The following is a 72,089-nucleotide window of genomic DNA, read 5'->3' as shown; positions in this document are numbered from 1 at the left end:
ATAAATGAATCAGATTACTAGACAAAGTATTAAATACATCAATTCTAGAATATTCATCTTTCTGTACCTCTGCAGCTCTTCTGTCCTCTATTTCTTGGTTCTGTCATTTTTGGTTATAAAAAAAGAAGGCATGGATGAGATCCTAAGTAGATGGGCTCTTCGCATCTTTGCTCCATTTGATATGTGTCTGTGACAATGAAACCCAATAATGCAGCAGAGGTGCTAACAGCCCGGAGCAATGAATGTGGGGTGAGGGGGTCAGAGGGCATTTCACAGGGCAGGCTGGATAAGTTTCCAGTCCTTACTGAAGATGGAAGCACTAGGGCAGAGGAGGCAAAAAGATTATTTGCATGAAAAATGTTTTGCCTACCGCTTGCTGTGATTCCCGTTTATCTGTAGTTAGGGTTTGAAAGCTGCTTTCTAAGGAAATTCTTCCAGCCATTTCTCAAAGTAGTTTTTTTGTTTGTTTGTTTGTTTTTGTTTTGTTTTGAAGGAGGGCAGCGATTGTCAAAAGATTTGAGTCATCTTAAAGGACAGAGGTTTAGAAGCATTTCGTTGTTGCAATGATCCAAACCCATGTATGTCATTTCTTCCTCAAAATCCCATTTAGTGCTCTTGCCTGGCAGTGAGCATTGCTGGTGAGGATGAGGGGTATAGGTGAACAGAAAGGGGTCTTCCTGTGGTGAATGGTAAGTGAGGGAAGGAACATAGCTGTTGAAATCCACAGGCACTTTCTCTTCATAAAGATCGCCCCCTGGGTTTGGCCATAATGGGTGGCAGCTAGTTTTGGCAGCAGGTGGTTCCAGTGGAATCTGCTGGGGAAAGTTTTCCAAAGAGTTCTGGGAAGGAAAGAAGTCACAAGGCCAGCTGGTCAGAGGAAAAGGATAATTGGGACAATAGTTGTCATTGAGAGGGTTTCTCCCCAAAGCAGCATTTTTATTCCATGTTTGCAAATTGTCATAATCTGAGTAGACTCCAGAGGTAGAAGGTTGAAACAGGTCTCCACTATTGTAGATCCTATTACTGGAAAATCTGCATTTTTCATACAGCTTAGTGGGGTCTAAGGTGGAAGTCGGGTCTGCCAAATCAGTGGTTCCCCCTGAACCATAACTCTTGGAGAAGGATAAGCAATCATTCAGTGAATTCTGCTGGGGAGTGTTAGCTATTAAATGTCCACTGTAACTGCCAGGCAACTGGACACTTTCCTGGAATGACCAAGTTAAAGGTAAACTTCCCTGACTTTGTGTTTCACCTGGAAGAGACTGGAAAGGAAAGTGAAATGCTCATGTTAATAAGTTAAGTAAAATCCACACAGCTACCACCAACACCCACAAGTTATTCTCCAAGCAAGGGCTTCAACAGATTCCCCTCGTTCCTGGCATATTTCAAGCAGGGACACACAGCAGATCCACGACAGCCACTGCAGACTGGGGAAGTAAAGGCTGCCCCCATTTCCATTTTAAAGCTTTCCAACCAGTAAAAGCTGGATTTCCTTTCTCTAGCTGGACATGCAGCCAGGCTTCAGATATTCACACTCAAACACAAATCTAAAATCCTGCCTTTTCAAGAAACTTTTAAGAACCTAGTTTTTAAAAAATTAAACTACTTAATCCCCTTCCTCTCTCTTTCCCTCCTGTCCTCAATTTTTCTTTCAGTGCTAGATAGTCAATTTATTTTTGTAAATGGAGGAATTATATTACTAGTCAATCATAGGAAAAGAATCTGGTTAAGAATTAAGTTATGCTCTTGTTTACATAAAAGTATCTGCTAATAAGAGGATAGTTTTAGGAGGAGGAAGAGAGACAGGGATATGACCAAATAGAGTGAATGGGGAGAAATGCCTCAATTTGTCCTGTGCTGGAACAAAGGAAGAAAGACCTGCCACTGGGTTTGGGAACTCACATTTCCTTACAACAGCTTCAAATCACAATTATTTCTATGTAAGCTACATTTAGAACCTCAGGGAATGGACCGGCTCCTTCTCTGTTCTCCTGAAAAGGATAACCCCAAATCCCCCCCAAAATATGGGACTTGGGCTGGGGATGATGCTCAGTGGTATAGCACTTGCCTAGCATGTGTGAGGCCCTGGATTCAATCCCCAGTACTGAAAAAAAAATGTATGCACTCACATACATATATACACATACATATATACACACAAATATATAAAATGTATAATGTACTAAAATATATATATATATATTATGTATATAAATTTAAAAAAAAATATATTTCAAATCACTATGAAGCAGACCTACAAATCTATGTTATGATACTATAAAGTGATGGACTTTATATCACAGTTTGTCCATACCTTTCCCACCATCCTGCAATTACCTTATCTTCAGAAACTTTATTTATGTTGGTAGATAAGCAAAGCAAACAATCTACTTCGGGGGCATATGGAAATTTTGAGGAGAAGAAAGCACGAGGCTATTTTATGGAGACGATTTGAATTATAATTTGATTCTATTAAAACAAAATATTATAGAGTGCCCCAGTACTCATTTTGGTTTTTCTTTTTTAAGTGTAGTAGGGAAGATGATTCTGCAGTTAATAGATTTTATGGTTGAGAGCGTGCTACAGAGATGGCAGAAATTAAGAGTAAAATCTCAGATTCAGAGGCAGGAGGATCCCAAGTTCAAGACTAGCCTGGGCAACTTAGGGAAACCTTGTCTCAGACAAAAAAACAAAATAAAACAAAACAAAACAAAACAAAAAACCCTCAATTTCTTTGGTGAATGCTTGTCTATAAATGAGCCTGATAATTTATATTCATGGGACTCTCTTTGTCAGTAAAGGACCAGACCATCCACACCAAAGGGGTGGCAAGTTGCTGTGTTTTAAGCACGCTTGATGACAGGTTACCTTTGATCCTGCATTCCCCTTCAGCTTTAGGGAGACAGAAGCAGGTGCCCCATGCACTTTCTTCATTGCTCTTCTTGCCTCAGCTTCTAACTTGGTTTCTGGCTTTGGATGATCATGCTCTCCCTTTGACTTAAAAGAGACATTGAAGTAAAAAAGAAAGAAAGAACTGGGTTGTACTTCATGGAGTGTGAGTTTTCACTGCTGCACAACAGTATGGTGGTGGTATTGCCTATTGCAACAAGATGAGAAAAACTTTTGAAGTACCTCCTAAGCCCACCATGCTCCTGTCTGTCTACCCTTGTTCATAAGGCTCCTTCTTCCTGTGGTTCCCTCACCCACAGGGCTTCCTATAGCATGTGCAGGACATTAGCAATCACTGCCTATCTCACTTAGCACAACCCTTAAGGTTCAGACCATTATTACCACCCCCAGTTACAGAATAGGAAACTGAGGCCTGGAGAGACTGAACCATCTGGGTGAACTCCCCTCATAGTGGTGGTGTGTGTGGGGAGGATTCCCCTAACTGGAACCAGCCAAACTGAGAGTCATTTGTGAAACATGTAGGAATTTTGTGAGCTGATTGTTAAAAATGGTTGGCAGCTTGACATCAGTCACAGAGGAATAGTTATATCACCGAAACTGGCAAATGTTTCAAATCAGAACTATTTGTGTGTGTGAGAGTATGTGTGTGTGTGTGTGTGTGTGTGTGAGAGAGAGAGAGAGAGAGAGAGAGAAAGAGAAAGAGAGAGAGAGAGGGAGAGAGAGCTGGTTGGGTAGTACTGCACTGATTCGAACCCAGGTAGTCTGACATCAGAATCCATTTGTCACCACTGTTTACACCATTGCCCCCATTCATATTTCATATATGTTTTAGCAAAAAATGGAGCTTTTGGGGGGAAAAGTAACTTGTTCAGGTTTCCAGAGATAAAAGTCGGAACCGGCTGTGAAGGCTGAGGGCTGTGGGGCAGAGCACTATGCTAGCCTGGGTGATCCGATTAGTTGTTACCTCTCCTGAGCCAGCTTCCTCCCCAGGGCTTCCCAGCACCTCCAACCTCTACTGAAGTGTGGGGTGCACATGTTTGCTCTCCCAGGGCAGGGGCTCCCAGCACTGGTGCAGGGTTGTCTTCACTTGAGTGTCTATAGACTCTGAAGAGCCTGCCCTACAATAAGCTCTGCAAACATTTGTCAAATGACAAAGAAACAGAATCACATAACTCAATTCCAACCTGGAAGAATATGAAGCGTCCATCGTGCCTCCAGAAGTTGGTGACAGGGAAGCCCCCATGGCCTCGGCAAGGAATCAGCTTCAAGGGCCCATTACAGTTGGGACAACTTTTCTCTACGAGAAGCAAAAGAAAGTAACTGTACCTGGCACACGTGGGTAATGTGTGCATGGCTGCACAGACTAGACTTCAGCATGGCAGTGAATATACCTGGGCAGTTTTATGGTCCTCTATCTACTGGATATTACCCTGGACCATTGGCGATCTGTCTGCCATAATGGCCTAGATTGGTCTCACATATGGATAGAGCAAAATGCTACCTTCCAAGGTGGGCATTTCACATGTCAACAAGGAGCTCTTCTGAGCAGAAAAGGTCTCCCTACTTATTTACTGATATTTAAAATTCTTTCTAGAGAAGAGGAAAGATTTTTCATTTTACAATTAGAACTAAAGATCTAGGGGCAAACACCCTGGGAGAGAGAACACAGCCACTAAATTTTCACTAAGGTGTAAATGACTGATAACAGGTTCTAACCAGAGAGCAAGTTTTGGAGACAAATTGCTAGGAAAGAATAAATTGGGGTCTGCAGGGGGCTTGGGAATAGGGAACACTAAGAAAGGGAACACTATTTCACAATTCAGTGAGTATGGAAAATAAAAAGAGTAAACATCGCAGCTGGTGATAATGATATGAACCCAAATGGTTAGATCTGAGTCTAACTTCAAATTAGTCCCACTGTTGCCGCTCCAGATGAATGCATTCAGTAAGAGCACAAAGGGGCTCATTTCCCAAGATGTTAGATGGCAAGCCTGAGAAACTACTTTCTACCAAACTTTACACGGGTCACTGATGAGCTCATGTTAGAAGATGTGACACATCTTCTTTTTAACAAGGGACTTGAGTCAGGTGCCTAACCCAAGGAAGCAGTTTCTTGATGGAAGCTCTGGATGGGTAGATCTGTGCAACATTAATTGGGGTACACGGGTGTGGGCTGGTTCCCCCTAATATGCTCAGCCTTGCTCCCCACTGCACTCTAGTGTGAAAGTTTATTGGGATTTGTTGGGAGATACTGGCCCATCTAGACAGGGGCATCTGGATGGATGTCAGTTTCCTTGCCGGTACTACCAAGCCTCACTCACTCTGCTGCTTCTGCCGGGCTTTGTCACAGATTGCAGGTCTCAGGTAGACCTTGCGCCCCTCCTTGGTAGAGCAGTTGTGGCCACACACCACCACGCCCAGGCAGGACTTCTTGAGGATTCGAGAGTTATGGTTGTTAGTGTTGCGCATAGCCCAGCTGCTCAGGTGCCTCTGTGCATTCCTGTCCTCTGAGCTGTAGATGTGCTTCACATAGGAATCTGGCCACTCCTGGAACCAGTCGGTCTTTTTCACATTCTGATAGAAACACAAAGGTCACTATTATAGTCCCAGTCATAAAACACAGCAGTCCATCACAGAAGAGTCAATAGACATGAAGGATGTTTTGGCCATCAAGAGCTCAACATGAGATCCTTGGCAAAGTTGGGTCTAGATTGAATCCTGTAGTTGAGATGTGCATAGCACAACAGCAGCAGAAAGACTGCTGTGTCCGTCCAGTCACTGGACCCAAATGAACTGGAATTTAACCCCTTTGAGTTCTATCTGATTGATGTTTCTTTAGTCCTTGGTGATAAAAGTAATGACCATTTCTAAGGAAGAATTTTTGAGGGTGAGGTAATCACTGTCCTCTTTCACAATAACTATGGAAAACTTTGTAGCTGGACAGTAAGATAATGTCTCATACCGCACTGCGGTTACCTTGTTGGGAATCCTACAGGCTTATACAAAGTCACCAAAGATAAGCAGCGGGGAGACTGCAGAGCCCTGATTCACAAAGTCCTGAGAGTCACTTTATTCCCCATGGAGATTCTTTCCCTTTTTCTCTATTACCATATACATGTACCTCAAATGACAGAGAACTCAGGAAGAGCTATATTTTGGCCCAGGACAGATGCTATTCCCTATGTGTGAACATCTGATTAAACTGTCCTGTGAAAGGTCAGAGATGAGGGAGCTGTTGTTCAATGGGTATAGAATTTTAGTTTTGAAAGATGAAAAATTTCTAGAGAGGGGTTACACAACAATGTGCATGAGGTGATCACTCTTATACATACACTTAATAATGGTTAAGATGGCCAGGGGTGGTGGCACATGCCTGTAATCTCAGTAACTCAGGCGGCTGAGGTAGGAGGAATCCCAGGTTTGAGGCCAGTCTCAGCAACTTAGTGAAACCCTGCCTCAAAATAAAAATAAAAAGGTCTGGGAATGTGGTTCAGTGATTAAGTGCCCCTGGGTTCAATCCCTGGTTCAAAAAAAAAAAAAAAAAAGAAAAGAAAAGAAAAGAAAAAAAAGTTAAGTTGGCAAATTTGCATCATAAAGTTATAAAAAGCCTGGCACAGTGGCACACACCTGTAATCCCAGCAACTCAGGAGGGCTGCAAGTTCAAGGCCAGCCTTGGCAATATATTAAGACTGTCTGGAAATTAAAAAGGGGTGGGGCTGTAGCTCAAAGGTAAATCATCCCTGGGTTCAAAACCCAGTTCTGCAAAATAACAACAACAAAAATTGTTCAGGAACATAGTCCTTAAAGTTATTTTGCTTTCTGTGCTTCTGTTTATTCATCTGTAAAATAGGGGTGATGAGACCTGCCAATCTCAAGGGTTGTTCTGAGGATTAAATATAAATATGTAAAACATTTATCATTACACCTGGCTTGCTGTGGGCTCTACACAGATGTTAGCCACTGTTGGTGTCATTCACATCCCCAGGTCCTACGTTGGTAACCTTGGTAACCGATGCTACATTTGACAGTTCCTACGTACTGCTTAGAATGAGGATCATCAAATGAAATGAGCAGTCAGACTTACACTGTGCCCCACAACTCTCAGAGATCTGGCAAGATATAAGAACACTTTTCATCTAGAAGATTCTAGAAGGTCAGAATAGACAATTCTGGAAGACTCAAAGGAAGAGATCAGGGTGCCTCTCCAACAGGAAAGCACTGTCTAGAATATGAGAAAATAAAGACAAAATATTTTTACAAAGAAAAACACAAACATCAACATCAGGATGAATGGACATTTACTGAGTTAGACTTCGAGTGTAGAACATGCCAAAGAACAGGAAGCAGTCCAAGAAGAGAAGGCAGGAAGGGTGTAAAGCACAGGAGAGTGGCGTCTGGAGAAGTCCCTCTGGTTCATCAGGCATCTGCAGTAGCTTCCCAGAGGAAGATGCATCCAGGTTGTGAAGTGAACTGATCTCTCTGCTCCTTCCAGGCCTTTCCCTCTCCTCCCCAATCCTCTAGCAATTCTGAGCTTCATAAAATTAAATGCCTGGGGTGAGAAGCTGCCCAGTCAGATTCTAACCTTTTGTTTTCTTCACCCACCTTCTCTTTGTTCTAACTAAAAGTCTAGATGATGCCCCTAGAAATGCCATAGAAAGCATAACAGAGTATTTTATCATTTGAAATGACAAAAAATGCAAGTCAAAACATTAAAATGTGTACTTATATTGTTAATCGTTTGAACTGTAAAAACCTGCTGGATTGGAATCATTTGGATTACTGCTATATTATACACAATTATCAGGGTAGTAGGGACAAGAATACTTAGAGAAAAGCTGAGATTTTTATGTTTTAATGGCAAGTGTCCTCTTCAGACAGGTCAGGGCCATAACTCCTATGAACCAGGATAAGAGGAATACATCTGTTAATGTCTTAGATGTTCTGACTAAAGCAAAGACACTTCCTGTGGAGGAAGAAGTGATCTCTGCTATCTTTTAAGCTATTTATTTCTGCAGGATTTCCATTGGCACCCTGGTTTTCTAGATTCATGAATAATGCAATAATAAACTTAACAGTATATGGATTGAAAAAATTACTAGGAGTCAATGTGATCACATCAAGCTATTCTCTTGGCTATTTATTTATGTCCAGTCTTACAGTACTGGGGTTGAACCCAGGTATGTTCTATCACTAAGCCACATCACTAGCCCTTCTTAATTTTATTTTGAAACAGGCTCTCACTAAATTGCCTAACCCTCAAATTTACAATCCTCCTACTTCGGCCTCCTGTGTAGCTGGGATTAGAAGCATGCACCACTGCACCCAGCTGTGCCCAGTCTTTTAATCTGACATTTAGTGGGATATTTGACATCTTTTACTTTGAAATTAAAACTCAGATTCCAAAAATGCAAAACAACCCAAGAGTTGAATGGATGATAGTGATTCCGCAGACTCCGATTTTCTCAGACTAAGACTTTCTTGCAGTGCTGGGGATTGAACCCAAGACCTCACATGTGTGAAGCCAGTGCCCTACCACTGAGTTACGTCTGCAGGCCTGGAAGTGTTTGAAAGTCTTTTAAATTTAAGGCATTGGAGAGAATGAAAGAAAAATCCTTTCTTACTCTTGTTTAGCAAATCCCTATAAAATATTTTCTTCTTTTTAAATCCTTTGTTTGTCTTAATTTCTAACTTTTCATGAGTAACTCTTTTGTTTTTCCTCTTGGTTAAGAAGTTTATAATTGAAAGGGAATATTCCTAAGGTTTCCATGTTGCAAATCTATCTAATTTATATTTTAGACTCTCATGGATAACATCATTGAAAATTTAACTGATATTTTTATGACTTCTTTGTATAATGTTTTATTAGGAGATTTAAACTTCTCACTCAAAACCTTCCAAGTGCTATGTAATCAGAGTACTGTTTATACTCCCTTTATTCTAATTTAACTTAACTACTTGAAGTTTTTGATAGGGTGTCATAGAATTAGAGATACATTTTTTTTTCTTTGTGGTAATGGGGATTTAACTCAGGGGCACGTTATACCTGAGCTACAAACCCAGCTCCCACCCCGCTTTTTCAGTTGTTGATGGACCTTTATTTTACTCATTTGTTTATATGTGGTGCTGAGAATCAAAGCCAGTGTCTCACACATGCTAGGCAAGCACTCTACCACTGAGCTACAACCCCAGCCCTGCCCTTTTTATTTTTATTTTGAGACAGGGTCTTGCTAAGTTGCCCAGGCTGGCTTCAAACTTGTGATCCTCCTGTCTCAGGCTTCCGAGTAGCTGGGATTAGAGGCAGATGTCACCACACCCAGCTAAGAATTAGATATTACTACGATGTAAAAGTAATGTTTAAATTCAAATTCTGAAATATCAAAAAACTTTACATTTTGTTATTTTATTAAAATTGAGATGGGTGTGGTAGTATCTGCCTATAACCCCAGCTATTCAGGAGGCTGAGGCAGGAAGATTGAGTTTGAGGCCAGCCTCAGCAACTTGGAGAGACCCTGTCTCAAAATAAAAAAATGAAAAGGGGACTGAGGATGGGGCTCAGAGGTAGAGCACTTGCCTAGCATGTGCAAAACCCTTGGTTCCATCCCCAGGACTGAAAAAAAAAAAAAAGGTATTTACAGAGCGCTCATATAAAGCAGTGATTTGCTGGGTTTTCTTTAATTATATGAATAGGTTATTAAATCCTTATAATAAATGTTTCCAGATAGAATAGGCACAGCAAACAGAAACACATTTAAGCAAATCAGATATAGGGGGAAAAAATGGATGTTACTCTTAAAAACAAAATTGAACCAGCATTTTGATTTACATACAACACTTTGGGAACTTCTTTCTTCTGGGTCAGCTGGAAATTGAATTCCAAGTGTCATCAAGGAGAGAAATTCACTTCAACAAAATGCTTTTGATCATCTTAGAATGATTCCTTAGACTAATCTTGCTATTTCTTACCTGAGTTCAGGAACCACCAATCCTTATATGCTCTGAAAAAACTAAGCAAGACCAAGTTACTCCAGCTTCCAAATTTTCTGTCGTCTACTTCTCTCTTCTGTCCTTCCTTTCCCACTTCACCTAAGTAAGGGACTTGCTGGAGGGCACCTGGAGGAGAGTCTGTATTGCCACAATGGCAAGAACATTCCCATACCCATCACACCAGCAGTCCAGAATGGCAGAAGAATTCTGGCCCCAGTGGTGGGAATCCAAATAATCATGGGAGTCCATATAGGTGAAGCTGTGCCAGGAATGTTCACATGACCTTGAGGTCCAGAAGAACACTGGGCAGAGGGTAAAGTCATGGGTGATGAACTGTCAGACGAACAATGTGACTTGATCATGTAGTCAAATAATAATTGACAAGAAATCCAGAATCTGGTTTATCTGTTAGCTCCTTAGCACCTAGACACATCTGATTCCTACAGTTGCTTCATTCTGATTGCATTCAGTCACATGAATAACAGAAAGAGTTTAGAAGTTGCCTTTGCTCACAATTTTGGGCTCATTCTCTGCAGAGTTAAAGGAAATTTTACTAGCTAAAATTGTAATCTCAGAACAAACTAATTGGAGCTGTAGTCCTTTTGTACCTGATTCTACCAGTCTATTCTAGGAAATGTTTTCTTTTTTTTTTTTTTGTACCAGAGATTGAACCTACAGGCATTTAACCACTGAGCCACATCGCCAGCCTTTTTCATTTTTTATTTGGAGACAGGGTATCACCAAGTTGCTTAGGGCCTTGTTAAATTGCTGGGATTACAGGCATGCATCACCATGCCCAGCTGGGAATTTTTTCTTTACCCAAAAAAGTACTTAAAGCTTGGAGTTGGGCTGGGGTTGTAGCTCTTTGGTAGAGTACTTAGAATACAATAGGCTGTGGTTTCAATCCCTAGTATTACAAAACAAAAGCAATCTAGAAACCCCTGGAAACATGTGAGTTAATGGCTTTGGCCATGGGTTTGATCTTAAACCTGGTCAGGACTTAGAAGCAAAATGATTCAGTGTGTTTTCTGCTGTGGTGTTATTGGAATGACCCATTTCTACTTAGAAGAACTAATGTTAGGAACAGAATGGATACTTACCTCCCTCTGTGAAATGGGTATTCTAAAAGAGAAAAATAAACTGAATTTCTTCCTAATAAATAAATTTCCTACAAGGCTCTCCCATAAATGTTACAATCAATTTTAATGAGAGCATGACACTCTCTGGGAGCATGTAATCCACATTTTTAATGAAGGTCAAAATAAACCAATGCCCAATATTTGCTGCATGAACTAAGCACTCGCTAAAGTAATTGGAATTGAACTTTCCAGTGCATGTAATTTAAGGGGAATGGAAGGGAAAGCACAATTGGTGTATTACATTGGCTCTAATAAAGGGACTTTTACTAGTAATGCTTATACAACAGGTACCTGTGCTTCTGGGCTGGCTTCCTAATGGTTGTATTAAGGAGAAATAAAATCCAAACACGAACAGTGACATGAAGATTAGTAAAGACATTATGCAGCTGAAAGGAGGAGGAAACATGCAGAAACAAATCCAGGTAGTTAGTGTGGTGGCACATCCTGGTGAGGTGCTGGGTTCAATGCCCAGATATCAAGAAGGAGTTACTGAGGGCAAATGGAGTTGGAGGGATGAGCCTTTCTATGCCCAGGATCTGATTTCGATAGTTTCCAGTCCAAAAACCTAATGATTTCTCACTACCTGTATACTAGCCAAGTCCTCTATGGATAGCCTGCTTCCAAGTCACCTGTCCAGCCAGTAGCACCCCAAATATTCTTGCTGAATTCCTCTTCATGACTCCCTCAGGTGGAGACATCTAAGAGCCTTCAGACTTTGGTGCCCTACTCTTTTCCTTGATGGTCAAAGTCATTGCTCCCCATGCCAGAGTCATGCTGAATGTGTATCCCTCTTTCAAGTTCCTCTAGCATTTTTCTACTTGGTGTTAATTCTGTATGTGGGCCCTGTATTTGTTCCCCTAGACTAGAACAACGTGAACCCTTCCATGGAAGTTAACACTACTGAATGGCCTCAGCATTCCTTGGCCTGCTACAGGGTCTAGTACATTCCAGCCACCCAAAAATTGTTTGATGTTCTCATGAGGACATCACTCCTGTCAAAAATTAATCCACAAATTTTAATATATCTGAGGGGTATAGAGGGATGCAGAGATTCTAGGACCAGAAGATTAGCAAATGGGTAACCAATTACCCAAAATAACCAAATTAGCATATACTGATTGAAACTTGAAGCACATGAAGAGCTGAGAACAGATAAGGAATGTGTACCATATGTTACAGAAATAAGTTATTCCAGCAAGAATATAGAATTATGAAAAATAAACTGAATTTTTTTTATAAGTGGGAGAGAGAACGTAATTGAGAAATTAGTAATAAGAAGACATTGCATTTGATGCTTTGAACCACAGCTTTTATGTGCAAGCTGGTGGCCTGAGGAACACTAATCACCTGCAGATCTCCGTGCAAAAGAGAGCCATGAGGAAAATATGTTCAGGCAATACCTCTTAAAGTAAACTCCTCCTAAACACAGGATGGAAAAAGAGAATAGAAGTCTACAGTAAAAAAAAAAGAAAATGTTTAGCTTTGTTGAACTTAGCATTGCCCTTTTACTTTCTTAACAAGACCTTTTAAAATTCTTTGTAATTTGTACTACAGAACACATGTTGAGAAACACTGCTCCAAATAACTTGGAGATTGAGGCAAGATATGTAAGGAGTTACCATTTTCATTTTACAGAGGAGGTATCAAAGACGCAAGAAAAAAATAAATTTGTTCAGAGTCACACAGACATTAAGCAATACAGCTATTCACCAACAAATTCTAGAATCATCAGCTGGAACTCAAGTCCAGGGCTGTCTCCAAGTCCTAAGTTTTCCATAACTCACTAGAGTGCTTCCAGATATGTTCTAGAAAATAAAATCTATTGTTTGGAAACCTTTCCCAGATCTTTTATTTTTTACCTCAACTGGTTCTTGATACAATTTCAGAGTTGGCTGAATGGTGTGATCTTTGCTCAGAAAATATTAAGAAATATTTGCACATTTTAAACATTTCTCTGGTATATTTAACAAATTAAAAGCACTTACTTATTTCCCTAAAAAATCTCATACCTTTTCTATAAACTTTAAATGATACTTTTACAAAACGGAATCTGCATTTTTGCACTAGATTTCTCAGTTTACTCTCTCAGGTAGCTAAGAATGCTTTGTTTTTGGAAATTCATGTTGGAACATGAGCTTCTATGAGCCCTGAGTTTCCCTTCAGGGAAGTAGTTCTTCCCTTTCTTTGTTTATGGATCTGATGAATGATATGGATCCTCTGTCTCAGGAAAAAAAAGAAAAGTACATGTCAATACACAGTATTGCCCACCACTTCAAGGAGTTCTGATTTCACTGAAACCCTGCTCTAGAATGTGACATTACAACATCTTCCACGTATCTGCTAGCTTCAGTTCTTGATGTTTGTGTATCTCCAGTTCCTATTTAAGGGTTGCAATCATGAAATTAGAAATAGGCAGAAATAAGGGTCCTTGAGCCAAGAGTAATTAAAATTTACCTTAGAGTTTCCCTAAAACAGCTACAAGAACTTTAATATAAATCAAAAGCAGTTATAATCACAAGTTTCTAAAAATGAATATGGGCATATTTTAGCTGTGATTCATTTAGCCATCCTCAAGTAAGTAGAAAATGGCACATTTTCTATTCTTCAGCTCTCCAAGACCTACCAAGGGAGAATATGAGAGGAATTTAAGGAAAGCAAGTCTTTATTAGAGTAAAAATACCAATTAATTATAAATCAAGACTCTGGAAGCTCTGTCTCCTCTCCTCTACTTGTACCCAGAATCAGGCAGACTAGATGGACCTTTTCATTTCTTGGTACTAGTGGTCTCCACTCCTGGTCTTCCTAATTACCTTTTCAAACAACCTCCAGTGAAAACATTCTAAAAATACCCAAAAGGGAAGTCAGGAAACAGTTTTAAACAACCAGTGCTTTCAATCAAATTAAAACTTAGATAGTCAATTGCCAAAGAGGAGGTCAAAGAAAACATAAAGCGAAAGGTACTCTGTACCTAAAAAGCAACCCAGTGTGGGTATGTGATGTTTACAAAAGTCATACAAGAGCATATCATATTCCACAAGAACACTATCAGTCAGACATTCCAGCTACAGGCCATTATCATGGTTAATAAGATGATATGGGACTTGTCTTCAATGAAGCACAATCCATGGACAAATAAATTGTCATGCATTTGATCACACCAACTGGTCAGCTGAAAAAGAGGAAGGAAATAGCACACTCTTTGTCTCAGTCTAGTACTGGGAGCATCTGATAGATGAAGAGCCACTCAAATCATATCTCCTCTTAAAATGCCTCAGTTGGGCTGGGGTATAGTGGAGCACATCTGAATACTGGTTACTCAGGAGACTGAGACAAGAGGATGCCAAGTTCACGGGTAGCCTGGGCAACTTAGCAAAACCCTGTCAAAGTAAAATGTAAAAAGGGTTGCTGTTAAGTGGCTCTACCTAGCATCATTATGTCCCTTGAGTACTTGCCTAGCAAGCATGAGGTCCTGGGTTCCATCCCCAATAATGAAAAAAAAAAAAATCCTCAGTCAGGTCAGATGTCCATCTGAAGCTCGGAGGAAATTTACCCAGCTGGGACCCTTACCAATTTCCTTTAGGTACTAGTCAAGGATTCATAGCCAAATGGCTGAAGATAATCCTAGGGCAAGTACATACCTGTGGCAGTTTCATGTCATTAATATCCCAGTTTAGTATCTCTTTGTCTTCAGAATCAAAGTCATCGGGTTCCATGATAAAGTCAGGTCACCCACACCTTTTTCTCCACTCAACTTCCTTCAGTTGCACTTGAGAATCTGTTCTTAAAGGTTCTTGATATAGTTGGATCAGTCTATTCAAGCAATGTAAACCAGAAGATTGTTTTCAGAGGCTAAGGAATAGATCATAGTAATACCAACCATTCAAGAGATAAAAAACAGTTTCATCTGCCAGAAATATCTGATTCACTAACATTTTTGCAAGTACCAACATATTAATTAAAAAAATTGAGAAGACACTAGTGAACTTGTTGAAATAAAGCTTGACCATTGGGAACTAGAAGCATGACAATCATGGCTTTGACTCCTGAGTTTGGGGTTCCCTTCTCATTGCTAGGTTATGGAGTCCTTACTAAGAACTACTATTGTGTGTAGCCAATGGTTAGGACCCTTTTCTTCATAAATGTTATGGGAAGGAAGGATAACGGCTTTGGACTTTTTTGCAAAGAAACAATTTCATAAATTAGCTACCATTGTTGAAGTTATAAGAGGGGAACATCACATTGGATTTATTTGGAAGTACTTTTGTTTTATTTATTTATTTATTTATTTTTTTGTGGTTCTGGGGATTGAACCTAGGGCCTTGTGCATGTGAGGCAAGCACTCTATCAACTGAGCTATTATATCCCCAACCCTGGAAGTATTTTTGTTAACTTAAATTGCCATAGGGATTAATTTTGGTCTCCTAAATATATACTGTGAATATTAAATATCATCAACAAATATTCTCTGAAACATGGTTTCATAACTTCAATACTATGAACATTTTGGACTTGGTAATTCTTTGTTGTGGTCTAACGCGTACACTGTAGAATGTTCAACAGTATTCCTAATCTCTACCCGTTAGGTACTAGTGGCACCTCCCTTTCCAGTTGTGATACCCCAAAATCTCTCCAAATATCCATGAGATGGGGGCTGAAGTTGCCTGTTTGAGAAGTACTATTTTAAAATAGTGTTTCTGGGAGTGCTGAGCTGCATACCTTTAATCCCAGTGGCCCAGGAGGCTGAGGCAGGAGGATTGCAAGTTCAAAACCAGCCTCAACAACTTAGGGAGGCCCTAAGCAACTTAGTGAGACCTGTCCCAAAATAAAATATAAAAAGGACTGGGGATGTGGCTCAGTGATTAAGTGCCCCCAGGTTCAATTCCTGGTACCAAACAAACAAACAAAAAATAAAATAAAATAGTGTTCCTCCTACCCAGGAGCTAGGCAGGAGGATTGCAAGTTCAAGGCAAGCCTCAGCAATTTAGTAAGACCTTATCTCAAAATGAGAAGGGTTGGGGATGTAGTTAGATGGTAAAGTACCCCTGGGCTCAATCTCCAGTATAGCAAAGTAAATAACAATTCGATTCTAAATTGAAAAGAATTCTGCATGGTACTGGGAATTGAATCAGGTGTGCTCTACCACTGATCTACACTGCTCCCAGTCCTTCTTATTGTTTTTATTTTGAGACAGGTCTTGTGAAGTTTTCCAGGCTGGACTCAAACTTGTCATCCTCCTGCATTAGCCTTCCTAGTTGCTGAGAGGATAGGCATAGGCAACCACACTGGGTCTAAATTAAATTTTTTTTTAAAAGGCTGAGATGTAGCTCAGTGGCAGAGTGCCCCTGGGTTCAATTCCCAGTACTGCAAAAACAAACAAAAAAAACAATAAAAAAGATTTTCTGACTATCTTCGGCAATAGCTCTCTCCCTACCCTCTCAAGAAGATGCTGTCTCGCTTCTTAAATTTTATTATGCAAATGATATTTTAAAATGTTTGTTTGAACTGCACTTCTTCCCTCAAAAGAAATACTGACCTTATTTCTAACTACAATTGGTTAAAAAGGATTTAGGAGGGAGGGTGGGAAGAAGGAGGGAAGGAAGGAAGGAAAGGATGAAGGAAGGAAAGAAATTTTGAAATGTTCTCTGCTGAGAAAAAAGAAGGGAATTATTTTTGCCCATAAAATGTTTTTGCTAGTAAGATACAAGATACAAAGTGAAACATGTTCACATATGAAACATTCTCATTTGTTGGTACTCTTATAAAATCAAGGGACATAATGATGCTATGTAGAGCCATTTAACAATAAAGTCAAAACACAAATTATAAATGTATACTGAAACTTAGAAGTCCTGCAAACTTCCTTCTTTAATTTATCTTTATTTATTCCTTATACATATCCATCACCAAACTCCACTGAGGGAAAGTGTGTTTATATAGTGTTAGAACCTGAACACATAAATGAAGTGTTAACCGTTAAATAACAAGCTAAACTGAGTTCTTCCCTCCATCCTTCTTCCCATACTCAGCTACTACCCAGTGGCCACAGACTCAAAGCACAGGAGGGCCCCACACCCTAGTTCAAACATTAACGTACAAGAATAAATGCTGATAATGGTTGTTGTTGTTGCTGTTGTTTTGTTGTTGTTGTTGTGATTTTTCTTTTTGCAGTGCTGGGGATGCAAACCCTCTACCACAGAGCTACACCCTAGACCAATGACCACGATTTTTAAGTAAAATTTTATGTTTGAGAAATAAACATTAAGTTGCCGCTGAAAAATGACTGATTTTAATTCTAAGGACTTAAATAACAAGTACAAAAGACACAAATATGAAGCATCAGTTTTATGTACTTACCTCTCTTGAGTAGTAGCAATAGTAACTTTAGTAGCAATAGTAACTTTTTTTTTTTTTTCCAGATATTGAATCCAGGGATAATTAACCACTGAGCCACATCCCCAGTTCTTTATATCTTCTATTTAGAGACAGGGTCTCCATAAGTTGCTTAGGGGCTTGGCAATAGTAACTTTGGTAGCCCAAGTTTTGTTACGAACAATTATAATGGAAGTAGGGATATAGCTCAGTGATAGAGTACATGCATGAGGCCTTGGGTTCATTTCCCAGCATGGAATAATAAAAATAAATGGATCTTTTTAAACTTTGGAAAACAAGATTTATATTTTCAAATATCAAAAACAGCTTGTGATGTAGCTCAGGGGTAACAAGCACAAGGACCTGGGTTCAATCTGTAACACCACGAACCAACCAACCAACCAACAACAACAAAAAATCCATGCTTCATTCTCTTTGAATGTGTTCATAATTTACTATCATAAATATATTCCCAATGTTCAGATATTCTAAAATATATATAATTGTTTGCTTTTAAATTAAGGGAAGGGAACTGGGTGTGGTAGCACACACCTGTAGTAGCAGCATGCAAGAGGATCCCTTTGAGTTTAGGATTTCAAGGTCAGACAGAGCAACACATTGAGACCCCCACCCCTGTCTCAAAAATAAATACTTGCGGGGAGAGAAATTTTTAAAAATCTTGTTTCAGGAAAAATTGTTACTTCTTAGATTTTTTTCTGATGTAAACTTTTGCCAAATGAATGAACATTAATATTTCCCTGAAAATTAAGAATAAAACACAGAAAAGAGGAAAAGACAGGTACACACCTGTAATCCAAACAGTTTGGGAGTCTGAGACAGGAGAATCACAAGTTCAAAGCCAGCCTCTGCAACTTAGTGAAACCCTAAGTAACTTAGCGAGACCCTGTCTCAAAATAGAGTATAAAAAGGGCTGGGGATGCCCGGTACCGAATTAAAAAAAAGAAGAAAAGACGGCTTTATAGCCCTTAAATAAGTAATGCAAATCTTCTTCCAGGTTAAAAAACTAAATCTGTTAAGACTTCATTTTTTTTAAAAGTACGTTGGCCAAAGTATATTAAATGTTCATCGTTTCTACAAAGAATGAACTAGAACAAATGAACCACATAAGAGTGGGTGGCCATTACCACAACCCTTACATTTAATTCTCCTCCCAATAGTTCTGGCTTCCTTACCTTCTGACTTCTTATCCAGATGTAGACAATACTGTCAAGATCTCATCTCCTGTTCAGGTCCCAGTAAGTTCTGGTCATTTTCTTGTTCCCTATTCCAGGTCAGGGTACACTATGCTAATGAGCTCTGGCAACAATCCAATCAAAATCTAGATGCTTGTGGCTCAGGACAGGTAAAAGCAGCCTGTTTCTTCTCAGCAGTCAACAATGTAATGAATATTCTATAGTGTGCCTCTGAACTTTCCCCTCCTTTCTGTTGAGGACCTTGTAACTGAAATGGACATTGAGAAGAACCTGGTGAAGAAGTACAGATGCCTTCCTTCCTGTAGTTTCATAGGTTGAGCCCAAGCAGATTCAAGCACTGTAGATCCTCATTCTCTGATCATTTATCCAGCCTGTGTACAAGACAGAAGGCAGACACATAGATACATAGAACACAGACAGACATGTAGAGAGATATTATGGTGATGGAAATTATTGGAATAGATTCCACATAGCCAACTCTTCTAAACCAGAAACCCCATAATGCAATACTACCCCTAACAATGATGACACTAATTCTGAGTGTTCAAATCCCCCCAAAATACAGATCTTCCTTCTCAAGATATCCTCAGTGCAGTTCTTCCTTGAGAGCTATCCTCAGTACCACCTGAGTCAGTTCAGCTTATCTGCTATGTTCCAGGTGCTCCACTAGGCTCTGGAGGTACAAGGGATATTTAGAGCCATTAAGAGTTGGGTGTGGCGGCACATGCCTGTAATCCCAGCAATTTGGGAGGCTGAGGCAGGAGGATTGCAAGTTCAAAGCCAACTCTCAGAAACTTTGCAAGACCCTGTCTTAAAATAAAAAAATAAAAAGAGCTAGGGATGTGGCTCAGTAGTAAAGTGCTCCTGGGTTCAATCCCCAGTACCAAAATAAAAGATAAAATAAAATAAAGCCATTAAGAAGTTCACTCTAGCTTCATGGGGTGGTGCACACTTGTAATTCCAGTGACTCAGGAGATTAAGGCAGGAGGATTGCAAGTTTGAGGCCAGCCTCAGCAATTTAGTGAAATGCTGTCTTAAAATTAAAAAAAAAAAAAAAAAAAAGGAGAGGGGGATGCTTGGAAATCCTCACAGTTGTACAGAGTAGCTACCAAGAGACCTCTAGCAATGCTGAGATTACTTACTAGTATTTCAGTTTATGAATGAAATCCTCTCCTGCCTTGTTTAAGACCCTGTATAATTTCTTGTGCTGTATCCCATCCTGGTTTCCTCTATGTAGTAAATGCCATCTCCTTATAGGACCTTCCAATACTATTCTAGAACACATGATTTCTCATTTCTGGGGTGTTTAGAACTCTTAACTCTGAATTATATTCTGTTTTACATTACTCAGGATTAAGTGTTTTTCTAATTACAAAATAAATATATGATTTTTTAATTTTTAGCCATACTCTCATCTAGAGATTCCCACTATCCACATTTTGATCATGCCCTTTCAGGCTTTTGGTTGTCCCTACACATAGAACCTAACATAGATATTGTATGTGTAGTAGCAATCCTCCTGTACATGTACTTTTAGTTGTGCTTTTAGTTGTTGGAGAGTGTTAGTCCTGGCTTCCCAACTAGAATATTGTCCCTTCATGGTGGAGTTGTCCTCTTCCATGTTCCTCCTTCTCCTCACAGGAAGACCTGCTGGATTCCAGCTGCAGCATGAGAGCCAGCCTTGTCCCAAGAACCAACCCTGCTCTGACAAAGGTGGGAATGAGAACTCTATCTCCACACTTTGATTAAGTGGTGACAGTGTCCCGGGCTGGTAATGGTACGTTTGCTTTTTAAGGTTGAGGTCCTGACTTATTAAATCCTGAGCTCTCCTCATTGGCTCTCTGTCAAGGTTACTGATAACAACAGTAGTCATAGCAGCTTTCCCGGATTGAACATTCACAGTGCATCAAGTGCTAAGCATCTCCCTTGTGTTATCTATCACACTTGATATTAAGGATCAGAGAAATATCATCACACAAGTGGTAGAACTGGGGTGGAACTCAGACATGTTTGCTAACTGGTTCTGCAGGGAGAGCCCTGAGCTGGTCATTGTCTGGAGTCTTGGTCTTAGTTTCAATACACTCATAGCTCCATGTGTCTCTTTCTAGTCTGCCCTCTGCCTGGAGATGGGAGTCCTGCCATAAGCCAGGGGGCTAGCTAGAGACCCTGTTGCTTGGTGACTGAGCTCAGTCGCTTACGCTGAAACTTCTCCTATCTGTGCTCTTGCATTCCCTGTCACTCTGCGGCCTGCCTACTCAGATCATTCCAGTGTCTTCCTTCTGCAGTGATGCTGCCGGCAGGAGAACTCTTCTTTGCGTAGAGCTATCCCGTGCACTGGATCCTCAGATACTACGCACCCCAACATCCCAGTCAGTGTCAACCATAATTCACTACCTCCAAATTCCAAATGTTCAGGGTAGGGTGGTGGGGTAGGGAGAGAGTGGCAGTATGCTGCCTCTGGTTCAGGATGACTACGCCAGATCCTCTAGGCTGAGGGGTTGGCCTCAACTACCACCTGTGGATTCCCATGCGTAGCTTCACAAGCCTTGTTTTACCTAATAGAAGAACTTCCACAGGTACAACCCATTCTATCCTCCCAGTGTCTTCTCTGTCTCAACAGATGTTCCAAGTCCTAGTTCATTTGCTTTGTCTCTCTGATGTGAACTTTTATTTAATACTTATCATGTATTAGGCATTTTTCCAAACATTTAACTCTTACAACCACCTTATGAAATACGATATTATTAAACTATATTCGTATAAAATTAGTAAGAGGAAACTGAGGCTCAGAAAAGTTAAATAACTTGATCTTTAAAAGATCATTGAGGAACCAATCTCTTTGCATCAGCAAACTGACATTGGTCAAAGGAGAAACATCAACTAAAGAATGATGTCAATGGTAGAGTGCTCGCCTAGCATGTGAAAAGCTCCGAGTTCAATTCCCAGCGTCACACTAATGATAATAATAATAATAATAATAGCAATAACAACAACAACAACAGTTTTCTTCATGGTAGAATAAACCTATCTACTTTGTGATCCCTTCTGGTTGACCGTGGTTCTCCTGCCTCCTTACCTTACCATTTTTTAGGAAGTTGTTTTACCCAGGGCTATCCATTGGAACTTTCTGTCCCTTCTGGCATAGGACTCAGCCTGCCTAGTTTTTCCCTGGAATTTTCCAAATTAGAGGTGGGGGGAATAGTGCTTTCATCTCAGATGTCAAATTGTAAGCCTGACCTCAGATTTGCTGATGGTCATCTCTCCTGCCACACGGCAGGATCTAAGGGAATGAAGACAGCAGGAGGAAAGGAATGGATAATGGGGGGGAAAGGAGAGAGGCCTGGACACAGGCCTGAGGCTAGCTCCAACATGCTCCTCTCCTATTAGGTGACCCAACAAATACCTTTTATATTTTTAATGCTTGGAACTGGGTGTCTTCAACTTACACCTGGCAGAGATCTGCTAGCACATTTCCCATCTCCCTAGTCTGGGAAAGCCTGAATCTAGCCCATATTCAAAGTAAACCTATTGTCCTTTTCATTTCTGCTTCCAAAAGTGAACATTCAAAGTGACATCCCTTAAAATCAGAAAATACTTTGTAAGTCTTATCTGAATTGGTGTGTAGGATACAGAGGTCAACGTCAGCCCCATTAGATGCTTACCTACCATGAGCTTACCACAGCAGGTGATCAAGGGACCCCTCAGAGACCACTTTTCCCACTGAACTTTGAGTTTTTCCCTCAGAATTTCTCAAATTCTAACCCAACTGTGGCTTATATGTGGAGTTTTTACAAATTTAATGTAATACACTTTTAGTCCTACAGACAAAACTATCATCTTAACTTGGATTCTGAGCGGCATCTGTCCTGAGAAAGAGGAGGCTTGCCTGTGTTCTCTTCTAAATCTCTAGGAGATGAGACCAACTAGGTTAACTGTTGAGGTTCCTAGTTGGTTGTTCATTGGGGAAGCCTCTGGAGGTCACTGTCCTCTTTGGAACGTTCTGTGCCATTTAAAAAATATTTACTTTAATTATAAGACTTGAAGAGTTGGGAGTGTAGCTCCATGGTAGAGTACTTGCCTACATATGTGTGAGGTTTCCAGCACCACACACACAAATATAAGATTTGACACCGTCTCACTAATGGAAATCATGAATAACATATGTAATATCAAAATCACAACCAGGGATTCCTACTATCAATTCCTAAAAGATGAAAAAATAAAAAACAAACTCTCAAGTTCATAGTGGTGGAGCTTTTCCAATTTCCTTAAATATCTTACTGTTCTCTTTTGTGCCAAAAGGCAAGCCATGGGATGTCCTATAGGTTAATAAAATGTGTGTCTAAAATCAGAATTGAGAAAACGGTTCTATTTTTCAAGTAATTTTGCAATTTGGGAAATCAACATTAACTTTTTAAAAATTTATTAGTCACAATCAAATAAATCAGGATTGTAAAGCCAGACACACTGGCTTATTTCACTTAGTGTGAAGCCCTCCAGTTTCATCCATGTTGTAGCATGTGCCAAAATCTCCCTCCTTTTTAAGGCTGAATAAAATATCCCATTGAAGCAGGTGGAGCACCCTGGTAATCCTAACAGCTCGGGAGGCTGAGGCAGAAGTATCACAAGTTCAAAGCCAGCCTCAGCAATTTAGAGAGGCCTGAAGCAACTTAGTAAGATCCTGTCTCAAAATAAAAAATAAAAAGGACTAGGGATGTGGTTCAGTGGTAAAACATCTCAGGGTTCAATCCTAGTACCAAAAAAAAAAAAAAGAAAGAAAGAAAGAAAGAGAAAGAGAGAAAGAAAGAAATCCCATTGAATGTATTTAACATATTTTCTTTATCTTCCATCTATCCATGGACATTGGAGTTGGTTCCACTGTATTAAGTACTAAGTCTAGGCCATCAGAGAGGAGGGCTGTTTCTGATAATATTCATTACTCTGAATATAAACTGTTTCATCTCTTTCCCTGCCTAGGCTTATATCTCAGGACTACATATCATATCTTAGGAGGCTGAGGCAGGAGGATAGCAAGTTTGAGGCCAGCCTAAAGCAACTTAGTGAGGTCCTAAGCAACTTAGTAAGACCCTGTTTCAAATTAAAAAATAAAAAGGACTGAGGAATGTGACTCAGTGGTGAAGCATCCTAGGTTCAATGCCCAGGACAAAAATAAAACCAAAAAAAAAAGGTCATGCTCCCACCACTTCCATAAGGGAGTGAGGTGCCCACCCATGGTTATTTTTCATACAAATGTGTAAAGGTAATGGGGTGTTCCTATTACTTTAGATTAATTCACACATATTCCTAAAAATGTTTTAGTTCTAAATTCTAATATGAAAAACAATAAATGCAGCCACATAAATAAAACCTCTTTGAAGTACTCATGAATTTTCAAGAGTGAAAACTGGTACTGAGACCAAAATATTTGAGCATTGCTGCTAGACTTTGTGCAGTTCAGTAATATTAACCACATTCACGTGTTGTGCAACCATCACTATCATCCATCTCCAGAGCTCTTTTCATCTTTCAAAACTAACAATACCGCCCCTTCTCTCCCTTCAACCCTGGCAGCCACTATTCCACTCTCTGTCTTTATGAATTTGACTGTTCCAGGTGTTTCAAGTAAGTGGCACCATACAATAAATGTGTATCTGTGGCCAGCTTATTTCACTTAGCATGATGTCCTCAAGGTTCATCCGTGCTGTAGTATGTACCAGAACATCCCTCCTTTTTGGCTAAATAAAATATCCCATTGAATGAATTTGACACATTTTCTTTTTACATTCATATATCCACAGACATTTGGGTTGGTTACACTGTATCAGGTACTAAGCCTTGGCCATCAGAGAGGCTGCTTCTGACGGTATTCAGCACTCTGAATGTAAAATATCCCATTTCCAAACCTGCCTAGGCTCATATCTCAGGTCTAGAAAGACGGCAGGAATCAAAGTGGGGCGGGGGGAGAAAAAATACTTTCTGTAAAACTATGTATCATCAATATTCAGAACAGCAAAACATGGCTCAAGGGGAGGGAGGTTCTGCCCACAGCAAGGCCTTGGGACCCCCAGGGCTGACTCTGGCACACGCAGCACCCACCCCTTCCATACCTCAAGAGCTCTCACTCATTGGCAGTGGAAGCACTCAGCAGAGTCAATAGGAGATGGCTTACCAGGGACAGCAGGCCATTGAGACCTTAGCAGTCAACATCACCAAGGAGGGCTAGAAGAGAAGAAAAGAGTGAAAGCTACAGGACAACAGAAGACCCATTGATGAGCACACGAGACAAAGTCTAAAGGCTGCACAAGAAGCTGGGCTTGGTGGTGCTCGGGAGGCTGAGGCAGGAGGATTGCGAGTTCAAAGCCAGTCTGAGCAATTTAGCAATGTCCTAAGCAACTCGGTGAGACCCTGTCTCTAAATAAAATATATTAAAAAAAAAAGGGCTGAGGAAGTGGTTCAGTAGTTGAGTGCCCCTGAGTTCTATCCTGGTTACCCCTCCCTGCCCCCCGCCTCAAAAAAAAAGACTATACAAACCAGAAATACCTGGAGCAGAGCTGAAGTCAGCATCTGGCTCAAAGGCCAGCAAAATACAGCTAAAAATCCTAATACTACCACCAGATAAATTCTGTAGACTGGAGAAGACACAGGGTCTATTTTTATAATAAATATCATTGAGAAAAATATATTTAAAAAAAATGGCAACAGTTGCTGGGTGTGGTGGTGTTTGCCTGTAATCCCAGTGGCCTAGGAGGCTGAGGTAGGAGGATCACAAGTTCAAAGTCAACCACAACAACTTAGTGAGACTCTGAGCAATTTACTGAGACCATGTCTCAAAATAAAAAATAAAAAGGGCTGGGGATGTGGCTCAGTGGTAAAGCACCCCTCAGTGTGATCCCCAGTACCAAAACAGGGTGGGGCAATGGTTGTTATTTGTGTTATATTTTTCTTCTTTTTTTTTTCCTTTTTGGTATGGGGATTGAAGCCAGGGGTGCTTTACCACTGAGTTACATCCTCAGCCCTTTTTATTTTTTATTTTGAGACAAAGTCTCACTAAGTAGTTGAGGGTCTCCCTAAGTTGCTGAGGTTGGCCTTGAACTTGCTGTCTTCCTACCTCAGCCTCCCAAGTCACTGGAACTATAGGTTCGCACCACCATGCCTGGCAATATCTATAATTTTCTAAGTGTTCTATAAGAGGCCTGCATCCCTTTTAATCATGTGATACATGGTACTTTCTTCTTTAAGTCAATGATGTAAAATAAAAATATCTACTATTTGTACAGTACTTTATATCAGCAATTTTCAAATTTTTTGACCTCAGATCACTTTATGCTCCTAAAATTTCATAAGAACCTCAAAGAACTTTTGGTTATGTAGTTATAACAAACAATATATACCACATGGGAAATTCAAACAGATTTTTTTTAAATGGAACTAGGAATTGAACCCAGGGGTGCTCTACCACTGAGCTACACCCCCAGGCTTTTTTTTTTTTTTTTTTTTTTTTTGGACAGGATCTTGCTAAGTTACTGAGGTTGACCTTGAACTTGAGATCCTCCTTTCTTAACCCCCAGAGTTGCTGGAATTACAGTTGTGTGCCACTATGCCCAGTAGAACTGAAAACATTATTTTAAATTGTATTAACTAAAAGAAGCATAACAACCCATTCCATTTAAACATAAATGACAGTTTATGAAAAGTAGTTATCTTCAGATCAAACAATAAATGAGAGAAGTAACACTTATTGAATATTTTTTGCAAACCTCGAATACCTGGCCCATCAAAAGTCAGTTGAATATCTCATATTTCCTGCACTCAATCTGTTACAAATATCCCATGTCTCACAGCCTCTAGACACGCCACCCATGAGAGACATATAGTCAAGAAGGTAAGTAACATCTTTGTATTAGCATGGAAATCATTTTGATATTTAAAATCTCCTCAAAGGACCTGGGGAACCCCAAGACACCCTGGGCCACAATGTTGCTTTATACCATACACGATGCATTCATAAACAATCTCACTGAACTCTCACAAAAACATTTTGAGTTGAGCATGTTTTTAAACAGATGAGGAACCTGAGATCCAGTGAGCTTCATCAGTTTGTCCTGATCACAGGCTCAGAGTCCTCTTGAGTCCAGGCCTTGATCTCAGATAAACAGCACATCTTCCCCTGAAAGGTTTTTGATCACACACCTTTATCCAGATAAGAAACTGTCTGGAACACTCAAAGAATGTTTGCACAATAATTAGGCCATCTAATTTTTAAGCCTATAATGTGGTAGAAAATGCCTACCCAGAAGTTCTATAAAGCACAGCAGGATACGAAGCGTAGGTGCTAGGAGACAGGCTGAGTGCTGGATACCATTCTGCCACTTGCTGTGGAATTGAGACAAACTTCTTTACCTCTTGGGGCACAAGGGTCACCTCATCTGCAACACGGGATGATATCATACATACCTGAAGGCACAAACTGACCCAGGAGATTGCCCAAGACCACTGCAGTCGAGGGCCTGTCATTTACCAAAAATCCCAGTCATTTAGAAGGCTAAGAATACAATGCAGCTGAAACAGACTCTTCTTTTGTTGTGTGTGTGTGTGTGTTACTGGGATTGAACCCAACAGGGCCTTATGCATGCGAGGCAAGTACTCTACCACTGGACTATACCCCCAGCTCTTCTTTTGTTTTGTTTTTTTTTTTTTTTTTTTTTTGCTGTTGTTTGTTTTTGTTTTTACAGTGCTGGGGATGGAACACAGGGCCTCATGCATGCTAGGCAAGTGCTATCACTGAGCTGCACCTCCAGTTCTGGACTATCCTTTTCAAAGTAAAATCCCTTCCAATTATTCTTTTTCTCTAATGGACCTTAGTTTTTATTGAAAGTTTTTTTAGTCACCTTTCCTTTAACTTCTTCAAATTTTGTCCAGAAAACTCAGCCTTAAGAACAATTTCAGAAAAATAAATAAATAAATAAATAAATAAATAAAAAGAAAGAACAATTTTGGGCTTGAAATCACTTGAAAAGTTGCCACATAGAAATTCAATGCAATCCAATGCACGGTTGTACCACAAGTATGTTGATCGCCTCCTGCTGTATGGTTCACATTGAAGACTCTGAGGCAGCCTGCACCCCTGATTTTATTTCTCAGGATGCTACTGAATTTAAACATGTCCAATGAATTAAAAAAAATTCTTTTGCACTTCTTTTTTTTTGCGGTGCTGGGGATCGAACTCAGGACCTTGTGCTTGAGAGGCAAGCACTCTACCGACTGAGCTATCTCCCCAGCCCTGCACTTCTTTTTTTGTAGTAAAATGTACATAATATACAATTTACCTTTTGAACCACTTTTAAGGGCATAATTCATAATATTAAGCACATTCACACAGCTATGCAGCGATCATCACTATCTTCCATCTCCAGAACTCTTTCTATATTATAAAACTAAACCACACCTATTAGACACTGAATCCCCTTCCCCTCAGTCTCTGGCAATCACCATTGTACTTTCTGTCTTTATGCATTGGATTACCCATGTGCTGCATATAAATAGAATCACCCAGGATTTGTTTTTGTGACTGGATGATTTCATTTGGTATAATGTCTTCAAGAATCATCCATTTTGCAGCATGGATCACAACTTCCTTCCTTTTGAAGGCTGAATAATATTCCATTGTGTACATATACCACATTTGGCTTATCATGCAACCACTGACAGACATTTAAGTTGCTTCCACTGTATTTAAGTTTTTGAACTTTCATATCCAAGTTTTTCTTTTTCTTTTTTTTTTTTTTTCAGGATAAGGGGGAGAGGTGAGGATTGAACCCAGGGCAGGGCTCATGCTCACTCTACCACTGAGCTATACCCCAGACCAAGAACAGCTCTTGAATGCTGATGGAAATACAATCTAGTATGATATGCTTCACAAAACAAGCAAAGAAAAAAGCAAACTAGAGCTAATGGAAATAGACAGGAATCAGAGAAAAATGCTCTGAAGTTATTTCAAGTTGGAAAACAAATTCCAGTGTTTAAAAAAAAAGCCAGATTTTTGTCTTTGTTGTTTTCACCTCTTCTCTACAGAGATATTACTAAATTCTAAGTTTCATAATGTCAGGAACTGTAATACTTTTAACTTCACATTACAAAATTACACCCTACGATGTTTCTGGCAAATTCCATTAACTTATCCATAAATACACCACCATAGTGTACAATTCAGAAACATTTTCATCTAACCTTACAATATGGGAAAGGTAAATATTTATATATTTTTATAGCCAAGCTGAGGATCTCAGTCATTAGCTCATCAGCAGGCAGTGTGGGATCAGGAACAGCAACAGGGGTCTTCTAGCACCATATCCAGCTCTGTCCCTCTGTCCCATCACAACATCTCTCATTAGTTGTGAATGAACATACAAAGTCTCTTCCCAACTATAATGACCCAGAAATATAAGCTAGATAGCAGCATCAGGTCCTTCTGATCATGTGATTTTTTTTGTTAAAGTATTTTGCCAGGGTGGCAAATATTTATTCGTGTATATATAAAGGTGTGTCTATCTGAGATCTGGTTTACTAACATAGATATTCAGAAAAAAATGAAGAGAACCCAGGTTCCATTTGAGGTTTCATAATCATGAGAGGAAATCAACAAAATGTGATGAGAGTGTTGAACAAGTTGGATAGAAAGAGCATTGAATGCTTTTTGATCCTTAAACTTAGTTTAGAAAAAGTGGGTATTTAATTGGTTTTATGGATGACGGCTGATCCAAGGAGGACTACCCAGAGCAAAGGCATGCCCATCCTGGTGGTGCCCCAGCCTTCCTGGTGCCTTCCTCAGACCTTAGGTCACACCATTCTGAGCTGTGCTCAGGGATTGCCTCAAAGCTGCCCGACATGCTCAGCCTTCTGTGTACTCGCTGACCTTCCTCCCAGGAGGAGCCCTATCCTCTGACTTTTTTCTGCATCACCCTGGGGTGTTTAACCACTGAGCTATATCCCTGGCCCTTCTTTTCTTTTCTTTTAAGACAGGGTTTCACTAAGTTGCTTGGGGCCTCACTAAGTTGTCAAGCTTGTCCTTGAACTTGTGATCCTCCTATCTCAGCCTCCCAAGCTGCTGGGATTACAGACCTGCTCCACTATGCCCAGTTCCTCCGATTCTTAATGAAAATTCGTCTATTTAAAACTTCCAGTTAAAAATGACCGACACACATTTTTCCCACACACATTTGTTTCCCTTCCTTCCTGAATCCCTGCTAGAATAACCAAAGGAATTTTAGATGATGGGGCAGGTGAGGAGGCCACAGCGGAAGAGAAAGATTTTAATGCATTTTGAGAAGACAAAGCAGACATCAAGGGATCAATTTAGCCAGAGAGAATGTTACAATCTAAGCTGAGAAGTATATGGAAGAAAAGAAAACCAACTGGCTTGCAGCTCAGTGTCTGGAGACCAGGAAGGCCAGACTTGAACAAAACAAAAAACATTGGTTGAATGTTGAAGAACCAGACAGCTGAGTATTTCTCCCACATCCAAGGCACTGTGGGGACCTCAGTCATTTTACTCATCCTGACCTCAGAAGACCGACAGTGATGCTTTCATTTCTACACCATTTGGCTGTAGGAATTGGATGATCCTTTTCTGCAGAAATTCAATGGTCACATAAAGAAAAAATGCCGATAGTATAGGACTCAATGAAAACGACAGCACACTGATCCTTGGAACCCACTAGCCTAGCACAGTGACACATGCTTGTAATCCCAGAGGCTTGGGAGGCTCAGACAGGAGGATCACGAGTTCAAAGCCAGCCTCAGCAGAAGTGAAGCACTAAGCAACTGTCTCTAAATAAAATACAAAATAGGACAGGGGATGTGCCTCAGTGGCTGAGTGGCCCTGAGTTCAATACCTGGTACCCACCCCCCCAAAAAAGAGAGCCCACTGGTAAGTTCAAAATAGAGCTTTAAATGACCTGACACTTAAGTATGAACAGATAGCCAACGGCGGCTAGACATTTGGGAAAATCCCCAACATAAAAGAGATTTAAAACTAACCAACTGCCTAAGACTTGGAGGAAAGAGAAACAGTGCATAGGACATGTTGCAACTATGACATTAAGGTCCTTGAAAATGCAGCAACTAAAATGAGACAGAAAAAAGAGTGCACACAGCCTTGTGTGATGGCGCACACCTGTAATCCCAGCACCCAGGAGGCGGAGGCAGGAGGATTGCAAGTTCAAGGCCATTCGAGTCAACTTAGGGAGCCCCTGTCTCAAAATAAAAAATAAAAAGGACTGAGGATGTAACTCAATGATAACTTGCCCCTGGGTTAAATACCCAGTATCCTCCCCACCCAAGAAAAAATCAGAGAAAAGAAAATTAACAAGGTGATACAAGAAATTTGCCCAAAATGGAAGGACATGAGATTCCAGATTGAAAATTCTACTAAGTGTTCAACATAGTAAATGCCCTGGACATAGCACTGTGAAAGTTCAGGACTCTAGAAATTGAGAGGAAAAAATTCTAAACATTCAGAGAGAAAAAACAGGTTACACACAAAAGATGGGAGAGAAGAATCTCTCCGGATTGTTCTCAAGTACCAGCTCTGGAAAACCACAGAAAATGGATTCATGACTACAAAATTCCAGGGGAAAAACATCTCCAGAGATGGTGAAGTGAACCTTGATTCTATGGTGACCCCTGTCAGTAGAGGGTAAAAACATTCTAAATGTACAGGGCTTTAAGGTTTATTTTCTATGCACTGGAAGCTACTAAAGAATACCTTCAACAAAAAGTAGGGGTAAGCAAATGAAGAGAAAGGATTCCAGAAAAGTCCAGAATGATAGTGCAGGAGGTTCCAGTAGGGCATGCATACAAAAGGCCATACTCACTAACAGAGGCACTAGGGCAGAGCTCATGATGGTTTGGGTTTTAATTGTGATGGTTAACCTTACGCGTCAACTTGGCTAGCCCATGCTGTCTAGATTTAGTCAAACACAGTCTAGATGTTGCTGTGAAATATATTTTAGACAAGATCAATATTTAAGTCAATAGACTTTGAGTAAAGCAAATTGCTTTCCATAATGTAGGTGGTTTCATTCAATCAATAGAAAGCCTTAAGAGACTTTGGAGACTGAATAGACTGATGTCTTCCAAGAAAGAGGGAAATCTGCCTCTAGATTACCTTTGGGCCTGAGCTACACCATCACCCCTTCCCTGTATCTCAACCTAATAAGTTACCCTACAGATTTTGGATTTTTCAACCTCCAAAACTTTGTGAACCAATTCCTTCAAATCAATTGATCAACTTCTCAATCTCTTCCACCCCTCTTTCTCCTTCTCTCTCCCCCCCCCCCCCCCACACACACATCTCCTACTAGTTGTTTCTCTGGAAAACCTCAACTAATACAAAGGTATTGTGCACAGAGGAAAAGTTGTGAATATGGAAAATATTACTGATCAGAGATTGTGACAGAGATTCAGGAAAACAGCCAGGTGTGGTGGTGCACACCTGTAACCCCAGCAACTCAGGAGGCTGAGGAAGGAGGATCACAAGTTCAAGGCCAGCCTCACAACTTAGGGAAACCCTAAGCAACTTAGTAAGATCCTGTCTCAAAAGAAAAAAAAAAAAAAAAAAAAAAAAAGTCTGTAGCACAGAGGTAAAGCACCCCTGGACTCAATCCCCAGTATCAAAAAGTAACTAAAAATAAAAATGGGAGAGAGGGAGAGATAGAGAGATATTCAGGAAAATAAGTTAATGATAGATACATTAAAAACTAGACAAATTAAAAATGAGACAATTTGCCAGGCATGCTGGTGCAAGCCTATAATCCCAGTGGCTTGGGAGGCTGAGGCAGGAGGATCACGAATTCAAAGCCAGCCTCAGCAAAAGTGAGGCACTAAGCAATTCAGTGATACCCTGTCTCTAAATAAAATACAAAACAGGTGGCTCAGTGGTCAAGTGCCCCTGAATTCAATCCCCAGTACCAAAAAAAAAATTAAAAAGACAATTTAAATTCTAGACAATGGATTATATCTCAGCAATGAAAAAGATTTGTTTGTCAAAGTAGTATAAATGCTAACCATTGAAAAAATATTTACATAATTATCTGGGAAAGGGAAAATAAATCAATGAAGTCTAAAACTGATAAATTATAAAACAATCAAATTATGCAAAAACAGGAAGATAAATGTTAAGAAAAATTGAAAAGAAAGCTAATTTCCCATGGGTATTGGGCTGGGGAATAAGAAAAGGCGGATCAGCTACGTGTTATAGTTTGCATCTGCAATTTCCCCAAAATACTCATGTATTGAAAGCTATGTTCCAAGCCCATGGTACTACTGAGGGAGTGTGGAATCTTTAAGAGTGGGGCCAAGTGGGAGGTTTTAGGTCATTGAAGGGGACCATGGAACCTTGGTCTCTTTTTTCTCCTTTTCACTTCATTACCATGAGGTAAATGGCTTTGTTCTACCACCCTCTCTCCACCATGGTATACTGTCTGGCCACAGGCCCAAAAGCAACAAGGTCAACTGATTCTAGATTGAAACCTCTGAACAGTGATCCAAAATAAACCTTTCTTCCTTTTAAGTTGATTATCTCAGATATTTGTTACAGTAATGGAAAGTCAACTAGTATACTATTTGAATTTTAATGTCGGTATTACTTTGATAAATTAACTGGTGGGTGCAGTGCAGAAGCCTGTTAATCCCAGCTACTCGAGAGGCTGAGGGAGCAGCATTGCAAATCGAGGCCAGCTTCAGCAACTTAGCGAGACCTTGTCTCAAAATTAAAAATTTAACCAGTTGCAGTGGCATGCACCTACAATCCCAGCAGCTCAGGAGGTTGAGGCAGGAGGATTTCAAGTTCAAAGTCAACCTCAGGATCTTAGGGAGGCCCTAAGCAATTTAGCAAGACCCTGCCTCCAAATAAAAAATAGAAAAGGGCCGGGGATGTGGCTCAATGGTGTTTAATCCTTGGTTCTAAATAAATAAGTAATATATTATTTTTAAGTTTGGGGGGCATAGCTCAGTGGTAAAGTGTCACTGGGAACAGTCCCCAATACTGAAAAAATATTTAATTGAAAAATATTTGCCCACTCCCAGTTTTAAAAATTTTGGGCCTTGTTGTCAGGTAGCTAATCTGTTATATATACATATATATTTTAATATTTTTATTAGTTGTTCATGAACCTTTATATAATTTATTTGTATGCAGTTCTGAGAATCGAACCCAGTGCCTTATGCATACTAGGCAAGTGCTATACCCCTGAGCCACAACCCCAGCCCCTATTCTGTTATACTAATAAAATAAAACCTGATATGTTATCTAAACCTATCAGATTATTTATTTTTTAAAGAACTCCAATACTAAAAGGACTGCCATAAATTTTCTCTTTCTGTGGTTTTGGGGATCAAGGCCAGAGACTGATGCTTGCTAGAACTGTGCTCACTGAGCTACATCTATAGTCCTTGTAAAAATTTTAATCAAACCCCAGTGTGATGGTGCACACCTGTAATCCCAGTGGCTCAGAAGGCTGAGGGCAGGAGGATTGCAAGTTCAAAGTCAGCCTCAGCATCTTAGGGAGGCCCTGAGCAACTTAGTGAGACCCTGTCTCTAAATAAATTACAAAAAGGACTGGCTCAGTGGTTAAGTGCCCTGGGTTCAACCCTGGTACAAAAAAAAAAAAAAAAAAAAAAATTATTTTTAGTCAACACAGGAAATAAAAGTGACCAGTGGGGTCACTCAAGATTTCAGAAACTAAAGCCCTGAGTAATGAGTGTAGTATGTGGGGCCTTGGGCATCATGGATTTTCAGTTAACTTCTGATGTGAATTGTGACAGAAAAAGACAAAATTCAGGCTCAGTCTTACTCTGAGGATGGTGCCCCGTCTTAGTGGGAAGATGTGGGGGCACAGTGCAGATCCTGGCATCGAAAATATTTTGGGTGCTTGTTTCCCACAAAACCTTGAAATTCAGTGACTTATTGATTTTCGGACTTGTCTGCTAAAATGGAGACTTCCCAAGAAAGGTTCACACCTTAGTAAGGAATAAGAGTGGAAAAGTGAACGTGGGGAAAGGCAGAGGTAATGGCCACAAAGAACTAGCCTTTGGCCAGGTCACAGCTTCTGTCAGGCCCTGGAAAAGTCCAGGCGTAGGTGTTAACCTGGCAGACTCGTAGTAGCAGCTACTGACCACGAGGTGACAGCCGCGTCTCATGTGTTGCCTGGACCACAGTTCCCATGAGGGCCATCAGGGGCCCTGCAAGAATAAGCAGGGCTTTATTAGCAGGTGCTTAGCAACTCTGAGCCTAAAAAGCAGTTTCATTGTATGCTGCTGGGATGAAAGTAAGCACTAAGCAAATATTTGAGTGAGTCAACTCTATGATAAATTGTTAAGATCACTCCCTTTGTGCATGCCCTGTAATCCCAATGACTGGAGGCTGAGGCAGGAGAATTTCAAGTTCAAAGCCAGCCTTAGCAACTTGGTGAGGCCTAACCAACTTAGTGAGACCCTGTCTCAAAAGATAAAAAGGGCTGGGGGTGTGGCTCAATGGCTAAGCACTCCGGGGTCCAGTCCCTGGTTATATATATATTCACTCCTTGAATATACCTTCAGTGTCCCTGCAGGTGCCACAACTTGGGTTATCATTTTAAAACCATGTCCAGGGGGCTGGGGAGATAGCTTAGCCTCAGCCGGTAGAGTGCTTGCCTTGCAAGCACAAGGCCCTGGGTTCAATCCCTAGCACCACAAAAAAAAAAAAAAAAAAAAAACAAGTCCATAAAACCAGCCTCATTTTGCTCTTTCCAGCCATTCTCACACTCTCCTAGATAATTATTTTGCACATTCAGTTGTCTCTACAGAGCTCCAATACCTCGCCCTACTGATGGCCTTGCTTACCATTTCATTGAGAAAATGAAGTCATAGGACAGAACTTCCACAATGGCCCCACCATGACACACCCTCCAGGTCAGTCCTCCTGCTGGTTATGGTAAGTGAACTGCCCTGGCCCCTCAGGGCAACCCTTCCCACAATCTGGATGAAACACTCTTTCCTCCAAGGGAACATGACTCCACCTTTCCCCCTCATCGTCAATTATCTCCTATCTACTGGGTACTGGGTTGTTTCTATTAGAACACAAATTTTCTGTATCGATCACATCATTGTTTTTAGTCCTTTAGCCTCGATTTTCTATCAGTCATGGCCCCATTTCTCTCATCCTTTTTCTGGTAAAATTCATGGAGTTTTCCATACATGCTGATATCAGCTGGCTCCAAAGCCTTTCCCGCTGTTCTTGGTTGCACTTCCTGCAATCAGACTTTGGCTCACACCATTCCAAAGAGACAACCCCTGGACTCCACATCACTTAAACCCACAGGTCAACTTGTCCTCATCTCATCTTAGACAGCTCTCCATAGAGTCGACAACTTGCTTCTCCCAGAAAATCGTTCCTCATTGGCTCCCAGGTACCATCATCTCATCATCTGCCTCCTGCTCTCTCCTTTATTCTTTGTGGATTCTGCATTTTCTCCCCTATGTCTTACTGTGAGACTTCTTCCCTATTATGGCTCATTCCTTGCACTTCTTTGCTTCCAATCATTGTCGTGCTCTTTCAGTGAACTCCTCTAGTTGCTTGACCTTATAAAATACTACTTTGATATTAGAATTCCCAATTTTTTATCTCCAGTTCAAACTTTCCCCCTGGCTCCATACTCTAACCTCCACTACTCAACATCTCCATCTCACTAACTGATACCCAAATTGATATCCTCGTATTCCACTGTACTGCCCAGTCTTCCTGTCTCAGTCAGTGGCAACCCCTTCCTTTTTCTCAGGCTACAATCATTTCTCCCACACCCCATATCTAATCCCACAGGAAATCCTGATGGTGCTACCATCTGAATAGGTCAGGATTCTGACTGCATCTCACCACCTCCACTATCACCACCATCTCTTCCCTGGATTACTCAGTGGCCTTCTAACTGTTCTCCCTGCTTCCATGTATGAGCTCCTACAATTTATTCCTCCATGTATGAGCTCCTACAGCAGCCAGAGTGATCCCTTTCTGTGTACGTGTGGTACTAGAGACCAAACTCAGGACTTCATGCACGTTAGGCAAGCACTCTACCACTAAACTATACCCCAAGCCCTTCTTATTTTTATTTTGAGATGAGTCTTGATAAGTTACCCAGGTTGGCCTCAAACTTGCTATCCTCCTACTTCAGCCTCACAAAGAGCTGAGAATTATAGGCATATGACAGAGTGGTTGCTTCAAAAAAAGTCCAGATCATGCCGGTCATGATGGCACACACCACACACCAATAATCCCAGTGACTAGGGAGGCTGAGGTAGTAGGATCACAAGTTCAAGGCCAGCTTGGGCAACATAGAAAGACCCTGTCTCAAAAATAAATAAATGAGAAGGGCTGGGAATATAGTAAAGCACTCCTAGTGTCAATTCCCAGTATTAAAACATTTTTTTAAAAAGTCATGTTACTCCTCTGCTCAAGGCTCCCCAGATGCTTCTACCTCAGCCAAAATAATAGCAAATCCTTAGAAAGGCATAGAAGACTCTGGACAGTATAATCCAACAGAAACACATGAGCCACTATGGCATTTCAGAATAAAAAAGTTAAACAGGTGAAATGTATTCAAATAATATACTTTCTTTAACCCAATACCTTAAAATTCGTATTATTGTAACATGGAATCAGTATAAAAATGAGAAATTTTGATGGTGTTTTCAGTCTTTGAGATCTGATGCGTCATTGAGTCATATAGCACACGTCAGCTTGGACTAGCCACATTCCAGGGCTCAGCAGCCACATGTGCTAGAGGTATCTGTACTGGACGGTGCAGCTGGACACCACCTCTCTCTGATCATCAGTCAGATCCTGCCCCCTCTACCCCTGCCTTGCTCACACTGCTCTGGTCCCCAAGGCATGCTCAAGCTCTGGGGACTCCTCAGCCTGTTCTCCTGGCCTCCATGGTTCTTTCCCTGGATATTCACCCTGCTTATTCACTCTCTTGTCTTCAGCCATGTAGGCAACCCAGGTAAGTGGGAACCACCACAATTCCCATCCTGACATTTCCATGTCTTCCCCCTTTTCTTGTCACCTTCTAGAGGGTTACATATTCATTTTGTATCCTTTGTTTTCTGGCACTAGAGGATAAGCACCACAAAGGCAGGTGTCCGTCCTTCAGTGATGGGGATTCTGCATGAACAACCACGCCTGGGACAGAGTAGGCACTCATGAACGCTTCTTCACTGTATGAATGAGAGAACAAATCCATCCTCCCAGGAGGTTTTCCGGTTGGGGCTTAGAGCCATGTCTCACATAACACAACAGCAGCAGTGACCTTGCGGTGACTGCAATGAGAGCTGTTTCATCTGTTAGCAATCATTTTGAGACAGGGAGAAACTAGAGTCAATGCAGCAAGTGCTGAGTGTCCACCTTGAGGCAGGTCAGGGGCTCCCCCAGCTGTATGGAGGGTGATCGCTAGGACATAGCTTCACCCCCTGCACCTTCAGGAAGCAATGGATTTCCTCTTGGCAGCTCCAGAGATCAGACCCAGGTTCATAGGGGTGAAACTGAAAAGACAAAATTCAGTTTGGGGGGAATATTTTTTTCTTTGGGGTGCTAGAGAGCAAACCTACAGCCTCCTGTGTGCTAGGTAAGTGCTCTATCACTGAGTTATATTCCCAGCGCTGGGGAAACAATCTTTGAATAACCAGCACCATTATTGCTCCAAATCTGGAATTAACTATTACTGTGAATATTTTAGCTTCGGGTGTGAGGTTGAACTAAACCACAAAAAATAGTCTACATTTTGCTATAGTGAAAATAACATGGGTTTTGATATCAGACAACCTGAGTCTGAAGTCCTGCTGCATCACTTAGCCTGTTACTGTTTAGCCTTTGGCATACCTCCTATATTTTTTCAGGATAGTGCCTGTCCCCAAGTATTTTTCCCAGGATCAAATGAGATAATGGATGTTAAATTGTCTTTCATTGAGTTGTTATGATAGAAAGTTAAAAAACAAAAACAAAAAAAAACAAAAAAAAACAGGCTCAAAGGCACACCTGTAATATTGGTTATGAGGGATACTGAAATAGGGGGCTCACAAGTTCCAGGCCAGCCTTGGCAACTTAGCAAAACCTTGTCTCAAAATAAAACAATAAAAAGAACTGGAGATGTAGTTCACTGGTAGAACACTTGCCTAACATGCATGAGGCCTTGTGTTCAATTCCCAGCACTGAAAAAAAAAAGAGGGCTGTGCATGCTGTAAGCCAAGTTACTCCAGAGGCTGAGGCAGGAGGATCGCAAGTTCAAGGTCAACCTCAGCAACTTAGATAGACTCAAGTCTCAAAATAAAAATATAAAAGGGCTGGGAATATAGCCCGGTGGTAGAGCAACCCTGGATTCAATCTCCAGTATGGGTTGAGGGGAGAGAGAGAGAGAAAAAAACAAATTAAGTAGAGACAGAAACAAAGTAAACAATGAACTTTACTTGGAGAATTTTGCTCTAGGTTTCAAGATTTCCAAAATTTTAAGGTTTTCTTTTTTAAAAAATTGTAAATTGTTTCCAACAATTGCCTCCCACCAAGCAATAAATGTTCCTCATCTTTCTTTTTTTAAAATATTTTTTTAGTTGTCAATGGACCTTTATTTTATTCATTTATTTATACGAAGTGCCTCATACATGCCAGGCAAGCACTTTACCACTGAGCCACAACCCCAGACCCCTCATCTTTCTTTTAGTACCAAGAAGAGTCATTACTCTTAAGTGTTAGGTACTGTGTCGTTTAATCTTTGCAAAAAATGTGGAGATGTTTGTTAAAATTAGTCTCATTCAGATGAGAAAACTGAGGTTCAGAGATGCTAATTAACTTGCCCTAGGCCCTTAACTAGGTAAGTGGCCAAAGCTAGCCCAAAAGATTCCAAAGTTTTTCTTTCACTAGTCTGTACTTACTCATTTACTCACGCAGGAAATATTTATCAGCCAGGCATGGTAGCACATGCCTGTTATTCCAGTGATTCAGGAGGCTGAGGCATAGAATAGCAAGTTTGAGGTCAGCTTCAACAACTTAGAGAGACCCAATCTCAAATAATATAAAAAGTGCTGAGAGTATAGCTCAGTGGAAAAGTGCCTCTGGGTTCAATCCCCAGTATGACCAAAATAAATAAATAAATAAAACTGACCTGTGTCAGAGGCTATTCTGAAACTATTCCACTCAGCTGTGCACAAACACCTCTGCTCCTGGGAAATTACTCCCTAAGGGTTAGAGCTGGAGGGCCCCTTTCAGTTATGCTGTTTTCCCCAAGAGTCCCCATGAGGATGTCAGTAGATGCTATTGGCTTACTGTCTCTACTGAGCAATTTTCCTGAACTTACTGCATTTTATACTTGTGAAAATAATCTGTGGAAATGGATTGGAAGTCATCATTTTCAATATCTGATTGGGAAAAAAATTTAAATTTAAAAAATTTAAAAAAATTTTTTTAAATTTTTTCATACATGTATAATGTCGGTCTCATTCTACATCCTTCCCATCCCCACCACCCCATCCTTCCCCTCACTCCCCTCTGCATAATCCAAAGTTCCTTTATTCTTCCCTATATACCTCACACTGTGGATCAGCATCCACTTATCAGAAAAAAACATTTGGCCTTTGGTTTTGGGGGATTGAATATACGTTTTAAGGGGTGGCCATACATCTTAGCCAACATTTTCCAGAGGAGACTCTAGGCTGTACTTTGAAAGCCTGATGACTCTAAAGTCCCTTTCAAGCCCTTTGACTTCCACTTTGTTTCCAAATCTCAGTTACAACCTGCATGTAAGATGAGGAAGGGTTGTGGTGTAAACAGGCTTAGGCAGAGCAGGCCTCAATCAGTACAAAATGTGTGCTTGCTCGTTCTCTTGAAAGTTCTGAACCTACCAGCCTGATCCCATCACCTGAGCAGGTCACCTGACTCCTCCCTAACCTCTGCTTAGGCCAACCGAGCAGCACCAACCACAGGTATCCAAGGCTTACTTGAAAGGTCTCAGATTTACCATTCGGCCTGATTTTATTCACATGTTTAAAAAATTTTTCTTTAAAGCATATTCTAAATGACTGTCCTTTAAAAAGAAAAATTGCTAAGCTGCAAGTGTAACTCAATGGTAGAGTGCATGCTTAGCATAAGCCCTGGGTTCAATCCCCAGCACCAAAAAAAAAAAAAAAAAAAAAAAAGGTGGGGGGGGGATAAGGAAAAAAGAAAAGCAACTAGAAGATTATGAAAGTTAAAAAAAAAAAAAAGCAAGAACTAAAAAACTAACTACTGCTTATCCAGTCCCAGTTCATGATATCATAACACGCAATAGAAGAAAAATGTAGTTAATGATCCAGCCCCCTCCCTACATACACATAAACAATAAAACCAAGAACCAGCCACCTGGAATGTCTTACCTCTAACTCTGAAATAAAAAATCTCAAGGACTAGGAGAGGTTGGTTCAAGGATTTAAAACTCTCCTATTCAGGTGTGCTGAATGGGTTTGTGGCGTGCTGATCTAATTGATTTTGCTACCTTCTTCACAGGAAAGGGTGCATAACATTTCTTAGCATAACATTCAAGGACCTTCCTCTCATTCAAAATGAGTTTTCCAGCCTCTGCAGATTCCAAAGCTCACCCTAACCTGGAAACCAATTTAAAAATATTCATTTCATGTCCCTACAGTGTTGGACATATGGTAAGCTTGCAAGTTGTCATTTTCCAGCATTATCAGAACACCATCCATGCATATGAATGGATGAACTCTCAGTTCCTTGAAGTCTTCACCTCCAAGATGTGTCCTCACCCAGTGGCACCCACTCACTACCACTCATAGTTGGACCCTAACCCTTGTCATGACCAGTAGCTCTGCAACTACTCATAATCTCAATGTCATTCCATTCTATGCCTCACACCTTGTCCTTCCAGCCCATCCTTTCTGGTGGCCCTCTCCAACAGCCTTTCCACCACCAGAACCTCCCACCCGTGGACCTTCCAATGTCTAACACTCCCACCTACATCATGGTCTCCCTCCTAATATTAGTACTTAAAACTGATTATTTCCTCCGTGGTACTGGGGATTGAACCAGGGACACTCTTACCTGGCCCTTTGTAGAAAAAAAAAAAAAAAAAGATTGAAATTTCGAGACAGGTCTCTCCTAAGTTCCTGAGGCTGGCCTTGAACTTGCTCTCCTTCAGCCTCAGTCTCTGAAGTGACTGGAATTTCAGGCTTGTGCCACTGCACTTGTCTGTATACAATTTTTAAATGAAAAGAAATGCTTCCTTGTCTGAAATTCAAATTTAAGCAGCCATCCTGTTTTTATTCGTTGCATCTGGCAACACTATAATCATTATAATCACTTATATATGAACCCTCAAGTTTCTTGGCTTCTTCCAACTTGAAACTTACTTGGCCAGACATTAGCTGAGGTTAAGACTCCCCCCTTTTTTTTTTTTTTGGAATTAGGGATTGAACCATTGAACCCAGGGGTGCTTTACCTCCCCAGACCTTTTTATTTTTTGTTTAGAGACAGGGTCTCATCAAGTTGCCTCCTTAGGGTCTCACTAAGTTGCTGAGGCTGGCCTCAAACTTGCAGTCCTTCTACCTCAGCTTCCCCAGGAGCTGGGATTACCAGTGTGCACCACCATACCTGGTTCTAAAGGCCCCCTTTCTGACAACTGTGTCCCCACCCATGCAACTGTATGTGTTTGGAGAAAAGTACCCCACTGGACATGGCTCAGTTTACTTCATGACTACAGACCTTGCTCCACCTGCATTTCCTCATCAGTTCACATACTATTTTATGCCTGTGCTCCTCTGCTTCTCCCTCACCTCATCCTCAGCGTCCTACTTCACTGAGAACATCAAAGCACTCAAATTTTCCACATTCCCCTCACCACATCTATCTACTTGCACAATCCATGTTGACCTCTTGTCTGTTACATTGACTAGGGGTCATCAACTATGGGCCCTGGGCCCAATCCAGCTTCACTGCCTAGTTTTGTACAAACTACCAGCTAAGGATGGTTTTTTCAATTTCGAATGGGTGGGAAGGGGAATCAAAAGAATATATTTTGCAATATGAAAAGTATATGAACTTAAAATTTCAGTGATCTTAAGTACAGTTATAGTGGAACGTAGCATGCCTGTTCATTTATGCAGGGTCCATGGCTGCTTTAGGGTTACAGCGGCAGAGTATTTTGTACAGAAATCACATGACCCACAAAGATGAAAATATTTATTCTCTGGTCCATTATAGAATGTTTTCAAGCTGGGCATAGTGATGCATACCTGTATTGCCAGCTACTCCAGAGGTTAGGAGATTTTGAATTCAAGGCCAGCCTGGGCAATTTAGATGATCTCAAAATAAAAATAAAAAAAGGATACGGGGTAGGGGGTAGAGTGTTCCTGGGTTCAATTCCAGGTAACAAGGAAAGAAAAAGAAAAAGAAAGAAGTTTGCTGACCTCTGCCATAAACTGTATACTCTAATCCAAGGCCACTAAATCCATTTCTTCTCCCCCACTTCAGGATATTGCCCTACCAATTCTACCCTATATTACATTACATTATTATTTTTTCTTTGTCCTAATAAATCACTCCCATTAGTGTGCCAAAAATCTGTTATTTCTCTAATCTTTAATTTTTTTAATTAAAAAAAATTTTTTTTTCTGCTAAGTGCAGCGGTGCATATCTTGTAATCCCAGCAGCTCAGGAGGCTGAGGTAGGAAGATCACAAATTCAAGGCCAGCCTCAGCAATTTAGCGAGACCCTGTCTCGAAATAAAAAATAAAAAGGGTTAGGACATGGCTCAGTAGTAGAGCACCTCTGGGTTCAATCTCTAGTACTAGGAAAAAAATTTTTTTAAACCTAAACACTACCTTGCTTTCCCTTCCCACCACTAGTCAGTGATCTCATCTGCAGCCAAAACCCCCAGTCTCCTCCAAATCTCTCTGATCTACTCCAGCAGCACTAAATCCGGCAGCCATCATTGATCTCAACTTACCTGATCGAGGAGCAGGCAGCAAGTGACACAGTGGTGACCCTTTCTGCCTCAGAGCACTTTTTCATATGGCTTCCCAAACACCACGCCCTCGATTTTTTTCCCTGCCTGCAGGATGCTTCCTTTTAGTCTCCTTTCCTCTTCCTCTTTTTCTCTTATCACTGGAGGGCCCAGGACCTCTTCCTTTAGACTCTTCTTGCCCTCTCCTGCAGTCTCAGAGGCTGTTAAGACCAGCTCTTGGGTCAATGATGCCCACATATACCACATCCTCAGCTCAGAGCTTCTCCTGAGCCCCGGCTGCCTTATCCAGCTGCCTACTGGCATCTTCACCTGAGCATCAGACAATTCAAAAATCAGCATCCCAGGAGAAACCAGGGTCCTCTGCACTTGATTACTGCTCTCCCCTCTCATTCTCCTTTTCCCTGAAAAGATGAATATATTTCAACAACACGATATGTCTTATTAGAGTTCCTTTCCTAGCCAGGCACGATGGCTCATGCCTGTAATCCCAGCAACTCCGGAGCCTAAGACAGGAGGATCACAAGTTCAAGGCAAGCCTGGGCAACTTAAAGAGACCCTGTCTCAAAACAATAAAAAATAAAAAGGACTGGGATGTAGCTCACTGGTAGGGCACACCTGGGATCAATCCTGAGTTTAAAAAAAAAAAAAAAAAATTTTTTTTTTCCTTTTCTAGGCAAAGTTCTCTTTGGACAATCACATCACAGATCATGCTGCAGATTTTCCACATTAACCCCGGGGAATATTCTTTAATTATTCTTACCTGTCCCCTCTCCATTGGCCCAAATGGCCAAAGCCAGAGTGCTGTGTGATGAATGGGCCTTCATTTTGGAGCCATAGAATGGTGTCTGGGAGCTACAGGAGGAAGCCCAAGAGTTAGCAGCCCCCGTCCGGTCTGGAGGTGGAAAAGGAGAAGCAGACCCTCTGTCCTTTCCTCTGATCAAGCCTGGCTGATGGAGCCTGGCTGACCTCCGGCCCTGTGTGGGCTGCAGAGCCCTTGGGGCTTCGGTGGTGGGTGTGGCGAGCTGACTCTTCACTCTTCAGGTGAAGTCAATATGGATGTCCTTGCAAATTCAAGCAGGGGTCCTAAGAGCTTCCAGTCCAGACTGGAAGCCCCCATGGCTTCTGGCAATTGGATATCCAGGGGATGGAGTGGTTTTGGTGAGAGCAGTATGCCTCTCCTGCTGGGTGTCACACACTCTAATGGAGGGTTGTGGGGGAGGGGAGGGCCTCAGGACTGGACTCACATCCTGGTGAACCTGATGTGAAATTCCTGTCAAACAACAAAAAGTTAAAATGACTTGCTTGGAATATTTCTGTGATGAAAAAAAATTCTAGTTACCCCAGCCTTTTAAATTTATTTTGAGACAGGGTCTGGCTAAATTGCCCAGGCTATCCTCAGATTTGCAATCCTCCTGCCTCAGCTTCCCAAGTAGCTGGGATTACTGGCACACCTGACTTTCTAATTATAGTTTTTAAAAAATACTAAAACTGAAGGTTCAAGCTACCCTCCCCTTTCCACATAAATCAATGTGCCAATCCAAAAGATTCAGTCCAGACCAAAAGCTCTCCATCCCCAACCTGTCTTCCTTCCCTCAGTTCCTGGCAGCCCCATGCCTAAATCCTTGCAATCCCCTTTGGTTGTTCTTTTCTACTCCACCTGGACTCTGTCAGGAAGTCCTGGCTCCCACTTCACAATTTCTCCAGCAACCATTTCCCATGAGATGGAGCCTCACTTCATCAGTCTCAGTCAGATGACTGTAAAACCTTCTTAACAACCCCCCTGCTCTCACCCTTGTCTGGCATACTCCTCCCTACCAGAAGCAAGAAGAACCTTTCATTTTTTATTTACTTACTTAATTTTATTTTTTTGGTACTAGAAATTGAACCCAGGGCTGCTTAACCACTGAACCACATTCCTGGCCCTTTTTATACTTTATCTAGAAACAGGGTCTCACTGAGTTGCTTAGGGCCTCTGGAAATTGCTGAAGCTGACTTTGAACTCAGCTTTGGTCTGGTATTACAGACCAGAGCACCATACCTGGAGAGAAGAACCTTTTAAAATGGAAATCAAACCAAACCCTCCACCAGGCTTCCATTCCATTCAGAGCAAAAGCCAAGTCCCTTAGACTTCTCAGCCTGCTTCCCTGCCCCCCTCATCTCCTGTCACCACCCCTCAATACACACACACACACACACACACACACACACACACACACACACACTACAGCACATTGACATCCCCCTATCCTCCCTGCCTCTGGTACAAGACAAGTATACAGGTTTGTGCACCCACCGCCCAGGGCCTTTGTGCTGATTATTCCCTATGCCTGGAAAGTCTTTCCCTAGAGAGCAGCATGACTCACCTCCTTGTTACCTTCAAGGCTGCTCAGATGTCACCTTTTCGGTGTGACCTTCCCAGGGATCTGGATATGAAGTCCTTGGATGTCCTGCTGTTTGACTTTGCTCAGTCAACTTCTGACATATACAATGTACTAATTATGCCATTTGATAGAACATGACTTTTACAAGGCAATATGCTTTTGTCTGTTTTGTTCACTTTGATTATTTCATTTCAAGTGCTTGGAACTAAAAAGCATTCAATGAGCCGGGTGCGACTCAATTCCACTGGTGCAGGAAGATTGCAAATTCGAGGCCAGCCTCAGCAACTTAGTGAGATTGTCTGGAAAAAAAAAGATTTTTTTTTTCTTTTCCTTTTCTAAAAGGGTTGGGGAAGCCAGGCGTGGTGGCGCATACCTATAATCCTAGCGGCTCAGGAGGCTGAGGCAGGAGGATCGAGAGTTAAAAGCCAGCCTCAGCAAAAGCAAGGCACTAAGCAACTCTGTGAGACCTGTCTCTAAATAAAACACAAATAGGGCTGAGGAGTGGCTTATTAGTTGAGTGCCCCTGAGTTCAATCCCTGGTACCAAAAAAAAAAAAAAAAAAAAAAAAAGGACTGGGGATGGGGATGTAACTCAGTGGTAAAGCATCCCTGTGTTCAGTGTTCAGTACCACAAAAAAAGTGTTCAATGAATGGTTTCTGTCACTGTTGTTGTTTTTGTTTGTTTGGTACTGGGGGTTGAACTCAGGGATGCTCTACCACTGAGCTACAGTCCCAGCTCTTCTCATTTTTTATTTTGAGACAGGGTCTTGCTGAGTTGCTGAGACTGGCTTTGAATTTATGATCCTCCAGTTTCAGCCTCTCTTGTCACTGGGATTACAGGTGTGTACCACCATGCCTGGCTCAATGAATGTTTGTTGAATGAGCAAACTGAATATTTGCTTGCTGAATGACTTCACTTAACTTTTCAATTGATTGGACAGTTATGTATTATCCCCATTTTACCTACAGGTCATCAACCCTCAAAAAACTTAACTTGCACAAATCACAAGTTATTAGGTTGAAAAGAGAAATTGGAGATCTAGGTGTACATAGGAAGATAAGATGGTTTATTATTTTCCTAATCAATCAACTTTATGACTTTAACAAATGCACTTTGATCTGAAAACAACAACTCATCAAAGGACTTAGGACCTTAATTTAAGATGAAATAAACAGGTCGTGATGAGGCAATGATCTGTCTGAAAGGTGTTCTGAGAAGATCAGGGGTTCCAGACTGGTGTGAGACAGGGGACACAGATGCCAAAATGGAAGTTTGAAAAGATTCTCCACAGGCCACGAAGGATGCTGGCAGGGGACACTGCGGTCTTCTATTTGTCCCCTCCAGGTGTTTTTCAACTATTCTTACCAGGCTGTTGGCAGTAAAATTACTAATCTGTTCATTTACTTGGATCAATACAGTCAGATTCTTTACCCCAAACCTCTGGGTTCTTCCCAGTCCTGTTCCTGGAATAGGCTGCTCTGGTTAAATCAAAGTGAGATGAGTGTTCGGCCTCTGCTGTCAGTGGCCAGCACTAAGATGTCAATGAAAGAGTCCTCCCAAGGGTAAGGGGAGAGACCCTGCAGGGGAGCCAGGGCTGCACTAGGAAGCACAGCAGAGCAAGCACCAAGGAAAGAGTGGCTGAGCCGGCTTCTTCCCCTGCTGCAGAAGGCTGCAGGAGACCATGCCCCAGGGTGACTAAGTGGCTTGGGGATCACAGACAGGTCTTGCCTGCTCTGTGAAGAATCCCACCCTCCTTCCTTCCTCCCCAGCTCCCTCCCTGTCTCCCTTACTTAGCTCTATGCTTCAGTCTGGGTTTTTTCTGTTTGTTTTAGTTTTAAAAGTCAGGTTTATTAAAATATAAATTTACAAGCCAGGTACAGGGGCGCCCCCCTGTAATCCCAGCGATTTGGGAGGCTGAGGCAGGAGGATCACAAGTTCAAAGCCAGGCTTAGCAATTTAGTGAGACCCTGTCTCAAAATAAAAATAAAAAGAATTGGGGATGTTGCTCAGGGGTTAATCCCTGTTTAAATCCCCAGTACCAAAAATATATATTTTACATATTTATGTGTATATATATAATATATAATTTACATAGAGTAAAAGTCACCCTTTTCTGATGTACAGGTCTGTGAATTTTGACAAATGTATTGGGTATATAACCGTCTAATAGAGTTTGTTTTCATCCAGGTATGGGGCATCTCCCCACTCCCTGCACAATGCTCTGTGCCTCTCAATACCCCACCCTGTCAGATGGCCTCTGTTGGTGGTCACTTCTACTGTTTACTAATTGTGAACCATAGGCTAATGACTTGGCTTCTCTGTGCCTCAGTTTTTACATCTGTTTTGATTTTTTAAAATTTTAGTCATGCTGGGGACCTAGGACCTCAGGCATGCTGGTCAGGTGCTCTATCACTGAGCTACACTGTAGCTCTGTTTGTACATCTTTTTTTTTTTTTTTTTTTTTTTTTTGTATTGGGAATTGAATCCAGGGAATTGAACTACATCCTTGGTCCTTCTTATGTTTTATATTGAGACAGGGTCTCTCTAGGTTGCCCAGGTTGGCCTCTAATTTGTGATCCCCCTGCCTCTGCCTGGAGGTGCCGGGATCACAGGCATGCACCACTGCTCCCAGCTAGTCTCTATATCTTTAAAGTGGAGAGAGAGGGCTGGGGGTATAGCTCAGAGTTAGAGTGTGCACTGAGCATGTGCAAGGTCCTGGGTTCAATCGCCAGCACCAAAAAATAAAACAAAGTCAAATAAAGTGGGGATAGAGATAGAAATTAACTCTTGATGATATTAATGAGGAATAAATACTCAATAAAAATTGCACGCTGTCATCATCATTACTGTGGACAGTCAGGTCTCTATAAACCGTTTGGGTGAGCATTGCGGTATCTTTTTCTTACTTTGGGTTCAGGACTTGAGCACCATTGTACAGTTGTTTTCTCTAACTTACGGGATTTTATAATCCCTAAACTGTTGGTTACAAGAGATTAACTAGTCCAGTCTCCTGCCTTCCATAGGGGGTAAAATACTATCACTCATGGTAATCATGGTAATCATAACAGCTAAGTGTTGGACTAGGATCAGATTTCAGGTTTCCTGCTTCAATTCCAGGGTTCTTTTCTCCCACATCCTCATAACACTAAAGGATTTATCTTCTCTTTAAATCTTCTGCTGCAGTTAGGGACAGTAGCTGTAGCCAGGAGTAAAGACTAAATTTTAAGGAAGGAAGCTGCAAAGCCAGTTTTGCAGGAAGCCTACTTCTGCAGCAGTTTCTTTGTTCTCATTCCCTTGCATTTTCTTCTCCTGCCTGTCTATCCTAATTGTTTCCAGTAGAAAGAAAGAAAACAGCTTGCTTTTCCTTGCTTGAATATCTGCAGGAGGCATACAGGGCGTGGCCAGGCCTGTGCACAGCCTGTGTGGTCGAGGCCTGGGAACAAGTAGTCTGCGTGGAAGGCCCTGTGGGGCCAGACGTCTCGGATGCTAAGGAAAGGCTGCTGTTCAGCCAAACCTACCCCTAACCTCGAGCTCACGCACACCTCCCAAGAAATATAATTTTGTCAGAACTCTCTCCCTTCAGCCAAGGTTTGGGCTCCAGGGTTACTTCATTAAAGTGCAAATGAACTGGTGAGACTCACTGTAACAATAACAATGGCTCAGTGCACCTCCGGTCATTCTGATTAAACCTAGAAGATACCTCACAGTTGCTAATCATCCTTTTAACAAAGGATCCCACCCTTCCACAGCTACAGTATTATGCTAGATTTTAAAATACTGTTTTAGGGTCTAGCGGTGTATCACAATGGTAGAGCCAGGGCTTGCCTAGTACACACAAGGTCCATCCCCATCACTGCAAAAAAAAAAAAAAAAAAAAATTTAAAACAAAATATTGTTTTATTTCTGTTTTTTTTTTTTTTTTTTAAACTACTTTCTATTTTGGCAAATGGTTTTCCATTTTATGATGTCATGTAAAATTTTCTTTGATGGTCAGTGGCACACACCTGTTATCCCAATAGCTCAGGAGGCTGAGGCAGGAGGATTGGGAGATAAAAGCTAGCCTCAGCAACTTTGTGAGGCCCTCAGCAACTTAGTAAGATCCTGTCTCAAAATAAAACAAAAAAGGCTGGGGATGTGTCTCATGGTAAAAACCTTTGGGTTCAAACCCCAATACCAACAACAACAAAAAATTTTTTATGATGTAATTTAAGTTTCTTAAAAATGCATAATAACAAAAGCTATTAAGTAAATTATAGTAAGATGATGCAGTCGATCCTCTATATCGATGGGTTTTACATTTGCAAATTCAACTAACCTTGGAAGGAAAATATTTATTCAGAGAAAAAATTACAGATGGTCTTCAAAGAGCAGAAACAGGAGAATCATAAGTTCAAGTCCAGTTCAAGCAACTTAGACTCTGCCTCAAAATAAAAAATAATAAGTGTTGCAGGTGTAACTCAGGAGTAGTGCCCCTGGGTTCAATTCCCAGTACAGAAAAAGTAACTTTGAAAGGCAGAACTTGAGTTTGCCCCAGGTGGACCACTACGCGGGATCCATAGGAAATGAGGTGTAGACGTGTGCTGTGGCTTCCCACAATTTCACAGATCCTTGAACTTTTTTGAACACTTTGTGTGTGTGTGTATGGTAGTGGGATTGAACCCAGAGGTGCTCTACCACTGAGTTACACCTCTAAACCCTTTTTATTTTTTATTTTGAGACAGGGTCTCACTAAGTTCCAGACGCTGGCCTCCAACTTGAGATCCTCCCTACTCAGCCTTCTGAGTCCCTGGGATTATAAGGGTGTGCATCACACCTGATGATCAAACTCACATTGTTTTGAATATTGTTCACCTGTCTCCTTCATCCACTGCACTGGGTACTGACAAAGTACAGAAAATCTGTTTTCAAATGACTGAGTGTTGAACGATGCCATCTCTGATCTAGTAATAACTTGGCTTAACTTTTAAATATTAACTTTAAACTATAAAACATTGAGCCAGGCTTGGTGGTACACACCTATAATCCCAGCAGCTTGGGAGGCTGAGGTAGGAGAATTGCAAGTTCAAAGTCAACCACAGTTACTTAATAAGACTCTGTCTCTAAATAAAATATTTTTAAAAAGGCTGGGGATGTGGCTCAGTGATCAAGTGTCCTGTGGTATAATCCTTGGTAATAAATAAATAAATAAATAAATAAATAAAATATTGTAATCAATTCACAGAAAGTTTGAGAATAAATCTTTTACTCATGCATATTCTCTATGAACTGTTCACACTTAAGAAGAGCTCACTGAAGTCAGTGCTTTGGCACACACCTGTAATCCCAGAGACTTGGGAGGCTAAGCAGGAGGATATCAAGTTTCGAGCCAGCCTCAGCAACTTATGGAAGTTCTAAGCAATTTGGTGAGACCCTGCCTCAAAATAAAAAAAATAATAATAATAATAAGGGGCTGGGGGTGTAGCTCAATGATTAAAAGCCCCCGAGTTCAATCCCTGGTACCAAAAAAAAAAAAAAAAAGAGTTCATTGGAAAGGGTCTGTAGGATCAGTGCCATGGGATTTAGGAGATAGGGCAGGTCAGTCTGATAGGGTGAGAAGGGGATTACTAAATTAGAAGGTGACTGCCCATGAGTAGGACATCCTAGAACAGATCCGTATTGGAGGATGGCAAGAAGAGGAGAGAACAATGTAGGGCAATAGTAATAATAAGAAAAGAGTTTGGAAAAACAGATGAGGGAATGTCAAGGGGACCATTCACTAAACTTGTTAAGCAGTTAATGTTTGGGTGACCTAGTAGGAATGATCTGAAGGGAAATCTATCATATCACCTCAGTGCCTAATGGCCAGATTCAATCTTCCATTTTCAAGGACCAGTGATACCTTCTGCAGAAGACAGGACTACCCAAAATACTCAAGAGACTAGACTGGGCAATGGAATGCTGATTTACTAATTTACAGTGCAAAATGTACCAGTCATGCCCAGAAGTTCTTGTGCGGTATGATCAGAGACTCCCACGTGATGCTGACGCCTTCTAAGTCACATCATAAGCAGAATAATTATCTATTTCAAGAATTCATTCTGTACAAGGGGGAACAAAAGTTTCATGCAATAATGAATAAGTTTTCATTGTCTCTCTCCCAGTGAGATGAGATTAGAGTACTATTTAAAAGTTATTTGGTGGACATAGAATCAGAACATGGAGTCAGAACGCCTACTGTGTGTGAGGTGTTGTAGAAACTGTGCATAAGATGGTAAAAGATGGACAAGGCCAAGGACTTGCAATCTAACTAAAGACACAATAAAAGAGATGAATAAAAATATTGACTAGACATAACTGCTGTAGAAACAAAACATGGTATAGGATGAGGAGGGAGCCAACAAATGGGGGTGTGTGCGCTTGCCTGTGCGCGTTGTCTGCCTGCTGTTATTTCTTTCAACTGTGTGATTAGGGGAAGGCCTCTTTAGGTAGGTAAAATTTGAATTAAGACCCAAAGGAATATAAAGGATTCAAAAAAGAAGGGGGTAGGGAGTACTTAAAGAACTAGGCAATGCAGAAGCACAGGCCAACCAAAGTGGGCCTTTTTGAGGAACTAGGAAAGGCTAGAGGGGGCGGAGGGTAAGGTCAAAGAGGAGAGAGGGACAGTGTCAGGCTAATGAAGGCATTCAGCATAATGGGTTAACCCCGGGGGCTTTAGACTCCCTGAGCTCAAAGCCCCACTCACCACACACCAGTATGATCTTGGACAAGCTACTTGACTTCTCTGTGGCTCATTTCTTCATCTCTAAAGAGATGGAAATTATAGGGAACTGGTCATGGTGTTTTGTGGAGATGATATGAGAGTCTTCCTAAAGTGCTGTGCTGAGGCTCAGGCTTAGTCTTCAGTGAAGATTAGGTGTCAGCAGGAATGTGTCCATCTCCATAATGCCCTCTTGTCCAGGAAGTGAGACCTGCCCTTGGAGGGACTGTGCCATTTTGGGTGTCAATGACTGCTTTTTCAAAGTGCAGGCATAATAAATCAGAGGTCTACAAACTTTGGCTCCCATGTCAAACTTCTGATGCTGGTTTCTGTAAACCCTCAAGTTAAAAAATAGTCTACATTGTTTTTTGGGGTTTTTGTTTGTTTGTTTTTGTTGGTTTGTTTGTTTGTTTTTGGTAAGAAATATTGCCAGGCATGATGGCACATGTCTATAATCCCAGGGATTTGGGAGGTTGAAGCAGGAGGATCACAAATTCAAGGCCAGCCTCAGCAATTTAACAAGCAACTTAGTGAGACCCTGTCTCAAAAATAAAAAGAGCTGGGGATGTATCTCAGTGGTGAAGTGCCCCTGGGTTTATTCAGTCCCCAGTACAAAAAAAAAGTTAATAAAAATGTGTATTTTGGGGGGCAGGGAGAGTATTAGGGATTGAACCTGGGGCACTTAACCACATCCCTAGACCTTTTTTATTTTTTCCTCGAGACAGGGTCTTGCTAAATTGCTTAGAGTCTTGCTAAATTGCTGAGGCTGGCTTTGAATTTCCCATACTCCTGCCTCAGCCTCCTGAGCCATTGGGATTATAGGCGTGTGTCACCACGCCCAGCAGAAAAATATTTGCATTTCTTAATGGTTGGGGGAAAGTCAAAATATTGCCAGGCAGGCAGGGTGGTGCGTGTTTCTAATCCTGCAACTCTGGAGGTGGAGACAGGAGGATCACAAATTCAAATTCAGCCTGGACAACTTAGTAAGACTGTTTGAAAGTAAAAAATAAAAAGGGCTGGGGGTGTAGTTCAGTGTTAGAGTACCCCTGGGTTCGATCCCCAGTAATGCCATAAAGATCAAGATATTTCATGCTGCATGAAAAAACATATGAAATTCAAATTACAGTGTCCATAAATAAAGCTTTACTGGAATGCTATTGTAGTTCTCATTTACATGTTGTATATGGTTTCTTTCTTGCTCCAACAGCAGAGTTAAGAAGTTTCAACAGGGGCCAGAGATGTAACTCAGTAGTAGAGCACAGGTTTGTCATGCATGAGTCCCTGATTTCCATTCCCAACATCAAGGAAAAAGAAGCAGCAGATTCAACAAAGATCATTCAACCCATAAAACCTAAATATTTGCTCTCTGATTTTTGCCAACCTCTGTATTACATCATTATTGTGAGGTGTAGGGACCACTGAGTTACCTGGAGCTTGAATTTTCTTCTAAGCAAAGGGGCGTTAACAACCACGTCCACAGGTTGCTAAGACAGTTTAAAAAAATTTGTCCCATAGTCTAAATTCAACAAGCAGGACCCATTGTGTGAATAATGAAAATAAAGATGATATTTCTCTAGATGACAGTTCACTATCTGACTCCTTTCCTGCCTAACTTATGTAGATATTTTCCATTAAGATATAGTCCTTCCAGTCTGGAAGCCACTCTTTTTTCTCAGCTCACTTTCTATTTCTATGTCCATCTTAATAGTTTGAGTCCTGGTGAGCATATTTTCCCTTCATTTATTCAGTCTTTTTATTTCTTTATTTTTTTGTGGTGCAAGAGATTGAACCCAGGCTTTATGCATGCTAAACAAGTGTGCTACCATTGAGCTATATCCCAGCCCCAAATTTTTTAAAAAATTGATTAATTTTATTTATTCAATTATTTTTTGATATTGGGGATTGAACCCAATGGCACTTAACCACTGAGCCACATCCCCAACCCTTTTTATTTTTTATTTAGAGACAGGGTCTAAGTTGCTTAGACCTCACTAAGTTGCTGAGACTGGCTTTGAACTTGTGATCCTCCTGCCTCAGCCTCCCAAGCTGATGGGATTACAAGCGTGTGCCATAGCACCTGGCTATGACTAGGGTTCTAGACAAACATTGCAGAAATGAATGTAAGGACACATCGCTTAGAATTACAGACAGATGTAGGAAAGCAGAGACACATTCAAGGGAGAATACAGTCTGCCTCAAATTTTTGGGGTTCTTAAGTTCTTTTTTTTTATTGTAAACAAATGGGATACATGTTGTTTCTCTGTACATGGCATAAAGGCATACCATTTGTGTAATCATAAATTTACATAGAGTAATGTTTGATTCATTCTGTTATTTTTTCCCTTCCCCCCACCCCTCCCACCCCTCTTTTCCCTCTATACAGTCCTTCCTTCCTCCATTCTTGGCCCCTCCCTAACCCTAACTCTAATCCTGACACTAACCCCTCCCACCCCCCATTATGTGTCATCATCTACTTATCAGCGATATCATTCGTCCTTTGGTTTTTTGAGATTGGCTTATCTCACTTAGCATGATATTCTCCAATTTCATCCATTTGCCTGCAAATGCCATAATTTTATCATTCTTTATGGCTGAGTAATAATCCAATGTGTATATATATATATATATATATATATATATATATATATACCACATTTTCTTTATCCATTCATCAATTGAAGGACATCTAGGTTGGTTCCACAATCTGGCTATTGTGAATTGAGCAGCTATGAACATTGATGTGGCTGTATCTCTGTAGTATGCTGATTTTAAGTCCTTTGGGTATAGGCCAAGGAGTGGGATAGCTGGGTCAAATGGTGGTTCCATTGCAAGTTTTTTAAGGAATCTCCACACTTCTTTCCAGAGTGGCTGCACTAATTTGCAGCCCCACCAGCAATGTATGAGTGTATCTTTCTCCCCACATCCTCTCCAACACCTGTTGTTGCTTGTATTCTTGATAATCGCCATTCTAATTGGGGTGAGATGGAATCTTAGGGTGGTTTTGATTTGCATTTCTCTTATTACTAGAGATGTTGAACATTTTTCCATATGTTTGTTGATTGCTTGTAGATCTTCTTCTGTGAAGTGTCTATTCATTTCCTTAGCCCATTTGTCGATTGGATTATTTGTACTCTTGGTGTAGAGTTTTTTGAGTTCTTTATAGATTCTGGAGATTAGTGCTCTATCTGAAGTATGATTGGTAAAGATTTTCTCCCACTCTGTAGGCTCTTTCTTCACATTGCTGATAGTTTCCTTTGCTGAGAGAAAGCTTTTTAGTTTGAATCTATCCCAGTTGTTGATTCTTGCTTTCATTTCTTGTGCTATGGGAGTCCTGTTGAGGAACTCTGGTCCTAAGCCGACATGTTGAAGATCTGGACCTACTTTTTCTTCTATAAGATGCAAGGTCTCTGGTCTGATTCCGAGGTCCTTAATCCATTTTGAGTTTAGTTTCGTGCATGGTTAGAGATATGGGTTTAGTTTCATTCTGTTGCATATGGATTTCCAATTCTCTCAGCACTATTTGTTGAAGAGGCTATCTTTTCTCCATTACATATTTTTGGCCCCTTTGTCTAGTATGAGAAAATTGTATTTATTTGGGTTTGTGTCCGTGTCCTCTGTTCTGTACCATTGATCTACCTTTCTATTTTGGTACCAATACCATGCCGTTTTTGTTACTATTGCTTTGTAGTAGAGTTGAAGATCTGGTATTGCGATACCCCTTGCTTTGCTCTTTCTGCTAAGGATTGCTTTAGCTATTCTGGGTTTTTTATTCTTCCAGATGAATTTCATAATTGCTTGCTCTATTTCTGTAAGGTACGTCATTGGGATTTTAATTGGAATTGCATTGAATCTGTATAGCACTTTTGGTAGTATGGCCATTTTGACAATATTACTTCTTCCTATCCAAGAACATGGGAGATCTTTCCATCTTCTAAGGTTTTCTTTCATTTCTTTCTTTAGTGTTCTGTAGTTCTCATTGTAGAGGTCTTTCACCTCTTTTGTGAGTGATTCCCAAGTATTTTATTTTTTTCGATGCTATTGTGAATGGGGTAGTTTTCCTAATTTCTCTTTCTGAAGATTCATCACTTATGTATAAAAATGCCTTAGATTTATGTGCATTGATCTTATATCCTGCTACTTTACTGAATTCACTTATGAGTTCTAAAAGTTTTCTGGTGGAATTTCCTGGTTCCTCTAAGTATACCATCATATCATCAGCAAATAGGGATAGTTTGAGTTCTTCTTTTCCTATTCGTATCCCTTTAATTTCTTTGGTCTGTCTAATTGCTCTGGCTAGAGTTTCAAGGACGATATTGAATAGAAGTGGTGAAAGAGGGCATCCCTGCCTTGTTCCAGTTTTTAGGGGGAATGCTTTCAGTTTTTCACCATTTAGAATAATATTAGCCATGGGCTTAGCGTAGATGGCCTTTACAATGTTTAAGGAATGTTCCCACTATCCCTATTTTTTCTAGTGTTTTGAGCATGAAGGGGTGCTGTATTTTATCAAATGCTTTTTCTGCATCTATCGAAATAATCATGTGATTCTTGACTTTAAGTCTATTGATATGGTGAATGACATTTATTGATTTCCTGATGTTGAACCAACCTTGCATCCCTGGGATGAAACCCACTTGATCAGGGTGCACTATCTTTTTAATATGTTTTTGTATGCGATTTGCTAAAATTTTGTTGAGAATTTTTGCGTCGATGTTCATTAAGGATATTGGTCTGAAATTTTCTTTCCTCGATGTGTCTCTGTCTGGTTTAGGTATCAGGGTAATATTGGCTTCATAGAATGAGTTTGGGAAGGTTCCCTCCTCTTCTATTTCATGGAATACTTTGAGAAGTATTGGAATGAGCTCTTCTTTAAAGGTTTTGTAGAACTCGGCTGAGAACCCATCTGGTCCTGGACTTTTCTTTGTTGGTAGGCTTTTGATGACTTCTTCTATTTCATTACTTGAAATTGGTCTATTTAAATAATGTATGTCCTCCTCGTTCAGTTTAGGCAATTCATATGTCTCTAGAAACCTGTTGATGTCTTCGAAATTTTCTATTTTGTTGGAGTATAGATTTTCAAAATAACTTCTAATTATGTTTTGTATTTCAGTCGTGTCTGTTGTGATATTTCCTTGTTCATTCCGAATTTTAGTGATTTGTGTTTTCTCTCGTCTTCTCTTTGTTAGTGTGGCTAAAGGTTTATCAATTTTGTTTATTTTTTCGAAGAACCAACTATTTATTTTGTCAATTTTTTGTATTGTTTCTTTTGTTTCAATTTCGTCGCTTTCAGCTCTGAGTTTAACTATTTCCTGTCTTCTACTACTCTTGGTGTTGGTCTGTTCTTCTTTTTCTAGGGCTTTGAGCTGTAGTGTTAGGTCGTTTATTTGTTGAGTTTTACTTCTTTTATTAAATGCGCTCCATGAAATAAATCTTCCTCTAAGTACCGCTTTCATAGTGTCCCAGAGATTTTGATATGATGTTTCTTTGTTCTCATTTACCTCTAAGAATTTTTTAATTTCCTTCCTAATATCTTCTGTTATCCATTCATCATATAATAGCATATTGTTTAATCTCCAGGTGTTGGAGTAGTTTCTGTTTTTTACTCTTTCATTTATTTCTAACTTCAATCCATTATGATCTGATAGAATACAAGGTAGTGTCTCTATCTTCCTGTATTTGCTAACATTAGCTTTGTTGCATAATATATGGTCTATTTTAGAGAAGGATCCATGTGCTGCTGAGAAGAAAGTGTATTTGCTCTTGGTTGGATGGTATATTCTATAAATGTCTGTTAAGTCTAAATTATTGATTGTGTTATTGAGATCTATGGTTTCTTTGTTCAATTTTTGATTGGAAGATCTGTCCAGTGGTGAGAGAGGCGTGTTAAAATCACCTAGTATTATTGTGTTATGGTCTATTTGGTTTCTGAAATTGAGAAGGATTTGTTTGACATACATGGATGAGCCACTGTTTGGGGCATAGATGTTTATGATTGTTATATCTTGCTGATTTATGCTTCCCTTAAGCAGTATGAAATGTCCTTCTTTATCCCTTCTGACTAACTTTGGTTTGAAGTCCACATTATCTGAAATGAGGATGGATACTCCAGCTTTTTTGCTGAGTCCATGTGCATGGTATGTTTTTCCCCATCCTTTCACCTTTAGTCTATGGGTATCTCTTTCTATGAGGTGAGTCTCTTGCAGGCAACATATTGTTGGATCTTTCTTTTTAATCCAATCTGCCAGTCTGTGTCTTTTGATTGATGAATTCAGGCCATTAACATTCAGGGTTATTATTGAGATATGATTTGTATTCCTGGTCATTTGGTTCATTTATTTTATTTATTTATTTATTTATTTTTTTGACACGACTTGGTTCCTCCTTTATTTGACAATTCCTTTAGGATAATTCCTCCCTTTGCTGATTTGCTTCTTTGCTTTTCATCTCTTCCTCATGGAATATTTTGCTGAGAATGTTATGTAATGCTGGTTTTCTTTTTGTAAATTCTTTTAGCTTTTGTTTATCGTGGAATGATTTTATTTCATCGTCAGATTTGAAGGCAAGTTTTGCTGGGTATAAGATTCTTGGTTGGCATCCATTTTCTTTCAGGGCTTGAAAAATGTTGTTCCAGGCCCTTCTAGCTTTTAGGTTCTGGATTGAAAAATCTGCTGATATCTGTATTGATTTCCCCCTGAATGTAATTTGGTTCTTTTCTCTCACAGCCTTTAAAATTCTGTCTTTATTTTGTATGTTAGATATTTTCATTACAATGAGCCTTGGTGTGGGTCTGTTGTAATTTTGTGTATTTGGAGTCCTATAAGCCTCTTGAACTTGATTTTCCATTTCAGTCTTCAGATTTGGGAAATTTTCTGATATTATTTCATTGAATAGATTGTTCCTTCCTTTGGTTTGTTTCTCTAAGCCTTCCTCAATCCCAATAATTCTTAAATTTGGCCTTTTCATGATATCCCATAGTTCTTGGAGATTCTGTTCATGATTTCTTACCATCTTCTCTGTTTGTTCAACTTTGTTTTCAAAGTTAAATATTTTGTCTTCAATATCTGAGGTTCTGTCTTCCAGGTGTTCCATCCTATTGGTTATGCTTTCTATGGAGTTCTTAATTTGGTTTATTGTTTCCTTCATTTCAAGGATTTCTGTTTGGTTTTTTTTTCAATATCTCTAACTCTTTATTGAAATGGTCTTTTGCTTCCTGTATTTGCTCTTTTAACTGTCGATTGGTGTGATCATTCAATGCCTGCATTTGATCTTTCATCTCATCATTCAATGCCTGCATTTGCTCTTTCATCTCATCGTTTGCTTCCCTGATCATTTTAATTATGTACATTCTGAACTCCCTTTCTGTCATTTCTTCTGCCATGCTGTCGTTGGATTTTATTGATGTAACATCTAGATTTGTTTGGGGCATTTTCTTCCCTTGTTTCCTCATATTGTTCAGGTATCAGTGGACTGCTGAGATATTACAGATTTCTTCTATTGACTTATAATGTCCCTGAAGATTTCTAGTATATCCCCTCTTATCCTTCAGTAGCCTGAAGTCTTGGAGGAAGTTGATAATGCGGAACTCCACAAGGAAGCTGCCTCTCTAGGGATGGTGACCTTCAGGTGGGGTGTATTCCCTGCTAGTGGGCAGAGGTGCCTCCCCTTGTTGACCAATGGTCATCCAACGGGGAACTTGGCTGCGGGCTGAGGCAAGGCCTGTTTGGGCCTGTGTCTCTGGTTTTACTGTCCCTGTGGGAAAACCTCACCCAGCAGGGAAGACTCACCTGGTGGGGAGGTCTCGCTGATCAGTTACCCTCCTAGAGGTTCCCCTCAATCCACAACTACTGCCTGGGCTGGGCAGCCTTCCTCTGCAATGTTCCCAGGGGCCCAGACCTACCTCCTGGGCCTGGGAGCCTCACCCTTCGCAGACAAGTCTCCTTAGGCTGCCTCTCCTCAGAGAATCTGCCCGCAGTCCTGGAAACTTCGCTCCGCCCCTAGGCGTGTCTCTGTGTGGCTCTTCCACCAAGAAGCCGCCTAGGTCCTGGGACCCTGCTCTGCACCTAATCACCTGGCTATGCGGCCCCTCCTCTGAGCAGCCACCTGGAGCCCCGTACAGTCACTCCGAGACCCACCACACACCTCTTCCTCCGGACAGCCTCCTGGTGTTCCAACGCAGCCACTAGGAGTCCAAGCAACTCACTTCACGTCTCCTCCTCCCGCCAACCGCCTGTAGCCCTAGGCAGTCACTCCAAGTCCAAGTGACCCGCCCTGTTCCTCCTCCTCCTCAGGGTAGTCCCCCGGGTGTTCAGGAGCGGTCGCTCCGAGACCAAGCGACCCACCGTGCTCCTCCTCTGGGCAGGTCACTGGTGTTCAGGAGCGGTCGCTTTGAGTCCAAACAACTCACCATTCGCCTCCTCCTCTGAGCAGCCACCCGGAGCTTTGATGCAGTCACTCCTAGACCAAGCGACCCGCCGCGCTCCTCCTCTTCCTCCGGGCAGCCCCCCGGTGTTCAGAAGCAGTCGCTCTAAGTCCAAACAGCTCGCCAACGCAGCTCCTCCTCAGGCAGCCGCCCGGAGCCCCAGGGGTTGCTCTGAGTCCAAGCGCTGTGCTGAGCCGCTTCCTCTACGATGATCCCAGTTGTCCGTGTTCACTGCTCCAGCGGGGGGAGGGAACTCTACTTCACAAAGTTCCCTGTGTTCCAGGACTACTGCCCCATCCGGGACGCCTCCCCAGTGGGAGAGACTCACCCGGCGTCTTTGAGTTGGTCCCAAGTCTCTCACTATCTCCTCTTTTGAATCCTGCGTCCTGGAGCAACATGAAATGCAGCTGCCCTCTAGTCCGCCATTTTGAAACCACATCCTTAAGTTCTTTTTTTAAGGGAAAATGATGAGGGGTTGCCATGGGAAGGTATGTGGGGATGACATCAGTCTGCTAATCACAAGCTGGTTTATGGTTGTCTTGATGTTGGCAGCATCCTTAGCTGATGTGGTCTTGATTATATGATCAGTAGATAAAGTTGGAGAGTACCCTAGATCATAGGTTTCTTAAAATATCAAATCTCTTTGCACAATCTATTTATTACATGGGTTAATTAACAGTGCACAAGGTAGTTTGCATAAGTGGGTGAATTTCTGGTAACTAGGATTTGCAGATTTCCCAGAAATTTGGAAGTGACAGGCTAAGGGAAGAACTAATTTAGAGAGCGACAGGCCTGGAAAGGTGTGCAGAACTTTAGATTGTAATTATATTTCCTTGTCCCACATTTCCTCTACTTTGTACCTTTTTAAAAATTCCTTCTGTCCTACTTCATACTTTTTGTCTACCTGAAGATTTTTGGGGACAGGAAGAATGGCAGGTGACTACAGACGTGCTTGATGGAGCTCCAGCTTCCAAACCCACAGGGAGGGAGTTTGTGTTTTTTGATAGGCAAAGCCATAACCAACCAGGACCATAGGAGGGAGGGATGTGGGAGGAAAGGACTAGTCACAGGCTCCAGCTGGTCCCTGTTCCTTCTGACACATTCCCTCCCCTGTTCATTCCCCACTTCATTCTTCAGGTCTCAGGATGAATCCAGAAAGGAGAAAGAACAAGAAGAAAAAATTTTGTTCTGCTGACAGGGGAAAAGGCTGGAGATGACAGAGTGCTTGGAGCTGGTAGGAGGCTGCTGGAACCTTAGTTGTCACTGCTTCCCTATTTTTTGAGGAGGGTATTGGGGCAAGGAATGAAGCCCTCAGAACCTTCATCGGTTTTGTTTCTTGTCCTTGACTAATAAGACTGTGCGCTGGCCCACCCCGGACACAGGTAAGATCGTGCTTTTCTCTAGCTCTCTGCCTGTCATCTCTGTGAAGCCCCTGTTTTTCCTTCAAACCCATGCAGACTGTAGGAGGCTGGCCAACAGAGAAGTCCATCCAGGTCTTGGTGGGTTCTTGAAGGACAGCAGGTTCTGCAGTATGAAGCACGATTCTGTGCCTGGAGTTCCAAACAGATGGCAATTGGAGACAATCTTGCAGGAGATGGCAAAAAGGAAGTAGCACCACCCTGGAATCTCACATGATCCTGTTCCCCTGGATTCCAACATCACATGCTGGGGGACCACAAGCAATTCAAGGCCTGTGGGATACTACAGTTGGCAAATAATTCAAGCACATGGCCCAGCTGGCCCGGCTTCCCACACAGTGATCAATATTACCCATGGTTGTTTCCTGAGGTCAGTCACCATGAGCATGTCTAGCTACATTTGCACGAGCACCATGCTCTTCTTAATGTGCTCCAACAGCCAGATCACAATCTTCTTAAAGAGCCCCAGAGGAAGGCTTGGCTGTGTGATTTTCTCCTGCTGACACCTGTATCAGTTTCTCCTGCAGTTCTACTTTCCTAGTAACCATGTCCCAACCTGCCGCTCATATGTTCCTTCCCAGGGCACTCTTGTCATTGCAGTGAAGAGACTAGACCTGGCCACTTTTGTATACATTATGGTGTGCATGCCCAGCCTTGGCCTTCACAGCCTCCTCCAGAACAGGCACCAGGGCTGGCTTCTTCCTGTCCAGCACTTTCTTACTCAGGCCCAGTTGGCCACATCACATTGTCCAGGCTCAGTGTCAGCACCAAGCTGTGGCGCAGGACTATGAGAGACTGGGGCTTGAAGAAGAAAGCCCGTGGGGGCATTTCTAGTTTAGGAGGGCCTCTTGATGGGAGAGGAGGCCCCACAGTAGGAGTAAGAGCCAGGAACACGGCAGGAGGCAGCAGCCTCTACTGCCCAATTATAAGAGCCTTTCATATTCTTGGCTTCAGGGGGATGGCATTCCCCTATCCTTGGTGAAGATCAGCTACAGGAAATGCCATACCCACCAACAGGATACAAACAGCTCCAATCCCAACCCTGAACCAGAGAGGGCATTTATAAGTAATTTAAGGTTTTTAAATTTTTTTAATTTTTTATTTTTTTACTTAAGACCTCAGTATTTAAGAATTCTACAACTACTGAGCTTCCTAACGTCCCTCCCTTACCCATGCCTAGGATGGGAAAAATTAGTAGTTCTGTATGAATGACAGTTAAACAGAATACTATCACAGGTTCTGTTTGATTCTTGGCTATGCAACACTTGCATTGTTTTATACTTTCTGAAGACAAATTAGTGATATATATATCATCAGAGGTCAAATGTTTTCCTAAACACACTGAATTTTTTCTTTTCTCAGGTTATATTTTTCAGAGCTGTTTTAGGTTTACAGCAAAATTGAGTGGAAATCACAGAAAGTTCCTGTGTACCCCCTTGTACACACACATGCACAGCCTCCTCCACCACTAACATTCTGCTTCAGAGTGGTGCATTCCTTATGGTCAATGCACCTGCACTGACACATCATTACCACACAAAGCTCATAGTTCACACTAGGATTTGCTGTTGGTGTTGTATATTCTGTGGGTTTTGACCAACGTATGACACATATCCATCATTGTAGTATCATACAAATTTCATTGCCCTAAATATCTTCTTATTCTGCCTCTTCCATGCCACCTGTGTCTGTTAGCTTTTCATTGCTGTGACCAAAATACTTGATACAAACAATTTGGAGAAGGAAAAGTTGGTTCACAGTTTCAGAGGTTTAGTCCTTGGTGGGCCGACTCCGTTGCTCTGGGTCCAAGGCGAGGCACAGCATCATAGCAGAAGGGCATGGTGGAGGAGAGCGTCTCCTTTCATGTTGGCCAGGAAGCAGTGGGAGTGGGGGCTGCAGGGAAGATGCACCCTTCTGGCGGATGCCCCCAGTGACCCACCTCCTCTACCACGCCCACCTGCCTACAGTTACCACCAAGTGAGTCCATTCAGACCAGCAGGAACTGCTTAAGCTTTAGCCCTCATAATCCAATTGTACCTCTGAACATTGCTGCATTAACACAGGAATTTTGGGGGGATACCTCATATCTAAACCATAACACTACCCAACCCTGTCCCCTGGCAAACACTGATCTTTTAACTATGTCCATAGTTTTGCCTTTTCTAGAGTTTCCAGTTGGTTGCCTTCTTTCCAAGTGACCTTCATTTAAGATTTCTCTATGACTCTTCATGGTTTTATAGCTCTCTTCTTTTTTTCCCTTCTCTCTTTTTTAGTACTGGAGATTGAAGCTAGGTCTCACACATGCTAGGCAAGAGCTCTACCACTGATCTATGCCCCAGGCCCAATAGCACATTTCTTTTTAGCTTGAGTTATATTATATTGTCTGGACACATTACAGTTCCTTCGCCTACTAAAGAACATCTTTCCAGGAGCCATGCCTATAATCCCAGTTACTTGGGTCGCAGAAGCAGGAGGATCACAAGTTCAAGGCCAGCCCCAGTAACTTAGCAAGACCCTATCTCAAAATAAAATAGAAAGGGCTAGGGATGTGATTCAGGGTACAGCACTTATCTAACCTGCATGAGCCCTGGGTTCAATCACCAAGATTGAAAAACAAAAACTTTGGTTGCGTCTAAGTTTTGTCAATTATGAATAAAGCTGCCATAAACCATAAATCCCCTCCATGGAGTTTGGGGCCATGAAGAAGATGGAAAGACTGCTCACACCTGCATAAACAAACATCACAAACTTTCTTATCTCCCACTTGCTCTTCTAGAATCCCATTTGTCTTTCCTAAAGAAATCCATCTGTTCTTCCTGTAATGGCCTTTTGTATTTCCTCCCTTCTCCCAACTTAAACTAAGTTAAGTAGAGAAGTAAATAACCAAATTCCCACCACCCCCTTTAGTTACTCACCACTGAGCACCTCATGTATAGGTGTGCTGCACACATAAAATTAGATGATGTGTCTTTATCTTTCCCTCATCTGTGTATTGTCAGTCAATTGACAGGCTCCTACATACAGAACCTGTCCTCAGGAAGCTTACATTCTACTGATAACAAGGTTGAGCTTCTCATACAACACCTCAGGCTTCTAAGTGGCAAAATCAGACTTCAAGCTCGCCAGTGTTGACCACACAGTGCATTGAAGTTTTTCCAGGTGCTGTGGGGCGCTCCTGTAATTCCAGCTACTCAGGAGGCTGAGGCAGGAGGGTGGCTTGAGGCTAGCAGTTCAGGGACAGCCAGGGTGACAGAGCAGACTCCATTTAAAAAAATACAAAACATGAGCGCACTGAAATTCCAGGAGAGCCAGGATGAACTTCTCAGGGGTTTTGAGTGCAACCCCGTTACTAATGTGGAGAACTGTGTAGATCTTAGATTCTTTCTAGAGCACAATAAACACTGAAGTGGAAGCCATTGTCTTCCGTATAAAATTTATATTTAGAGGCTGGGGAGATAGCTCAGTTGGTAGAGTGCTCGCCTCGTGCTCTACCAAGCACAAGGCCCTGGGTTCAATCCCCAGCACTGCAAAAAAAAAAAAAAAAAAAAATCATATTTACATTAATTGTTTTCTAAAGTTTGTTTTAAAAAAGTATCTTTAAAAATGATATTATAGGAAGTACATTATGGCAATGGGAATGGCTGTCTCTACCCAGTCTCACCATCCAATTAGAATTAGAGAAATAAGATCCTGAAGAATTAAATTCTGTATCAGACAAGGAAGATATATGCAAAGTCCTTATGCAACACATTGCTAAGTGGCCTAATAGCATGAGCAGGACTAAAGAGAGAACATGTGAAACAGAAGAATGGGGGCTTTGATCATCAATGACAAAGAGGGAGAGAAAAATGAAACATAGGAGCAGTTGCTGTTCATTGGAAGGAAGGTACTAGACCCTCAGGGCAGGGTGTTGACAGGAGGTCCACTGTTCTGTGGATTGGCACCATATATAGGAAAATATTTTCCTCTATTAAAAGATAAGCTTATATATTAAAAATTTAAAGAGCCAGGTGCTGTGGTGCACGCCTGTAATCCCAGTGTCTCTGGGGGCTGAAGCAGGAGGATCATGAGTTCAAAAACCCATCTTAGCAATTTAGTGAGGTCCTAAGCAATGCAGGGAGACCTGACTCTAAATAAAATATAAAAAAGGACTGGGAATGTGACTCAGTGGTCAAGTACCCCTGAGTTCAACCCCGGTACCAAAAAAAAAAAAAAAAAAAAAAAAATTGTGTGTGTGTGTTTGTTTTATTATTTTGTATTTTATTTAGAGACAGGGTCTTGTTGAGTTCCTTAGTGACTCTCTTTTGCTGAGTCTGGCTTTGAACTTGTGATCCTCCTATCTAAGCCTCCTGAGCTGCTGAGATTATAGGCATGAGCCACCAAGTCTGTCTCAAAAAAAAAAAAAAAGTTTTTAAAGTTTATTGGAGGGGCTGGGCTTGTGGCTCAGTGGTAGAGTACTTATCTTGCATATGTGAGGCACTGGGTTCAATCCTCAGCTCCACATAAAAAAAATGAATTAAATGAAGTATTATGTCCATGTATAACTAAAAAAAGTTTATTTGAGCAGATTCTAAATTGGGCAATGCCAGCCCTTATGTATAGGGGCTCTACCAAAGGATCACGTGAGTAAGACTTTGAAAGGGAGAATGAAGAAGCAGGGTGCCATGGTTTGGGTATATTTGAGTTCGTCTCCCAGAGGTTCATGTGCAGGAAGCTTGGCCTGTAAATGGAAATAATATTAGTATCTCTCTCACAAAACTTTAGTAAGGATTAGGGGTGTACCACTGCACCTGGCACAAGTTACACTTATAATTTGATCCAGAGAATTTCACTAACTTTAGAGAAGGCAGAATGAGTGCAGAAAGAGAGAAACCAGGAAGCCAGGTGGTCAAGAATTAAATGCTTAAAAAAGAAGAGAAAACAACTGTGACAGAAAATGTAGATGAGCAGCAGTTGGAAAGGACAGAAAGTTTAAAGATTTTTCTAAGCAGGTAATTTAGCCATATTGAAATATGATTAAATATTCCATATTTAATATGGAATGGAACAATGCTAATGAGTGACAGTTTGGATAGGTCTAAAAAAAGATCTTGGTCTAGGATAATAATTAAAATCTCATTTTCTCTGATATATTCATTATTGGCTCAGTAAAATCCTAAAAGGGTCACTTTCACTTCCAAATATGCTGACCTGGAGCATCTATGCTCTGGGTAATTCAAGACTCAGTGGAGAAAGTTCAATGATGAGAAGGGTTAAAAAAAAAAAAAAAAAAAAATTCTAGCAATTAACTGTCATAAAGTTTCCGAAAATCTTCCGGACAGAAAATCTAATTATATTAGATGAAAGTGCAACAAACACTATCAAGAAGACAAAAAGTCCTCTTTTTAAAAAAAATATTTCTCTTAGTTGTAGATTGACACAATACCTTTATTTTATTTACTAGTTTTTATGTGGGGCTGAGGACGGAACCCAGTGCCTCACATGTGCAAGGCAAGTGCTCTACCACTGAGCCGCAGCCCCAGCCCCCAGAAGAATTCTTGATGCTATGGACTGAATGTTTGTGTCTCACCAAAATGTACATGTTGAACCCTAATCTCAGTGTGATGCACAACAGTCCCCACTTACCCATGGTTTCATTTGGTGCAGTTTCAGTTACCTGCCATAAGATATGGAAAATGACAAAACCCAAAATCTTGTGGCCTGGAAAGAGGGAGTGAGGAAGGAGGCAACATATTGAAAACATTGATCCTTTCCCAATACATCCTTTGTTAGTGACAGGACAGTCCCTGGGAAGGAAGCAAACATCATCCAATGACAAGACACTCCCTGGGAAGGAGATATCCAGCTAGCCTAGAATGGCGGTCTCTGGGAGGAAGCCCAAGCATTGATCCTTCCCCAAATAAATCTTTTCCCAGTGGCAGTACAATGGGACCCTCAAGGGAAAGAGATAAGCACTGAACGCTGACCCCAGTCCTCCATTCTTCCCCAAGTAAAACTATTGCCCAGTAAAACACACATTTCAAAATCCTACAAACCTGTTTCCTGAGTGCCCATACTGACATGCTCTGTCAATAATTAAGTCACCTCTCAGTGTAGCATACATAAGCACAGACTCCCTCTTTGGCCAGTAGCTCATTTTCCATCAGGAAAGTGGATCCATCAAATGCATCAATCCACTGCTGAATAAAAACTCTGCTGATCCATGAAGTTTGCAGCCGGCTTGGTCATTTGCAGTCAACCATGGCCTGAAAGTTTCTTTTTATTTTTCTTTCTCTTTCTTTCTTTCTTTCTTTCTTTCTTTCTTTCTTTCTTTCTTTCTTTCTTTCTTTCTTTCTTTCTTTCTTTCTTTCTTCTTTTCTTTCTTTCTTTCTTTCTCTTTCTTTCTTTCTTTCTTTCTTTTTCTTTCTTTCTTTCTCTTTCTTTATTTCCTCTTTCTTTCTTTCTTTCTCTTTCTTCTTTCTCTTTCTTTCTTTCTCTTTTTCTTTCTCTTTCTTTCTTTCTCTTTCTTTCTTTCTCTTTCTTTCTTTCTCTTTCTTTCTTTCTTTCTCTTTCTTTCTTTCTTTCCTTTTTTTTGCTACTGGAGATTGAACCCAGGGATTCTTAACCACTGAGCCATATCCTAAAAAGCCCTTTTCATTTTTTTTATTTAGAGAGAGGGTCTCGCTAAGTTACTGATGCTGGCTTTGAACTTGTGATCCTCCTGCTTCAGCCTCCAAAACCACTGGGATTATAGGCATGAGCCATTGTGCCTGGATCATGATCTGAAAATCTTAACTGGAAAATTCCAAAAATAAGCAATTCTTGTTTCAAACTGCAGGTTGTTCCGAGTAGCATGATGAAATCTCTCTCTATCCTGCTCCAACCTGCCTTTGCTCAGCATATGCATGCTGTGTACTCTCTGCCTGCTGGTCACTGTGGAGCCATCTTGGATCTCAGCAGAACAGTCTAGCAGTGCTTCTATAAAGTGTTCGGTATTGACTTCAGTTTGAAGAAATCACCGGGGATCTTGGACTGTATCCCCGAGGATAAGGGCAACTACTGTATTGGGGGAGCTTTTGGGAGTTGATTAGGTCATGAGGGCAGAGTCCTCATGAATGGAATCAGTGCTCTTATAAAAGAGGCCCTGGAGAGCTCCCTGTCCCTTCTGCCACATGAGGACATGGCAAGAAGACGTCCATCTATGAACCAGACAGCAGGCCTCACCAGACGTCAAATCTGTTAGCATCTGACCTTGGACTTCTGACCCTCCGGAACTGTGAGAAATGAATTCCTGTTGTTTATAAGTCGCTGAGTCTGTGGTGGTCTATTTTGGGAGCCTGAGCGACCAAGGCACTCCGTACAGTCTTAGCATAGCTGTCATAGGTAGTAGATCATGTTTAGAAATACAGCTAAAGCCTTTGGCACTATTAGAAACTAGTCCCTTCCTTTTGTTTTAAAAGAATGAAAAGTAGGTAAGCATTTTATGGATACTATATAAAACACAAGAACACTGAAGAATGGGATCATCCGCGTGGGACCAAACAAAAAGTGTCCTTGAGAAAACATCCCCTGCGGCCCTGGCTGGACCAAGTGGCCTTTCCTGGGCCCCTGTCTAGTTCTTCCACAGATGCTGCACATTATACTGATATTATTGATTTATGTGCTGGTTTCCCTAGGCAGAATGTAAAATCAAGGTTAGAGGCTGTGTCCTATGCACATCCCATTTCCCAGTACCTAGCACAGTGCCTGATACACAGTGGAGACCTCATAAAGAAAGGTGAATTCAAGTGAGTGATGTTGACAGAGGTCAGTTAGAGGAGATCTTAGGCTTCTTTTGTATCCTTAGCCTACCTCATTATGGTTCTAAAATTAGAAGTATTTATATAAGAATGGAAATTTCCATCTATTATGTTTATGTTTTTCTTTCAGCTCTTTAATGGGGAAATGTTTCTAATGTAGGAAGCCTAAGAAATGTGAGGTGTTCTAATATCTCTTAAGCATAAAAACGTAGGCAAAAGATTTGCTCTCTTTCTTTTACATTCTAACTGGGGCGTTTACATAATGAATAGAATGGGTCCCTGAATTTCCAATAGAAAAAAATTGAGTCCGTTGGTCTATGACTATTGAGGATCTCCTATGTGTTATTCTAAGTCCTAGGAACACGTAATAAGGTAAGGTCCTTGGCCTTAATGAACTTACATTCAAAAAAAAAAAAAGGAGGAAAATTTCATATAACATGAGCTGTGAAGAGAAAACTGAGATGGCAAGTGGCTTAAAGAAGAGGCTGCTTTACTGGTGGGACTGGGAAGATTTCTTGAGAGTTGACGTTTGACTGAGACCCAAGCAAGAAGGAAGCAGACAAGTGGATTGTGAGAAGAGCATTCCTAGAAGAAAGTACACCGATTCCAAAGCCCCTGGGAATTGTTTTTTTTTTCTTCCTACAAGGGATTGGACCTAGAAGTACTTAACCACTGAACCACATCCCCAGTCATTTTTATCTTTTTATTTTGGGACAGGGTCTGGCTAAATTGCTTAGGGTCTTACTAAATTGCTGAGACTGACTTTGAATTTGTCATCCTCCTGCCTCAGCCTCCAGAGCCACTGGGATTGCAGGTCTGTGCCACCATGCCAGCTAACCTCTGGGAATTTGAGGCATAGAAGGAAGCTATTGTGCCTGGAGCATGCGGGATGAGCCGAGGAACTGTGGGTGATAATTGGAAGGAGAAGGTGGAGTCAAGCACAGATATTGCTCAGGGTTTGAATGTCCCTAACATAAATGGAAGTTACTAGAGGGATAGTGATTTGTCTTAGTTCATTTTCCATTGCTAAAATGAAGTACCCAATTTCTGAAGGAAAGAAGTTTATTTAGCTCATGGTTCTGGAGGTTGGAAGTCCAAGACTGGTTAGCTATACATGGCCAGAGCCTCATGGTGTGTCATAATATTGAATGAATGCAAAAGAGCAATTGGGTACATGCAGAAGAGACAAAAAATGAGGGGCAGCCTACACCTATAGCAACCTGTTCTTTCCATAATGAACTCAGTCCCAAGAATGGCGTTAATTCCTCTTTTTTGTTTTATGTAGAGATTGAGGTCTCATAAAGTTGCACAGGCTGACTTGAATGAAGCAATCATTCTGCCTCAACCTCCCACGTAGCTGGGACTACAGATCTACCCCACTGTTCCTAGTTCACATGAATCCCTCTTAACAACCCAATCACCTCTTAAAGACCTTCCGACACCGCCATGATGGCACTCGACTTTCAACGTGAACAGCTGGGGAGGTATTCAAAACACAGTATGATGTGATTAAGTAAACATCACTCACATTGCTATCTGGAGATAGAGGCTGTCAGGAGGGCAAGAAAGGAAGCAGGAAGAGGACAGGTATGGAAAGTGGCAGGGGTGACCAGACCCTGCTGCTGGTGCCAAAAGGAGCAATCTTAATGATATTGAGTGAAATCCTCCTATACAGAGAAGAGAGAAGGTAAAAATCTTTTTACCACAAAT

At 41.2% G+C, this 72,089-nt stretch overlaps 1 protein-coding gene and 1 pseudogene across 1 annotated transcript; both read right to left on the bottom strand.

Moving 5' to 3' along the window:
• Nucleotides 1-521: 521 nt before the first annotated feature.
• On the bottom strand, nucleotides 522-14,746 carry Gcm1 (glial cells missing transcription factor 1). The gene is made up of 5 exons (XM_047557151.1): nucleotides 14,672-14,746; nucleotides 5,232-5,484; nucleotides 4,095-4,207; nucleotides 2,869-2,997; nucleotides 522-1,262 (listed from the first exon to the last, which is right to left on the bottom strand). The coding sequence occupies exons 1-5, from the start codon at nucleotides 14,744-14,746 to the stop codon at nucleotides 522-524; spliced, it is 1,311 nt and encodes a 436-aa protein (XP_047413107.1).
• A 28,934-nt stretch (nucleotides 14,747-43,680) lies between these two features.
• LOC124989281 (regulator of chromosome condensation-like) lies at nucleotides 43,681-63,429 on the bottom strand (annotated as a pseudogene).
• Nucleotides 63,430-72,089: the final 8,660 nt, after the last annotated feature.

Source organism: Sciurus carolinensis, chromosome 7 (genome assembly GCF_902686445.1).
Source record: "Sciurus carolinensis chromosome 7, mSciCar1.2, whole genome shotgun sequence".
NCBI classification, from domain to species: Eukaryota; Metazoa; Chordata; class Mammalia; order Rodentia; family Sciuridae; genus Sciurus; species Sciurus carolinensis.
Note: the sequence above shows the minus strand (reverse complement) of the source record. Positions and strands in the feature narration are given on the sequence as shown.

What these genes read in the sequence shown, in the direction of transcription:
- Gcm1 (XM_047557151.1), bottom strand. Translation starts at nt 14,746, where the DNA reads ATGGAACCCGATGACTTTGATTCTGAAGACAAAGAGATACTAAACTGG. An exon ending in ATGACATGAAACTGCCACAG is followed by an intron (nt 5,485 to 14,671) that starts GTATGTACTTGC and finishes TGTTTCTATCAG; the next exon opens with AATGTGAAAAAGACCGACTG. An exon ending in AGCCCGGCAGAAGCAGCAGA is followed by an intron (nt 4,208 to 5,231) that starts GTGAGTGAGGCT and finishes TGCTTCTCGTAG; the next exon opens with AGAAAAGTTGTCCCAACTGT.